Source organism: Diadema antillarum, unplaced genomic scaffold (genome assembly GCF_040938485.1).
Source record: "Diadema antillarum isolate AM-2024a unplaced genomic scaffold, OU_Dant_1.0 scf00000154, whole genome shotgun sequence".
Lineage (NCBI taxonomy): Eukaryota > Metazoa > Echinodermata > Echinoidea > Diadematoida > Diadematidae > Diadema > Diadema antillarum.
This window is the reverse complement of record NW_027271043.1, coordinates 466,288-538,376: the sequence shown is the minus strand read 5'-3', so window position 1 is coordinate 538,376 and position 72,089 is coordinate 466,288. Positions and strand designations below refer to the sequence as shown.

General features: G+C 37.7%; 1 protein-coding gene and 1 long non-coding RNA gene across 2 annotated transcripts; both read left to right on the top strand.

The window, feature by feature from the left end:
* The first annotated feature begins 21,976 nt into the window (after nt 1–21,976).
* LOC139721986 (uncharacterized) lies at nt 21,977–38,296 on the top strand. The gene is made up of 10 exons (XM_071633312.1): nt 21,977–21,998; nt 25,357–25,489; nt 26,344–26,546; nt 30,546–30,724; nt 31,727–31,880; nt 34,680–34,771; nt 35,319–35,547; nt 35,774–36,052; nt 36,812–36,969; nt 37,427–38,296. Exons 1-10 carry the CDS (start codon nt 21,977–21,979, stop codon nt 38,294–38,296), a joined length of 2,319 nt encoding a protein of 772 aa, XP_071489413.1.
* Nucleotides 38,297–53,322: 15,026 nt separating this feature from the next.
* On the top strand, nt 53,323–58,248 carry LOC139721996 (uncharacterized). The gene is made up of 3 exons (XR_011710255.1): nt 53,323–53,472; nt 54,809–55,037; nt 57,331–58,248. It is a non-coding gene; the product is annotated as an uncharacterized lncRNA (long non-coding RNA).
* The last annotated feature ends 13,841 nt before the right edge of the window (nt 58,249–72,089 follow it).

Genomic DNA, 72,089 nt, shown 5'->3' with positions numbered 1-72,089 from the left:
ATGTGGAAGAAAGGTCAGTATGAAGTGGCAGTAGAATTGAGGACTGCGGTTAGCTGGAAGTTGAGGTTAAACTATATAGGGGAGACGGGAGGATCGGAGACAGGAGCAGATGTAAGGAGGAATATAGAGTGACAATCAGGTAAAGGGTTTGGAAGGTGTGGGAGAAAAATAAACCAGAAAAGAGGGGGAAGAGGGGGAGGAGAAGGTTGGAAATAATGAGAGAAAAGTCCTGCAGATGTTAATTTTCATTTACCGTTATGATGCCCTTCTTCTTCTTTTTTCCTTGTGATAGTTGATAGTCTGCGGCAAAGGTCTATAGCCGTCTTTAAAACTTATCTCAATTTTCATTAGATTTCACCAAGTATGGAACGTTTGATATCAAAGTAGTAATGATTGACGATTATTCCTACAGTACTCCTCCATATAGAATTAAGACACAACAGATCTTGCTTGCTAATTCTAAAGGCACCTTTATAGACATTAATTCAAATAGGAAATGATGTTAAGTACTTGGTCAGGATAGCTTCATTCAGAATAATTATGAGTGAGGGCCTTTGACCGATCTAGACGTACTTTCAGTGCTGTATGGAGACACAGTTTTCAAACAAGCAAGCAAACAGTCAAACAAACAAACCGACTTTTGCACAAGAAATGCTAGAATATTCAATGCTACTACAGCTCAGAAGTTCTTCAGTGGTGCTCCTTCCAGGGTCCTGAACCAGCCTATATCTATTTGTATACAAAATCAGTAAGTCATGTAAGTTGTCTTTATCTGTTTTTGCTTTGTATGTACCTTCTTTCATTGCACATTCATTTGACCCGTATTTGTGCATACGCTTTTTTTTTTAAAGGAGAACCGTTTCTTTCATTGACACGCATTAATAGAGATATATTTCAAAAGAAAAAAGCTGCTTCTACAATAAGGGGAAGTCTCTGGAGCTAGGTGTACGGCTCTTTTGTGTTCGAACCAAATGATTGAATATATTGAACCGTATCCTCGGCGTGTAGGATGGGAAGGTCATGGATCATTTCGGATAGGTGATAAAGAGCAGTGGTGAATTATTGTACGAAATCACGCAACCTCAGGCTAACCTCCTGTCATGAAAATGACACACATTCCATTTACAAGTCGGCTTTCCAACCTGACTGAACGTACTACTGTATGTCGCTTCCAGAATTTTGGGTTTAGTCAGTCGAGGATAGTCGTAGATAGTTGCTGTTGCATATTAAGATAATGATGAATGTTGCGAAAGATACAATAAATCGACCATGCATTTCTCTTTTAAAGATAATCTTGAATTATCTTAAACTATCTTTCACAGAACCATCATTATACACTTTTCACTGATACTACACCAAATGAACAGTTTACCAGGGGCAATGTAAAAGACTAAAAATGCAATGATAGTTCAAAGTTGGAAGTTCAAATTTAACTTTCATTTCCATCAACGAAACAGAGAAATTATATAAAATGTATAAGCAGAACATATTTGTGATAGTTACAAAGGCGTAAATTAACAAAAAATACATTAGATAATGCGTAACAAAATGAAGAAAACATAATTATAGTCTTTTAAATATCATATACATATGCATATATAGTACAAATCAAATAAAGATGGGAATAGAAATGGAGGGTCCCACTAAAAGTATGTGACATGGAACTCATGTCTTATCAACTCCCTACTCTCTGAGAATGACATTTTTCATATCTTTTCAAGAGCCTTGGAGCAAAGATCATGAAAATGTTGTTGCCGGAGTCACATGACCATAATGATACTTAATATTTCGGGATACGGAAGAAGGATCGCACGAACAGACGATGACTATCTTCGGTTGCGATGAGACAGCAAAGGAGAGGGTGGGTATAGTGCTAGGCGTCAACTTTTTATCAAAGTCATACTGTCATAATTATTGTGAATGATTTACAGTTGTTGATACAATGTAGCGTTTTGAGGGCTTCTTTTCTTTCTCTGGAAGAGTGATAACATGAACATCCCCCTTGCTTGTAAGGATATGTGGTTGCACTATGTTGTTTGGATTACTTTGAAGACATGGTTCGTCAGATGACCTATAGTTGTGAAAGGATCAATCGACAGTCGACTCTTTTGGAGATAAACCTCCCCAGTTTATATGGGGTGATCGAAGATGACTCCCGAGTAGGATTCCAAAAATGACATATCTATTAAAGGTATACGTTACAATTTTTATCTCCATGGGAAATTGCAATTTTTCACAACAGAGATCTTTGTTTGGGTGAGATGTATATGAGTGTACAGTCCGTCAAGAAACGCAGTGGTAATGCTTGATGATACCCGGAAAATGAAACTGCATTTACATTACGACTGACATCATTTATCTAAATCTAAATATCATGCATGCTTGCTTTACAACATGTTATATTGTGATTATACTATTTTACATGTAGCATATCATTTAGAATATGCGTTATCTTAATCATTAGCGTGATATGTTTTGTACATTCGTATATAACAATGAAAATGAATATTCACCAGGCAGTGTGAAAGGCTGCCCTCTGATACTTTCTCAGAATATGAAATTAAATTCGTTCGGAACTATTGATTAAAAATGAATAATTTGACGGCTATTTAGTTCCATTCGACACAGAACCACCTTGAACACGCGAACGTTGTATATGGTATATCGACGGTTGATTGTAAGGCAGTGTAAGGGAAAATATCTTGTTTCATCAATCATGATTATTTGCTGCTAATTGCGAAATCAAAAACAACAACAACAACCAAAATCACCAAAATCATGTAAAATCACCAAATATTGCTCTAATGACAAGACTACATCTTTATCACCAAGTGTTAGGAAACTCACCAAATGTCACCATTAGAGGTATTGTTTACCACTGGGAGCGATGGTTTGAAAAAAAGATGAGTTATCACATTTGATGCATTTGTATATAGGTCAGTTGTATCACAAAAATCCTACCGTATAAAAATGTTGCAATAAAACATAAAATGTATAAGGGGATATCCCTATCTCTTCACTAAATCATAACTGTAGACAGTTTAGTCTAGAAACAATTTTATTGTAACTATTGTTCACATTTTGTATATTTAACAATATATTACAGTACTTAACATTGAGTATAATGATTAAAATTTTTACATCGGTTATTTCTATCCTTAGCTCACATTTTGGAACTGTTTTTAAGCACAAAAGCTGTTTTTTTTTTGTTTCATCAGCAAATGGTAAATAATGCCTTTAACCAACGTTGACCGCGAGCTCACCATAAAAATAGTCTGACAGAGCTGCCGCATCGAGTATTTTGCACCCCAATACTAGGTATGGAATATCGGTCTGCAGGTTAGTTGTCTATCAAATCTGCACTTTGACGTATATAGGGGATCATCGGTTCGGATCTTGCTGTTTTACCCATGATTCCTTAAACTGGACCTGACTCCCTACAGCTAGGTAACGTTGGGATGAAAAAAAAAAAGAAAAATGGACCCTTGATATAAAAACAGTGTTTATACTTACGTTTTACCATTTTTACTGGATTTTTGTGTATGAAAATACATTTACTTTTACGTGCAAAGTGTTTTTAATGGGCAAATAAACAACTAAATTGCATTTAATATTACGATATCTCTTTGTACAATATTTTCTGGGTGAGCTCATGGACTTTTGATTACAATGAAGTCCTTATACAGGATGCGGAAGTTGATTGGTATTGCAACATATGCACAATATAGTTTCTGTATAGTTTTGAACCCTGAGGAATGTTTTATGTTTTAAAATCAAGTAGGGCCTGAGGAATGTTCATATTCTTGAATTCTTATTTCATCTTATATGGATGTGTTCGTTATCTAGTGGGTATTGAATTGTTCCAACTTTTCTTCAAATAATTGTTTAAGTGGATCAAAACCGAATAAAAAAGACGACTATATTATATATATATATATATATATATATATATATATATATATATTCATAAGGCTATGTTCTGTATATGCAAAGAGACCATGACCAATATTTGTTAGTGATACAGTTTGTGGAGGTATCGTGCCTCTGGATTCGGATTTTGCTCTCTTTTTTTTTACCTACATGCTAGGGTATAGGCCTACACATTTTTCGTCTCTGTTAACTCGTTTGTTCATTCTTTGTCACTGATTGTCAGGGTTATCTGCATGATATGCACCTATCTCCTGCGACTTTGCATGGTTGTTTCATAGCCGAATGATAATGGTAATCAACCATACATGACCACTATCATCTCTGCATGACGAAAAACAAAATAGATCCGAATATAGAACATCCTTGGTTTAAGTGTTATTTTGAAAAGTAACCGTCCAGTCCTTGCTCTCACGATCTCTTTGTCAATAATTTTCAGGGTTATCTGCATGAAATGTACCTATCTCTTATGAGTTTGTATGGTCGTTTCATAGCCGAATGATACTGTTAATCAACCATAATGACTGCTTTCATTTCTGCATGACGAAAAACAGAATAAATCCGAAGAAGATATGATACATCCTTGGTATTAGTGGAGTCATCTTGAAAAGTAGCCGTCAAAACCTTGTTCTCACGAGTCCCCTCACAACACTAGACTTCAATAATTACAATCGAAATGTGGAAGGTCGCTCCGTGGGGCGCTAATAACATTCATGCTTTACATTCACCCAATATTTGTCCCGCCACACAATGAGAAGCTCTCGCTGAAAGGGCAAAGAAAACTAGCAAACACCGTTCAAAGCCCATGCTCCTTACGCGGCAAACGGATCCAAACACACTCAATGCTCGTATTGTTGGCTTCATCAAAGAGAGCCATTCTGAACTCTTCTATTCGCTTAAGCCTACAAGTTAGATTATGTCCCTTTAACATAAGTGGCTGTATGATGTTCCATGTTGGTTTGTTTCTAAATCTTTTGGGACATGAGGTATAAGGCCTATAATGTAGGCATACATGTATGGCGTACGCGGTCTTAAAAACGTAACAACGTCCAGCTTACAAACAATAAATTGAGGGTTGTTTTTTTCCTCCAGAAAAATATAGAACGGCCGTGACTTATCAAGAGACTGAAGCCCCCAATATATAACTGACTGCAGCAATATAGGTAGAATACATCAGTGAGGATTAACTTAAAACTACACAGATGTGTTCAGCAGAATATTGTTGCATCTACTAAATCCAAATACATTATGTATTATGTTGTGTGTTTATTCTCTTTTGACATAGCAGTGTGTGTCATGTACTTTGCAATGCAGACCTCAGTTTTCAAACCAAAGTATACCAAGTGTTAGGGATTCAGTTTCAGTAAATGTTTGTACAAAGGTTCCTTCGACACGAATATATTTACACATCTAGGACGACCTAAAACTACGATTTGCATGACAGTTAATGCAGGGCCCATATTGGAAATTAGCTCACTGCAGCTTCAGATTATATCGTCAGCCTTGAGTACCAGTAGCAACGGCTCAAATGCGATCTTATATCACATGGAGTGGTAGAACGGCAGAGTGGAAGATAGATATTTAAGGCGGAAATCCACCCAAAATGAATAGACATTAAAAGTAAGAGAAAAAAAATTCCCTACAGAACGTTTCGAAAATGAAAAAAAAAAAACCGGATAAAGAAATAAGGAAGATATGACATTTTGAAAATTCAAATTCTTTCGGAAAGCATTTAATTCCAGTCCCTATGAATATTCAAATGTGCTAGTTGATAATGTCATGCCCTCACAATATTTAATGTATGTTGCGAAATTCATTTTTTTTTCAGCTAATACAGGTAAAAGCATATTCCCATATACCAAAATGTATCAGAGGTAACATTTTGTTCCTTTTTATTTTGGGTGGTTTCAAGGCAAGTTTTATATTTATACAGCTGAAATATGACATTTTTGACATTTCTGTATATATGATATGAATAAGAAATTGTGAGAGCATGGCATCATCACCTTGCTGATTTGAATATTCATAACTGGTCAAGAAGAAACATTTTGAAATCTCAAAATGTCATTTAACTTTCTTATTTCTTATTTGATTTTAATCATTTTTGCAGATGTACTGCTAGGAATTTTTCTCGTTCTTTTGAAATTGATAACATTTTGAGGTGGATTTGTTCTTTTATAGCTGGACTCTTGCACGAAGAGATCCATGATTCTGATTCTGACAACATTGCTTATCCTGAGTCAACATGATTTACCCTTTCTCCCACTTGACTGAGGCATGATACGAATTGCTGTCAGACAGTGCTTTGGTAGTAATGATTGCCCATGGGGAATACTGACACTGACGACGCCACCTTGGCTTACAAAAGCTACAATCATTATCGGCATTATCATCTGATGTATCACGATTGCTGTTATCAATGTCATAATATCATTATACGAGTACATAGCGTATTTATTTTAGAATTGCAAATTAAAAATACCGTGAGTACGCTGCAGTATAAAGGAGTGTTGTGGCCAGGAGAGCATAATAAGTATACTGACGATAATCGACTAACCCGATATGACTTCACATAAATGCAATCAAAGCTTTAATGCATTCATAACTTTTGTTGGATTCATCTGAAACTTCACTTGTGTATTCTACTAATATTCTCAATTCACTGAATGCACATAAACATTTGGGGGTATGCTAGCTGTCTCATCATTCCGCGTAGTAATTGCTCTCTCGCCGTGTAAAGGGCGACTTTGCAGGTAGCGGGATGATGCACAAGTTGTTGGGCGGTCCGATCGAGATCTGGACCCAGCGAAGATAATCAATAATTGAACGGACCTTGGGTTCTCTTTCTTTATCTTCCCTCCCTCACCGCCCCCCCCCCCCCCCCCCGCCTCTCTCTCTCTCTCTCTCTCTCTCTCTCTGTGTTCGCTTGTTATGAAGACGGGCAATGAAGTTAAAAATAGAATAATGCCTTTTGAGCTTAGGTAAGCTGCAAGGTCTTGGTTTATCATCGTTGATTCACTGTTCAGTAGACTCATTCTACTTTACTTCTGTTATCGTGAGCAAATTCTGATCTTTTTCCCTTTTTCTTTCTTCCTCCCTCCCAACAAATTCCGTATGTTTAGGCCCTATACTAAATTCTATTTTCCTCTTACTTCATACATGTTTCCTCTTAAAGGTCCTGCTTACCTTTGGGAGCTGTGATCTCAAAATTTTTCAAGATATCACATTCGATGCATATGTGAAGGTCTCAAGTATCACAAAACATCCCCGATGTAAAATATACAGCCTAAAATATAAGTAGATATCAGTATTTTTCTCCATAAACCATAACTGTAGACGGTTTATTCTGGAAACATTTTTAACATTACTATTGTTTGCATTTTATGTATTTAACAACACTTAGCATCGATTATACGGATTCAAAACATTACAGTGGTTGTTTCTATCCGTAACTCGCATTTCAGAACTTTTAAAGCACTGTAGTGCTGGGTTTTTGTTTCATTTTGTTTTAAATTATGCCTTTCACTTGTTTCAGCGTGATGTGTTTAAATTCATGTTTTTACAGCATATTATTACTACACTTGTCCGTTGCACCATCATCAGCTTGAATACTCGATATTTCATTTTTGATCCGACTCAAGCATAATGAGTGTATACCATGATATACTTCTCATCGTAACAGTCATCACGATAATTCAAATATGTATACATCGTACATATAGTTGCACGCTCATACATGTGTGTATGTGTGTCCAAAGTCTTGTGCTTGTATACCATGTGTGTATTGCTTCTGAGAGTATGTGAGTTTATGTGTGTTTCTGTGCGTGCGTACATAACGTATCTTGGTGGGCATGTGGTGTATGTAGAAATTGTTACTTAGTTTCATTATGAAATGGATTGAAGAGATCCGTCGAGTTCATTGCAATTCAAGCAGCGTCGGAAATTGTTCTCTATACTTACAAAAAAAATTATATTTCTGATATTATGCTCCACCCCCCCCCCCCCCAAAAAAAAAAAAAAAAAAAGAAGGAGAAGAAAAATCAAGCTGTAGGTGTTTTGGAGTAATTCTTTTTCATATTGTAATGTTTATACTTTGTTTTGTTGTTGTGTGTATCAGGACCTCGATGCAAATCAGCATGCTGATCGAACTCTCCCGAATAAGATATTTCAATAATCATGAACAGCAACAACAGCAAAAGCAACAATAACCACAATAATAACGACGATGATGATAATAATGATAACAATGATAGTACTAATCATAACAAGTTATCAAATTTTAGAATTTCAGTTGTTTCCATGACACAATCAAGATACAGGTCATGGTAGCAGAGACGGATAAGACATCGTGATAATGATTTGAACAATGTGTTCATCTCACCTACACATATCAATTTAATGACATAGAATGAATGCATCTTATCAGATTATTGCAGACCTGCACTACAATAATGAAGCAAGGATCTCCCTCTAAAGGGGGAAGGTCAGCATGCCAATAGAACAACAACAGTCATGACTTTGCGGTAGACTTGATAATGGTTAGCAATTCGGGGATTCATCGCAGACCCCAACCTACCACTTCTGGGTGTCAAAATGCCATTGGTAATGCGTACGAACAGATCGCCGATTGTTGAGGCTTGTTTAACGAACCCGCAGTCTTTATCTTGGCAAGGTCGAGAATGTTAACCATTAATCCTTCATCCATAAGGAACATCACACAAAGATTCAGTCACTTTACGACTTCTCACATTCTTTAGTGGGTATCCTGTTGGCCTGTAGATTATAGGTGGCGAGCAGGTGGCGACTAGTTGGCGACTCGAATCCTTGCTATGATTGTGAAGACGTTTTCGTGATGCCTCGATGAGAAAAACCAGGTCTAAGCGGAGAGTCGCGGGAAATTCAAACATGCTCTTTTTTTTCTAGAATTTTTTTCAGTCTCCAGCCGGGCTCTGATTTCCGTAACGTTTCCGTGACGTCACCATCAGTGGAAGCGGCGTCGCTTAGACTAATATTGTACGTGACTGGGTATACGACGTCACCGCGACTTCCTCGCGACGACTCTCTGACACGCGCTGAAGACCAATTAGGAGATTGAGAGGACGTTGCGGAGACGCGTTGCGACGACGAGGGAAAGACTTCTCCTTGATCCACCTCAAAGATCACCCGTGACCGAGCGCGTGTTGGCATCTAGTTGTAGCCTTCTCTCCTAGTCCAAGTCAGGCACATTACGGTCAAGATCGTAATTGGCACTTGTTCCTGCTATAGACCTTCTCATGCTACTGCTCCTTTTATAGTAATACTGCCTTTGAAGAGGCCCTACCATAAGTGTCTAGTTGCCAGGAAACACTTCCAACTCCAGAGTTGTACCAGGAGGTTGGGAAGAGACACCTTCCTGGTTGTACTGTCACTCAACCACGCCACCCAAGGGTAACGGGGCAGGAAGGGCAAGAAGAAGGCGGTTGAAGCAGTTGTAGCAGCTTCACTGCGGTTTGCGGATGCTGAGGCCGCAGTTGATGCTGGGGAAGATGACGAAGATCGTTTCAACGGCGATCCCACTAGAGAACAATATTGGAACGAACGTCTCGAACGTCGCCCTACAGTCGCTTTGATGAGAGTGCAAGTCTTTTTTTTTTTTTGGTGGCTTTTTGGGTCTTTCAGGTCGCTCGACTCGCCCGCATCGCACTGTATTTTTATGAAGATGTCGCACAAGTATTATCGTCGCCGGTCACCATCGGTTGGCTTAACTTACATTGTACTTGTATGTAAACTTTAGTCATACCTTGAAAGTAAATTATTTCGGCAAAACTAGTTTCACTGAAGACACCTCGGAGACGTCAAGGACCAAATTAGTCTGTGCGATGTGGCTACAAATTATGGAGATGTCTCCGAGACCAGATGGGTAGGCCCTACTAGAAAAAAAAAAGTCTCCCAAAAAGTAGAAAATGTTCGATTCTCCCGCGATTCCCGGAAGACCCGGCTAGTCTCGCGGAGACGTCTCAGCAACCATCAAGACTCGAGTCGCTACCGTTACCAAATCGCCACCAGCTGGTCTCCTTAAGGCAATGGGATACCCACTTGAATGTAGGGTGTTTAACCCAGTGAAGTGGTCCTGCCTTACATCCAACTGGACCCCATGGAAGACCAACTTTGTCACTGATTGTAGCTGAATATGGGCTATCCAACCATCTTTTCAGATGGAAATGAAACAAACAAATTAACAAGCAAACAAACAACAAACAAAATCCTGAGAACTAGAAGGTTTGTACTATATTGCCCGGCATGCCGTCAGCTGTTGCGGACATATTGGATTCGAAGTAAGCTGAAATAAATTTGTTGTGGACAAAAAAGACCGGTTACTGTAATGTATCAAAATTGATGATATTTCTTTTCCTGCAACCTAGCAACTAACCATTAAGGCCCAGGGCCGTAACACCAGAGCGAAATCCCAACGAATTCCCAACGAATTCGAAAACTTGAAGACATGTTCGTATTCAGACGTTCGTAACATGTTTGACGTTCTTTCTACTATTAGTTATTCGTAGGATTTCACAGAGATACGCTGGAGCTGATTCAGTTTTTTTTTACATGTCCAAAATCTCCAGCGTATTTCTGCGAATCCCTACGAATAGCTAATAAATGCAAAGAACGTCAAACATGTTATCAACCTGCCAACTAGTCTATCTTCAAATCTTCGAATTCGTTGGGCATTCGCTAGGCAATTCGTTGGGCATTCGTTGGGCATTCGCTCTAGACTGACGGGGCCTCACCCTCTTCCTCCGTGTAAGTTTCTGGCAGGAATTCATTAAGCATTGATCAGTTGCTGCCAAGTTGGGCAAGTTTTGTGGTTGGTAAGGTAATCTCCTAGTGAAACAATGCATGCAAAGAATATGAACACATTGCAAAAGCGGTATATTTGAATTCAAAATAACACTACTTGGGCTTGCCGTCAGAAAAACGTCCTGGGTATCATTAAACATGCTCCATACCTGAGAACTTAAGTTTACCTGATAGAAACCCCAATTATAAAAATGACTATATTTGCACAGGTTAAATTGCCTCTAAATCAAGAAAGTCCACCTGCTCTCTATGACATAAAATATTGATCATGCTACTATAAGTTGTAGCAGATCAATACGTCACTGTTTAATGTTTGTCAATAATAGAAAGCAAAAACCTGATCGTATAAATGTCATCAATATCATACTTCTTCTGACACTGTCTGATCATACATTAGTCAGAATAGCATAGCGTCAGTTTGCAAGCAAAGCCTGTATCGGCCCCAAAAAGGATTAACAGTACAACTGATAATTAGAATATAAATATGACCGCAGATACAAATGACAATGTGCTATGATAAACCTAAAGCAGGGCGTCTTTTTATGATGTACAGTATTATTTGAGAAACTTTAATGATTCCAACGAGGTAAGGCAAAACTTTATTACACTCAGTCGTGTCGCGCCACCTGATTGATACGAGCATTACGTCCAAATAAAAATCCCCTGCACATTAGTGAGACTTTTTTTGGCATATTACGACGTCTTGTTTCAAACGGACAATCTTCCAATGTTTGATGGCTAAAAGTTATAATTTTGCATATCATTGAGCCATATTTGCAGTAGACAGGAGTGTAAGCGACGCTGGTAGCATCCCTGGCAAGTCTTATAGTGGCGAGTGCAGGAATTGAATGGAACGTTACGACACGTATGGATGATAAATTCACCTTCTCAACTCTGGAAAGAGACCTGGATCGCAATTGTGTTTGAATAACACTGCTCGAGCACCTCAGTGCGAAACCATTCGAGCATTTCGCTTCCATACCATCCGCGGGTCTCTTCAGCGACGCAGGGCGAAGCCCTATTGATTTATCAGACGCGCTCTACAGTCGACACGAAGAGCCTCAAATTAGAAGAGCCTGAACTAGTAAACAATTCGCGCGTTAAGAAGAGTCTCATACATAAAGGGAACACTCACTGCTTTATTCCATCATTGTTACTCAGCGACTACTTCTTTGGGAACAACGTTACCTCGTGTAAAGCTCTGTTTATACGGACAGGACACAGCTCCAATTCAAGCAGGAGGTCCGCTATGCAGATGAGATCCTTCAGGCGGATCTGTTTGAGGGTATCGCCTGATAAGTGAGTCAACAATACGCGAACATGATTCGATTAAGTAGCGTTTGTTCCACATAGAACAGAGCTGGACCGAGTGATCAGCGTGAAAAGCTCTTGGAATCTTCTTCCGAACAGCTTTAATACTGTACCTCCACGAAGACTCTTGCTGTAGCCATGTGACCGTTTGTAACTTCTTCAAGGTGGTTATTCGAAAGACCATACTGGAATGTCTCTAGTCTTACCAAACTTCCATAATTTTCAACAACATTTCAGATATGAGCGGTAAGTGTACTTTTCGCTCCAGCGTTGTCATTTAAATGCCATACTTTGCTCCGGAAAGTGTGCGTGTGTATTAGAGAGAGAGAGAGAGAGAGAGGGAGAGATAAGTGGGGGCGAGAGATTTCACTACAAATGCGCCCAAAAGTGACTGTTTTGATGAACTGAATACCACACGTCTATCAAAACCAGGCGCCTGCTCTATTTGATATTATATGAGGTATACATAGATCAATTTACAATATCAATGTGTATGAGGAAAACGTCTTATTCAATTTCCCGTAATTAAGCATACTTGTTTTATCGTCTAACGTCAAACAATAGCATATTGTCTTTTTTTCATGCAATTTTTTTTTCTACTGGGAATGCGTTGCTATTACATGCAGAGAGTCCTACTGATTAAAAAGACAGCTGTGCGTAATGCACACCTAGCAACGTCATCGGGTTTTCCTTTTGTTTTCTGTGCTTTTGCGCTGACACAGTGACTAAATCCTAGTTAAAGGCATAATTGATTTACCATTTGCAGATGAAACAAAAACCCAGCATAAGTGCTTCAAAATAGTTGCAAACTGTGAGTTAGGGGTAGAAACAACCAATGTAAAAAATTTAATCAATATAATCGATGTTAAGTATTGTTAGATAAACAAGATGTGAACAATAGTTATAATAAGAATGTTTCCAGACTAAACCGTCTACAGTTATGGTTTGTTGAGAAAAACAGTGATATCTCCTTATGTTTTAGGCTTTACTGCCAAAATTTGATATCGTACGATGTGTTGTGATAAAACTGACCAACACACATCAAATGTGATATCTTGAACAATTTTTTAGCCACTGCTTCCGAAGGTAAACAGAACCTTTAATGTATATATTTTTTCCGTATAATTGGAGGCTTTTTCTTGTGACCGTTTGGTCGAGTGCAGATAAGTCGATTTGAGGCAGATATGTGTAGAGCACACTCCATGCATTTGCCCATATTGTGCAAGCACCAGACGGTATGACTGTTTGATGGGATGTGCTCTCAACTAAGATAACTTGGATCTGACGTATAAAGTCTAGACTGATTCGAGATCATGTCACACATTGAGCCTGCCAAAAGTATGAACTGCCATCTAATGTACGACCCCTTCAAGAAAAAAAAAATGAAGTAATACGAATCTTGCTCCTTATTGTTTGTCTTTTCTCTATATACTTTCTTTTGCAGACGACACCCATCACTTGACGTCGGTGGGTTCCGCTCAGTTCTCCGGCAGCCACGAAAGTGAAGGAACACATTCGCATTTGATCGCTGACGAAATACAATACTTAAAACAGAACGAAACAAAAGAGTCTTAACGTGTTGAATGTGGAGATTTGTTGCGCTTCGGTGACAGCCCTGCGGAAATCAGCCTGAGGAATTTGATTTCTTCTTGCCACGGAAAATGTAGAAACTCCCTAACATTTCATAGATATGACACAGTATTTTGCAGCTTAATGAACGGCGTCCGCAAAATTTGGAAGGATATTATAAAAGTCTACTTTTCGAAGACAAAATAATTTGTGAACAATGGAGTTGAATCCATGTATTTCCTGCCTTCTGGTTCTGGGCTGCCTTGCAAACTTCATGAGTTTAGGTAAGTTTCCATAAACCATCATCGTGTGGATAGTCACGACACTTCATGTCTTGACTATCATTTGAAAAGGGTGACTTTTTGTTTGTTTTGTTGTTTACTTGTTTTAGGGAGTCTCTTTCTCCTCCATTATCAAATGCCGTCCACGTGCAAACTCCCAATCTTAGCACAATCAACGTCCCAGGGGCCTATGGACGACTGATAATATGGTGGTGTTATGTTTGTAGAGGACTTTATGTTCTTACCAATTTAGTTTGCATTTGTCGACCTTTCCACAGGTCGTCTCTAGCATCTTTTTTCACATTACTCAAGTAGAAGGAATCCTTGAAAGCGGCACATTACTGAGTACATCTGATCAAGACAGAAAACAAAATTTAAATGTTATAGAAGAGATAAATGAAAAGGGGTATTTTCTTTTTTGTGTGTGTTTTTTGCCTATACGTGAAATACTTAATTATTCATTGCATACATCACACCGTTAGCTTAATTGTAATATGACAATACCATTAATTAGAATGGTCATTCATTAATTTTGTGATTAGAATTGAGAGCTGATCATAATTATTATGATTATATGGCCTACATAACATACCATTTTGCAATGTCGATAACAAAATTACATGAGGGTAAAGGACAGAGACATCGGACGAATAAAATGTTTACCAAGGTATTGGAAGCCATATGACCTGATAGTCTGGACAAGACAGATAATTTAATGAAATGAATTACGTAATAGGACGCAACATCGCTGTACCGTGAGTGATGTAGATAATTAATTCGCGTCCTGGACTTATGTGCGGGAGCAAAGCAATTAAAGACATCCAGCAGTTCGCATCATAATGTATGCTCGTCGAAGGAAATAGAAGGGGAAAGACAAGGCAGTCTTGTCTCCCAAAAGAGGCCCAACGAAACTTCATAATGGGAAACATTTCAACAGCATATAATAAAAACTGCAATTTTATGACAATGGCAATATTGCAGCTTAGTGCAGCTCGCTCCGTTGCGTTCGTTTTATACGTCACTGCTGTGTAAAAACCTGACAACCAATGATTGAGCAAACATAAAAACGTTCGTCTGTTCAATTGTGTTGTTGTTCACGACTGTCTGTGCTTGTGCAAACCTCTAAAGGACGAGTCCACCTTCATAGACATGTGGATTGAGTGAATGCAGCATGAATAGTATGACACATCAGTGACAGTTTGAAGAAAATCGGATAATCCGTTCAAAAATTATGAATTTTTGAAGTTTCTGCTCAGTCGCTGCTGGATGAGAAGACTATACTACAGCTTGTGATGACACATGTGTACAACGATATATAGAAAATATAAAGAAAATTTAACACGTTTTAACTTTTCTCGGATAATAAAAGAACGCTTGACTTGCCTCTTTCAGAAGGCAGGGGGAATAATAGTCAGTGATATGTCGATGTCGAGGAAATGTGTACTTTAAGAAAAAAGATTGTGGAATTCCCTTTATACTTTTGAACGGATTGTCCGATTTCCTCCAAACTTTCACTGATGTGTTCAACTAATATTGCTGCATTCATTCAATCCACATGTACATGAAGGTGGATATGTCCTTTAAAGCAGAATGCCGGATTCTTGTAAGTGATGAGTAATGACTTGATGAGAAGATAGAAAGGGGTGGATGATAAAATATGTGAGACAAGAAGAGATAGAGATAATAATCAAATAATATATTACGTAAGAGAGAGGGAGAATGCTACAAAGATCTGACAGTAGAATCACTGGTTACACTACAATATTATGCATAAACTCTGAACATATAGATGGAGGAAAAAAAGAGACAGAGAGGAAATGGAAATGAACAAAAGAGAAATGATCTTCAAGTACAGCCATTAGTAACATTCAGATGCAAAGTTGACGAATTGCCGTTATCATTGTGCATCAGTGTTGTCATTTATTTCAACCATGGACTTTAATTGGATTTCCGAATGTCCTTGTATATTATCCCAAATTAAATACTGCCGTATATGCGTCGTAACATAACTTTATCCTGATACGTTTTGGTTCGTAAATATTGCGGATATTTCTGTGCTCCGTTTCTTCAGTTGCTGAAACATAGTACTAATCTATGCCCCCAGTAAATGGCAAAATACAGAGAACAAGTGGAAAGACGTACAATGTTTAACTGAAGATTGAAACGTCAGGTATGTCGCCAAAGAACGCATATGTCCTATCTCTGATGTCTGAAATTTTCTCCCACATTTCTAAACATGTGTATTAATTTTCTCTCAATGACCCATTGGCAAACTCAAGCAAGATACAAAAGAATACTATTTTAAGTTAGATGCGATGAATTTTCTGTAGACAATGTTATGCGCAAGTCGTAGTACCCCTTCCTCCTGCAAGCGGATAACTGAGTGATTGTTTTATCAGTTACTAGTACATGTATATAGTCCTTTCAATCTTTGGTAACGATGCACATTATTACTTCTTCCGCTAAATCGGCAGTCGTGAGGGTCATGATACCGCAGAACAAGCTGGTCTGTGCAGCTAGTCATTTTAGTGTTTCGATCTACCGTAGCCATGGTCAGAGTTGGGGGATAACCGATCAATAGTGCTATATCGAATTTATCTCAACATGCGTTGACCAGTGGCTACACCTCTATAGTGTACTTTCTAATCTGTCTTTTCTCGTCTGCCCTCTCGTCTTAGGCTACATAATGTACTGGCGGAATGTATAGTTTTCTTTTCGAAGGCCATTCGTCACAACATTACCCATCTCCCTTTTAGTAACAGACCCATTTACCCCTCTCTCTGAATGCACGTCCCACAAAGCCAGCCCCATAACTATGCCAGGGACGTGACGAGAAGAAAGACTGGGCATGGATCACGAGTTCTCGCCACCCATGATAAAGTTTTTAACAGTTTGCCCTTTATTAAAATAGTAGATGTTTTGAGCAAATAGCAGAAGTACACACACAAACACACAGACAGACACGGAGGACGTCCCAAAAGGAACCGATTCATGTAGGACTGGTTAGACTCACGCATCAGCACAGCAGGATGTACCACAACAGAGTGTATCGTGTGAAATTTCAAAAACAGTCCAGGTGATGATCAAAAAAGATTTGTTCATAGCCATAAACTTTTGCGGGTGGTGATTACTCTGTTCAGTTATGATTCTCTTTCACAACACATTCCACATCTACCGGGCAACGAAAAACTATACACAATTATAACGTAGTACACTATATGAACCCGCAGAATAGAGGTTATTTATTATATTTCATCGAGCCGTACGTTTCAAATTATAGAAAATTATTAAATATACGACATGTATGTAGATATTCATTTTTGAACATATAAGTGGTGTTGAGGTTTTGAGGGTGCCTTGATTCAACACGAGTGAACATGCATTGGCGTTGCATTATACAGTAGTTCCTTTAAGAGCAATGTGTCACTCGCGTGGGATGTTTTACCGATAAAGGAGGTCACTACTTGTCATTTCGTTTTCTTCGTATGTTAGGCGTTTCCCGGTCGTCTCCAGATGACACAGATTTAGTTCATTCAGTGGATCCATAATTGAATCTAAGGATCATGTGATAACATATATGTTATAAGTTCGCTCATTTCCTCTCTAAAGGATGCTTCTTCGCGGCCTTTCTTGCCTGCCAGCTCGCAGTCTTTGGGCGTCACAACGTACGAGTTTCTGACACATTGTTGTTCTGTTTCTTTTTGTATTTTTAGTTTTGTTTACATTTATTTCAAACTTATAGTCATTGCATCTGATGGACGGAAACATGGTTCACTCCTACGCAACATTTTTATTTTTTTGGCAACCTGTATTTTCGTGCCTGAATTTAAAACAGGTAGCAGTGATAAGCTTCGTCCCAAATATCCCATAGTAGGTATGTCCAGACCCTGATCCTTAAAGGCATTATCTACCATTTGCAGATGAAACAAAAACCCAGCTTTAGTGCTTCAAAATAGTTCTAAAATGTGAGTTAGAGATAGAAACAACCAATGTAAAAAAATTGAATCACTATAATCAATGTTAAGTATTGTTGAATATACAAAATGTGAACAATAGCTATACTAAAAATGTTTCGGTGTTAAACTGTCTACAGTTATGGTTTATTGAGTGATATCTCCTTATATTTCAGGCTTTATTTCGAAATGTGTATTTGGTAGGATTTTTGTGATACGACTGACCTACACATGCATCAAATGTGATTTCTTGATTTTTTTTTTTAAATCATTGCTCCTAATGGTAAACGATACCTTTGAGTTTAAGGTTAGCTAACTTCGATGATATGTTCTTTTAAAGGGCCAGTATAATTTCGATGGAGATGGGGATTCAGATTTAAACTTTTTCGGGATAATTGCAAACCACCGATTTGAAGTAATAAAAAAAAAACAATTCTAAGAGGTATTAAACGTTTATTTGATGAAAATCAGTTTGAAATGACTGAGATATGTAAAAAAATAAAACAAAGTAGTCCTAATAAAAGATAGGTCCCACCATTTATTAGGTACCTCTTTGGTTTTTAATATCTCAGCCTTTTCAAAACCGATTGTCAAAGAAAATAAACTTTTAATTCCCTTTAGACTTGTATGCTGTTTAACATTTCATGTAAATGGTTTCTAATTATCTCGCAAAAAGTTAAGACATGAATCCACATCTCAACTTATCCTCAAAGTTAGCTAACCATGTGTAACAACAGTCATTGAAGGCAACTAATTATTGACCGACGAATTCAATTAGTTTCTCACTGACAGCTACGGACACCCGTTCAAAATCACGTGATCGTACCATGTGATAGGCGTGTTTTGTTGGTGACTCCATCCATACTGCTTTGACCTCGTACGAAGCATAGACGGGGATGTTAAACCGTGCGTTAGCTCCAGTAAATATGAACATTCATGATCGAGACTCGCAGCTTTGTCGTTTAATGCGGGGGCAAACGTTCAAATCTTACCTGAAGACGTTGTCATGCCTCATGGGAGAAAAACTAACAACAACAACAACAACAACAACAACAACAACAACAACAACAACAACAACAACAACAACAGCAGCAGCAGCAGCAGCAGGAAAGGGTATAAAAAGATTCACAATCGAGGTTATTGCAACTCGTGAACTGCTGGTAATAGGCCTATACATGCAGTCACACTGAAGGTATGATCGTTTTGGCGTTTGGGCACATACATTACACTGTATATCATTAGATATAGATTATGTAATGTTACGTAATTTGCTAGTCCCCGAGGGTTCTAAATACCCGACTCATGATTACGAACATTCTTGTCATGAGGTACACAGAGGCGGCTGAATCTTCCTGGATGGACCCTTTATACTACATAATTACACTCTCCTAATTATTTCCTTTCCTCAGGCAGTTGTCAAGGGGAAAGAATAATGAAGGGAGACGGAGGTCCGTATATGATTTACAACGAGTTACAAGCCAAGCTAGGAATTAATTACAAGAAAAAAAAGTATCAATTGAACATGCATATATAAATTGCTTATCAGTGGCCCAGAAATGTGTTTGATTTCTTAAGGTTCATTGGCACAACCTATCCGTGTTTACCGACAACATTACTGAGTTGGAGATGTTTCTATTATACAGTTGTAGTCTGGGGAGACACGCCCACACGTCCAGTCACGTGTTACGTTCCGGCCAAGGGATACACGTGTATGTCTTGGTTTCAGTACTCCTGTAATCTGCAAGATGTGATATCACCAGGGAGGTGTTAGAGACGGAGTGTTAACTCTTCGTAATCCATGCAAACACAATATGTTTGGATTTTAGAAAGCATTACACTGGGATGCCTGACATTCCTCTTCGCTTTGAAGTCATGTTCGGCGCCGCTCTAGCTCCAACACGACATTGAGGTTGATGACGAAAAAATAACATTTCATTGAATTACAAGCTGTATCTCGAAGTAAGCTTTAAATGAAATGCTAGAATCTATTTAGAATATTTTAGGAAAGAATCCAAGCTTATCAGCATGTATTTCTGTACTCCTCTCAATTCGCAAATTTAAATGCAACTTCTTAAAAAATTGATATTTCTGCATAACGAACCTGGTTTGCGCTTGCTGGTTTTCTACCTTATAATTTGGCATATTCGATCTTTGAAATAAAGTACTTCACTAAGGCTCGTTCCAGCTTGGTTTTTTTTTTTTCAATTTTTGCTGGAAAGAGTGTATTTTTACAATGCATTTGGATTCGCTGCTCCAGTTCTCAGCACGGATCTGCAGTAGGGGGAGGAGGGGGAGGGGAGGTCTTCCGCTGTAAGAGTGCTGGTCCTGATTACTGAACGCGCTCTTTGTCAAAGCACCTAAATACTACATGTTGAAGCCATGAGAAGCGTAGAAATTCTCGGATGACTTCCTCCGTCTTGAGCACCTCCCTCATATCACGTACACCTTTGTGATGTCTATACTATAAAATTTTTCTATCCTGTGCTTGTATATGCTACAAGGAACAGGAGGAACTGCGAGACTGGTTATTTTTCTTTGGTTATACGATATGTATAATATGAGTTTGGGCGTGTCTCCTTCTGAGACATGCTAATATTGTCAAGTTTCCTTAAAAATGTAAAAATAATTCTTATACGCACAAGGCTACAACCATATATCATATACGCTACATAATATACGCTCACTTAAGTTTATACGAACGTACAACGTACATACACACACATACATGTACATACACGCATTCACACATACATACATAGGGTTATATGTAGTAAAACCTACAGACGAACGTACATACAAACATTTCGTGCTCCACTCTATTTTAGGCTGAAAGAGTTTATTATACCGGCCACAATGAAGCTATACAGTACATGAAAGACAGATTTCTCAATCCTTCTTGATTATATTGGATTCATGGAATGAAACGATCTAAGCAATGAAGATTTTCTATCACAAGAGAATACCTCTCAAACTTTCTTCAAGAAATCAACGATACAGAGAACCAATGGTCTTTTTTTTTATGCAGCCAAAGTCCCATCGCCGGATGTTATATATGTATATGTATATATATAGCCTATATATATATATATATATATATATATACATACATACATACATGAAATCTATACCTATAGAAGTCCCTGTACATGATAATGCTTATATAGAGAGATAGACATAGATAAATCGATAGATAGAGGGGGGGGGGGGGGGGGTTCAGCATAGACTTTCTGAAGTGATGTATAAATCAGCATTCTAACTTCTGTTATCAAGAAATTATGATAACTGTGTGACAAGAAAATTATCTGATATTGCAAATATCTGATACCATAACACAATTTGCTACTGAATCGTGCGGAAATTAAATCAGTTGATTGCAGATGTTGCCAGAAATGACACTGATGACCGTGATTAGCAACATCGAGACCAGTTGCGAAGCTCGGTGTGTAAGTAGAACATGAAGCAGTGGAAGGAAACGCCCTAAACTCTTTCCTCTTGCTCCTCCCCTCCCTCCTTCTCCCTTCTATACCCCCCCCCCCCACATCCTTTTTTTTCTCTTCTTGCCACACCCCTTGTTTGGCACATTTCAGAGCTTGATCAAACCATACACGCACAATAATTAATGTATGTATGTGAGTATGTATTAATAATAATGTGTGCGTGCAAGTGAATGGAAAGAGAAATGTAAATGAAGGGATAAATCAAATGAATAAATGAACAGTGTTCAGAAAACCTGTCGATGAAAGATTAAAGATTAACTAGTGGCAGGACGTGCGATTATGGATTTGAATTTGAAAAAAAAAAACCAACAAGAACAACAAACGAACATGCTGTAGGATTAAAAGTTAGACATCCGAATTGGCAGTATAAATGGAAACTATTCAAAGAAAGAACTGCACCCCGAACTTGTCCTACTATTCGCGATGGTTTGGATGGTTTTCCAAAGTATGGCGATGACAATAGTTCTTTAGATGTCACTTTTGTACTGCTTCCCGGTGCTCAAAGCGCTCTTCAACGTTCCATTGCTGAATAGAACGCCCAGGTATCACACTGTTTGCCTGTTTGGAAGATACAAAAATGTATAAATGAGGACGTGCGTAAATGGCTAATCATTGGGTCGTCGGTAAGTCCACAGACTCTCAAACCATGCACGTCCCATTCGGCTCGATAGCATCGACGATAATACATAAGGCATTGTGCTGTCTTCTTATGAAATAAGTAATGCCATGCAGTTTATGCATGCTAACTTGATTCACAACACCTTAACATCTGTCAATTGTTGCTACTGAAGTACTATGATTAACAAAAGATATCTGAATGTGCCTTCCCCAAGACCGATCATAACTTCCATCAATGATGTCTTTGGTTAATCATATCAGTCATACGGAAACAGGGGGGAGTTAATAACAGGGGAACTAAATGGTCCATACCAATGTCTTGTGTTAATTATGATTATCAATACTTTTGCAATGATTGACAGATGATGTCACTGGCAGAATTTTGTTTTTGAAGGTCTGGGGCGTATCCAAGTGATCTAAAAACATAGTAGAAATTCTATCATCAAATATATGATAAATGATATAGTGTATATATATATATATATATATATATATATATATATATATATCATTTTGCTACACAAGTGGTGTTGAGGGTATCATGAATCAACACATGTCAGCATGGATTTGCATTGCATACTAGTAGTTCCTTTAATGCGTTCCTGCTTTTCCCTAAGCTGAACTGTAAATAGCACATTCCTTTGCCTATATTTTTAAGCGGACAATTCCCACCCCCGTGCTTATCAGTCTTCCCCTACAAAATTGACAATCATTCATATCTGACGTGAATGTGAAATTCAAGTTACAAGTGCTTTGAAGAAAATGATGATGGTACAGTATTGGTGGAGATGAGAATTGGGCTTTTAACTTTTCGCGAGATACCAAGAAAACACTTATGAAATCGTACAGAGCATACCATTCTTAGAGGGATTCAAAGTTTAGTTGATAAAAATCGGGTTTGGAATGACTGAAACATCCAAAAACAAAGTAAAACAAAGCGATCGTAAAAAAGTGTGGGTCCCACACTTTATTAGAATCGCTCTGTTTTTGGATATCTCAGCCATTTTAAAACCAATTTTCATCAAATAAACGTTGAATTCCTCATGGAATTACATGCTCTTTCATATTACATAAAGGATTTCTCATTATTTCACTTAAAAATGTTAGAAACCTGAAATTAGGTCTCAAACAAAACTATATAAACCCTTTAATGTAATGAAAGTGCACAATGCTCTTATTGTGTGCCTGTACATCATTGAGCCATTACCATAGCACCAGTTGGCGCTCTGTATACATCAACCCATTATTCATTGCACAAGTCTGCACCCTTCAGGAGAATTGAATATTTTCTCCCTGGGGGCTTCCTTTTCTTTCTTTTCTCCACCTTGTCAACTTCAGTTGATTGCAGATACAGGTGCATGTTCCGGTAATCTCATCTTGGGTCATTTTCTTTCGAATGTTCCAAATTTACAGTATGACATAATAATCTCTCCCCCTCCCCGTGCTAAACCATTAGTCACGAGTGAATTTTTTGAGCTCGCTCAATGCAGACAAATTGTTGACGTCGTACGCACCATCCAGATAATGTTGACCTCAAGAGTTTAGTATGCACTTAATCACACGTAACTAGCACTCTTAATTTGTTTATGGATCTACCTGGCTAGTCATGCAAGAATACGAATTCCTACCATACCTAGAGCCCATGTGAATTGGCAGATCAAACGACTACGGTATAACAGTACTCCGCTCCATCGCAACACTGAGGAGTAGGCCGGGGGGGGGGGGGGGGAGGGGGTGTTTGGTCATTCAAGAGCCAAGTTCATGGCTGAGTTATCCTATCGAAAAGCTACCATGATAATAACCTGGTCATCTCCCGTGTCTATGAAAAGAGAACTAAACAAAGTCCTTACACTAAAATACACTCAGTGTGACGAAATCCATACAAGTGTTCAAACTATTCGTGCGCATCGTCGCGAGAAGTTGTTTGTGTATACTGAAGTCGAAAAATAATTCAAGTCAAAGGTGAACCAGTGTATGATTATGTAGGATAAACACACCTTTACAATATGGGTTTATTACCTTTGAGTGTGTGTGTGTGTGTGTGTGTGCGTGTGTGTGTGTGTATGTGTGTGTATGTGTTTGCGTTTACCTCTCATTAGTACACTCTCTTCATCACCATCAAAAAAAAAATCCCCCCCCCCCAAAAAAAAAACAAACAAAAAAAACAAACAAAAAAAAAAACAAAAAAACAAACAGACGAGTTCGCAGGGATCTCTGTGCTTGTAATCAACTGGTTGGAACAGCCAGCAAAGAAAAGAAAAAAAAAATGAGAATGAATGCACGTTCATATACCGCTTTTGGGTCACACTACGTCAGAGCTGTCCTGCATAACTCAAGTGTTTACCACTGCGCGGCATATTGAGAGTGGTGAGATATAGAGAGAACGATACGGAGATATAGATAAACAGAGACGAATATATAGACATACAGAATAGAAATAGATTGATAGTTATATAGAGAGAGAAACCGAGAAAGAGAGAAAAAAGAGAAGAAAAAAAGGACAGACGGAGAAATTACACTGAGCTATGAAGAAGAAATCATTTAACTTGAAGTTTTTGACGAGAATATTTAATAGAAGACAATCATAACAATTGTAACACGAATGAAGACAAAGGTAATATAACGATGTCTTTGTGAAGTATTTTGAGTCTCCTATACGAGCAACGTGGCAGAGATCCGTTCTATAAACTAGGGTTGTTTTCGAAAATTGATGCCATGTTGACGTACGTATTCGAGCGTGTAACTCATTGCTCCGTAGTACTGTATTATCGTATCTATACGTGTGGGTGTGTGTGTTATTGTCAATCGATGGGGCCACACTGTATTAATAAGGTTTAATGAAAGAAATATTCATTGTTATTAGCTCAAATTGACCTGCTAATTCGTTCCCCAAAACCAAAAGGCTTTGAGTTGGTTCACGTACAGCAAGAGCGGTTATTAAGGAACGTACGCTCTGCTATGACAAAACTTTTTTTCTGACATAACTGTTAAGTACTCTTAAGTGACACTTTCAAACCAGTAGCGTACGATTTTGCTTCCATTTTGTATTCTTATAAGAGCGTATAGATGTTGAATCACTGCGATAATTTTTTCCTGGTTTGATAGAAAAATCATGAAAGACTCGTATCATGTATATTGACAATACCCTTAAATGTGAATAGGATTGTGGACGCATCCATATTTTGAACGTGTGACTTGGCTTAAGTTCGTGTAGCTTGTATTTTCACTGATAATCTTTGGGTACTTTTATGCATATAATAATCATACTTAATCTTTGATAAGAAAGTACACTCTTGGAATTACTTTAGCTCCACGGTACAACTATCCTCTCCATTATAATCCATGTTTGTGTTTAACATTCAGGATGGACCTTAACATGCGAAAACGTAGAGGGCGACCTATCGTGTTTGGATTTCAACTGCAGCCTGTCGTGGGATACATCGACAAGTCGCAATTCAACTCATGCTATTTTTTACACAGTCTATTACGCAAGAAAGTAAGAAATTGTTTCTTTTGTTGTTCATTTCTATGTTTCGTTCTGATTTGAATGTACTTTTGGTTATATTCCATTATGCCTTCTGAAGTGGACATTATCATAATCATCATACAGTTGATTAAACATCATCGAACACTGATATAACGATGATGGTTTGATACAGCAGATAAAATAAGTCGTTCTGTTTACAATGATTTCATTCTTCAGCCATACGATCAAACGATACCACGCATGAGATCAGCGTCCCTCATATCTCGTCTGACATCAACTTCCTTCCCACATTTCGTTTCTGTGACATTATCTTTTTCAAGTATTAGGAACACTTTTTAATAGTAACGCTCGTTCTTGTGTGATAATAACAATAATTTGCTTTTAAATAGCTCATTTCACACTTGTTAAGTATCTCATGACCCTTCGTGACAGTCTTCTTGTTTCTCTGCTTTCCTATCGTCAGCTGATCGTATGGTCAAGATTTCGAAATAGTTAACTGATTTTACGAAGATATGATATTGCATAAAATTAATGACATTGCATTTTATTTCATTTTAATCATCATTATTTGATTACTTTGCAACCTGTCTTCTCGCATAGTCTATCTATATATCCTTGTATCATTCATCTATCTATCTATCTATCTATCTATCTATCTATCTATCTATCTATCTATCTATTTATCTATCCATTCATCCTTCTATCAATATTTGTCTGTCTATCTAGCTAGATAGATAGCAAGCTACTATAAACTAGCTAGCTACTACCTATCTATATCCATGTATTTAACTGTCTCGCTATTTCTTGGTAGCAAGCTAACCAAGGACCCGTCCACACATTTACTCGCATGATTTCCTTCCCAGGTTCACGTCCCATGATGTCGTCCGAGATTGGGGTGTCGTCGATGGGTGTGCCAATGTCTCCGGAAGTCGCTGCAGCGTGGCAACGCTCTTCAGAACCGACGAAGACTTCCGGGGCAACAAGCGCTTCCGGATCGACTACACTGCCGAAGGCAGCGACACAATCTGCGAGGGGAAACGCTTCCAGCGAGACCCTCTCAAGTCCGGTGAGAAATTATGACTCTCTGCTGCTAACTCTCATTCTCTTCTTACCTCGATCCTCCGTTTGTCAACTTACACCTACTCCTCTTCCATTTTGTATACATGTATATATATATATATACACTATCAGAAATACGTAACTACCACAACCCACATCACAAAACACTCCCATACACCAAACATTTCAACCTACCCTCACACTCATTATCCAACCTACAACTTACAGCCATCGAAGCTATCGAGAGCAAATCACACACGACAACATTACGCCGAGAATCCTTTTGGATTGACAAGCTAAAAACCCTCCACCCAAACGGAATTAACATAGAACCTTAATGTCTTTTTTCCTTTTTTTTTACTGATTGTCAGATATGTATGAGTAATTGTAGAAATAAATGTAAGTATGTATGTATGTTTGTATATATATTTTGTTTTTGAATCATGGGAAAGTATTGAATAGATGTATGAGGGTGTATTATATAGAGATAGATGAGAGGAGATTAATTGAATGTTAGTGTATAAAAATATGTTATTTTTTAGATTATTATAATATTTGTTAGATTAATTGAATGTTAGTATATGATAAATATGTTATTGTTTGAGAAGGTTAGAATAATTTTTAGTTAGATAGAATTAGTGATTGATGTAAATGTAGGTAGATATATAATAGGTAATGTAATAATGGTATATGTATTTTGGGAAAGTTGAACTGTAGTTAAAGTAACGTGGTTGTAAGTATGTAAGTACTTGGATAAATAGATTCATGTGTATAAATTATATTATGTATGCGGATATGTATGTTTGTATGTATTACAAGAGGTGTATTAATATGTAGAAATTGTAATGGTAATTTGGAAGTTTTTTTGTATTGTTGGATGGTGAAAATTTTTGAGTATTGGTAGTTTTTGATTGATTATTGAGAACGAGCCTTAGTACAGGAACGCCCCCCCCCCATATACACAAATACATATAAGATACACCCGACCACAATCCTCACACAGACAACACTACAAGACCACACTCAGCACCAACACAGTAAGTTTTGTTTTGCGATTGTATTTAGTAATAGTATGCTGATTTGTGTTTTGTTATAAAATGCGCTGAATTGAGGTATGTTTTATTATATATATATATATATATATATACATATACGATATATATATGTTTTTTGTATGTTAAAGGGCAGTTGATTTCCCTAATTTAAAAAGAATACAAACGAAAAAAAAACACCACCACCACCAACAACAACAACAACAACAACCCCAAAACAAAATAAAAAGTAAAGACAAAGAATAACCAGAAAAGACGTGAGGTGAATCATTTTGACTACAGGGTAAAAACAAATCAAATGTATAAAATAGGGTCACGGCTGGTATACAGCTTGAAGTTCACATAAGCGTTTAAATCCCGCGGGATCCTAACGACGTCGTTAATACATGTAGTGAAAACGAGATACAAAAAGTTGATGTGTTTCGTCTCTTCTTGCCACACTGGCAATTTCACAATCTAACCAAGCCACGTTCTGATGCCAAATCAGGTCAGTATAGATTAACTGTCGCAAAACTTCAACTGATTAGTACTAATTTGTGATAATACGCGACTGTGAAATTTTCAAGAGATAAAGTTTAGCCCTATGATTTTTCCCTATCCTTGCATAGATTGCAGAGATGATCCAACTCGATAATGATACTTTGATGATCTACGAGCAGACGAGAAGAAGTTGAAATGATTATATCTCATGTAGTGGCTTGCAGCAATAAAAAAATTGAAGTCTTAACTATTCAAGCAACAGAAGTGGTAGCGTGATAAAACAGTGTCGTGTTGTTGTTGTTTTTTTGACAAAGGGAGAGAAAAAGGAGAAAAACGTTTGACAGTTGTAATAGAAGTTGTAATAGATTCAGAGAACACATACATCCATACAAACTGCATCATGTTTACACAGAAGAGGAGACTGCACACGCGAAACGAACGAGGCCAGTTTAACATGTCTTATGCAAGTCATGTATCGTCACCTAATGTACCCTGACGCATCCAATCTCGGACTCATTAAAGGCGGTGGTGTTGGGTACCACTGATATGAGATCAATATTCTAGCATGGTATTGATCTCCATTTGAGTCGTCAATTATCTGAAACAATGATGCCAGTGGGCGTGTGATTAAAGCGGAATGACGCGGCATCCAAACCGGTAAAGCACTGATATAAACCTCGAAACAAAACAACAAACGTCATTCATTGAATTAACGTGACAACAAGGTCAGCCGATGTTCGTCTCTTTCTCGTCTTTACACTGACCCAGGCGAATGTAATAGAACAATGCTGGTTGTATGTGATTTGATTAAAGTGTTCATTGAACCGACACTCCCCATAATCAGCCACACGTTTTCTTGAATAACTCTAATTTGTTCATTGTGGGTGCATGCCAAAGAACGTGCCATGTCTATATTGATTTGGGTTTAATACTGATGTCATAGCAATAACTTTAAATGTGATTTTATCTGCATGAAGAAAGTGAAGTTATGCACATAGCTTCGCAACTGAATTGCCATTTTCGTAATGCATGTAACTGTATTTCAGAGTCTTTCATTTGAGCATAGCGAACATTTTTGGGTGTCGCTGCTATGTATGCAGTGTATATGCGTATGCGTGTCACGAATTGTCGAAATAGATTATAGCGTCTAAAGCAAAGCGTGCCTTGCACAACATTGTGGGCTGTGATAGGAATTGTAAAGTAAATGTCCTTTCATAACGACGACCGACATCTTAATTAAATTCTGACACCGTCTTCCTTAGTCTTGGTGTCGAGTCTTTGTTTCCTTTGTTAATCCTTTCACGTCGTCAGTATGATCCAAGTCTGCGTCGCAATCGTTATCGTACTCGTCATCGTACCTGCAGACTCATCTTCTCATCATTCTTCTCATGTTATTGTTTCTATGTAGTATCATTATTATAGTCATTATCGTTGTGATTGTTATTATTGTTATCATTATCATTATTGTTAGTATATTATCATTACTGTTATTATTATTGTTATCATTATTATTATCATTATTATTATTATTATCATCATCATCATGATTATCGTCATCGTCATCATCATCATCATCATCATCACCATCATTATCATCATTCCCGAAACGCTAATTATTATATCGAGAAAAAAAAAAAACAAAAGGAAAAAAGGCAATGATACAAGAACAAAGGCAGAATAAAGGTAATAAGAGAAGAGGAATCTTCGACCAGAACTGATGAATTTCACTTCAAGATGGACAGCTCATCTTAGTATAATGATGCAAGGGGGTGAAAACTTTCAGGTCAATTGCAAATGTAGTTAATCAGATTTATCATTCATGAACCTATATCATCATTTTGATAATTGCGATTGCTTTCCTGAACAATCACCGTGAAATTTACCACTGATAAGGGAAGACGTAGTATCATCATCACCATCACCGTCACCATCACCATCACCATCACCATCACCATCACCATCACCATCACCATCACCATCACCATCACCATCACCATCACCATCACCATCACCGTCACCGTCACCGTCACCGTCACCGTCACCGTCACCGTCACCGTCACCATCACCATCACCATCACCCCATCACTCCATCACCCCATCACCCACCATCACCCCCATCACCATCACCATCACCATCACCATCACCATCACCATCACCATCACCATCACCATCACCATCACCATCACCATCACCATCACCATCACCATCACCATCACCATCACCATCACCATCACCATCACCATCACCATCACCATCACCATCACCATCACCATCACCATCACCATCACCATCACCATCACCATCACCATCACCATCACCATCACCATCACCATCACCATCACCATCACCATCACCATCACCATCACCATCACCATCACCATCACCATCACCATCACCATCACCAACTTTGGTTAACTATGGTTATTATGTCACCCTCTTTTCACTCCCTCCGTATCGACTTTAATTCCTCCAGTTGTTCTGAGCGCTCCGTCGATCACCGACCTCACGAAGGAGAGCGAGTTCATCTCCTTCCGGTTGGGCTATCCCACGACGCACCGGTACCCTGGACTGAACCTGGGCCTCCTCAGGAAGTTCGTGAACCACAAGTACCGCGTCGTCGTTGTCGACGTCAGGAGGAACAAAACCATCAAAGTATGTCTGCGGCTCGTATATAATCACCGTCATAGACCGTACCGCGCAATCGCAATTCTGTACAAATCAACACAGGAAGCAATAGCTATCGTTGTTTCCTTGACATGCCTTGGTTCTATGTTTGGCCCACTTTGAGCTTTAACTGGAAACCGGGTATCCATGCATAACATTCAGAACACGTCCAGGCATCATATTTCCTGTATGTTTTTCTTCTTGACACCTGAAGAAGAAGGAAAAGGAAATCCTTTCAGATGTAAAAATAATCATTTTCCCCGTTTTATTCGTTGGAGTTAGGATGTGTTTCGAGCAATACCTCTGTTTCGGCATTTGCTGTTTGCTCAGTATGCACATATACCATTAATTCGTTTGCGTAGTGACATTTCGTCAAAACCCAGCTACTCTATTGTTTGCCTGATATACCATTGTCATTCGAGATTTTTGACGAATAAAAGATACTGAAGTTTTCCTTCAAGATCATGTTGGTCTGATTGCAATTTTGTCTGTACCAATAAGTTTCCTATAAGTGCTAGACTGGTTACTACTTTTGGCTTATTGCCCGTGTGTCTGATTCCCAGGTGTTGGAAGTGATACTGTATAAACCTGCCCAACATGCACTGAGAAAAATCTAGATTTCCCGGTGGCAGGAATAGGACTATTTTTTTAAGGTGCGCACCACTTAACACGCTACTTCCTACGAAAACCAGTGATCAATTCATTTCTATGGCGATGTTCTGGGTATAGCGTAATATACTTTTAATATCGTAACCGAATCGCACATTTTGCCCATTGAAATCTTATTTTAAATCAACACCACAGCAATATATTGTTCTGGTTGGTGGTATGGTGCTATGTTTAGACCAATCAGTGAACATGATTTCATTAACCTCATGTGTGCCACTGAGTCATTATGTGATGTGGATCGCAGAGGGTTGATAAGGGATGTAATGTTAGTCAGTTTTCTGATCGTGGTTAGAACTGTGTTTTTCTACTCCTTTACTCCAGGATTATGAAGTGGTGGACAATCTTAACTCGAGACAGACTGTGCACGACCTGCACCCTGCCTCGCTGTACAGAATCAGCGTGAAGTCGGCCGTTTACCCGCCAGAGATCTGGAGTACAGATGCTACGGCACTCGACGTCGCTTCTCGCGAGAAAGGTGAGCGTGTCAACAACAGAACCCTTTAAGGCCGTGTAACACCATAACGCGGGCTTGTGGCGAGGAGGTAGTTTCCAGCACGTAGAAGATTTTTCAGCGGGCGAACAAGAATGTTTGCAATTTTCATTCATGCCTTGTCATACCGTACGGGGGAACTTCTGCGGCTTGACTTGCGGGGAAACAAATTTACTCCAAGGAGCTCTCCGCAGTTGGTCCGCACCTGGCCGTATCCAGCGCGTAGTTGCCCGGAGGTGCTCACGCAAGTCCGATTTAACCGCAGCCACGTTTTGAGCATGACCAAAACTTTTTCCGGGTGAGTCGCGGGAATGCCCGTAGAGGTCCACGCAGAACGCCAGTAGGAGACCCTTAGCGGCAGTACTTCCCAGGCAATTCCCACGCAGGTACTTCGCAGTCCCGTATGCAGCCAAGATAATGAAATTCTGTGAGATTTCAGCCATTACATTAGAGGAATTCCTTCACTAAGTTGTCAGCCCCCACGCGACTGGTACAAAGGTCACACAGTATACTCGCAAGTATAACGCATCCAGCAAGTAAGACACATGCGTTGACTCGCACAAATCCTTTTCCGCCCTCAGGAATGTCCGGTATGCTAGAAAATCCCTACACGTAACAAGCCCGAGTAGCTTGCCCGGAAAGGTGTGACAGGGCCTAAACACGGTTGCGGGTAAAAAGAAATATGCGTGCGCACCTCCGGGCGACTACTTTTGAGATACATGCTAGGTACTGTCATGTGCGGATATCTACGGGGACCTCCGGGTAGTCAAAATTGTTCTTTGCAAGTCGCACGCAAGGCTGGTGTGACACGGCCTTTAGTTCTGTGGTGTCAACATCGCAGCTGCTGTATGCCGAGCATCACTAGCGCCCTCTACAGTTAACAGTCGTACACTTGCAAATAATAAGCCAGAGCAGAAAAAGATCATTTGTACCAACAGGCGGGTTGGTTTATAAATTCACTGAGATAAGCATTTGTAATGGGAACGATCATTCATACAAACCTTGTAAATGGTGCTTGCCAGCACATCCACCTGACAGAAAAATTAGTATTTGGCAATATCAATAGAAGGGGGTTGCTAATACATTCAGTGCAAAGTAATGAAATGGATGCTTTTCCAAGTGTTATTTGACGGATCATTCTGGCCATCTGGTCTACACAAGTTCATTCTTTGTTTGAACAGGACTGATGAATCCCATAAATTGTTACGTAAAGCTTATGCGCTGAAAACGAGTGCAGTGCCCCTAACCGACTGAGAAAAAAGAAAGATAATTCGTACAAATGTCCCCAAGAGCTAACTTCGAACTGGCTTATTGCCATAGACAAATGTGCTATCAAAATAACATTGAAAGTGTTATACGATAACATTGAAAAGATTGATTGTTTATTTAATACACTAAAGATTTAATGTATTCCGTATTTCATAACTGCGTAATATCAAACTTGTATCACTTTCGTCCTGAATTTTGCAGGAAGAGGGGGTGCTCAGCTCAAACTCCACTCAGAAGTCATGCGAGAAAGTTTATGATTTCACAATTAAAAAAAATACCTGTTTTCTGAGTCTATATCCAGAAACAAATGCAGTCCCTCTTAATTTAAAAATGAGTGTCCAGCCTCCGAATGAAATACATTCTTTAAAATCATTTGAGTGGTTGATGTGATTTATTTTTCATGGATTTTATTCCATCCCCGCCCCCGATTTATCTAGGCAATTTTGAATCGAAAAGGTGTTGGGGCTGGGGTTGATCCACTTTATTAATAGGTGTTAGGCCTATATTGAACATAATTATCTTGTGTATCGGTCTCGTTAACTCTGAATTGATAAGGGTAGCGGTCATGATATTTGTGATAAGAATTTCCAAAACGCAGAAACAATGGAAATATATTGTTTTGCACTTCAAGAGCTCCTAATGCAGTCGACATTACAAAACTGCAATCACATGATTGAGAAGATTAGGATTTACGTTCTATTCGACAGCATCATCAGTGTGTTAGATTGCCTGCTCTTTACACTGTATCACTACTCCTTTCATAATCCATATCATGTTGCTCTTTTTCCGCCCTTGTTTCCGTACCGACTTATGTCTTGTCTTCCGTCCTATCTAGTCACGGGGGTGGATGGGTGTGTGTGTGTGTGGGGGGGGGGGGGGGGTGGGTGTAAACTCTCCGCTATTTAAAGTACACAAAATGACCCTCCTAGATCCCAGTATTTGGTGTTCAACTGAGTCATGCATTTCATTTTCTTTTTGTCTGTGCGCCTCAATTTCAAGGATAGTTTTCTCAAAGGGGCGTCACAGCCGTGCGTTGTGCGTTGTACTTGTGTGTGTATGTAATTTGTAGAAGTCTGATTAATCGATATACATTTGACTTGAATCTAATTGGATAAATGGTAGGAAGTGTCATACAAAGTTTGAAGACTGCCCCGGATTTTTGCCTCAACGGTTTAAAACATCAAATAATTTTCTTATGCGTTGCCATGGATCGTAGAGGTCGCTTTCAAAAGACAGTCAGTGATGTAATACTCAAGTTGGCCTGTATTCATTTTCAGCAACAAAACAAATTTGTCCATCAACCTTCATATCCCCTCTTCACTTATAAAAACGATTCTGTGTCGTCATTAAAAATATGAGATTCCGTGCAAGAATTACCTATTTTCGTCACTTACAATCGATATGGATGCTGAAAAGTCGATGGATGGGTCACGTTTACTGCAATACGCTAAGCAAAAACGTATTACGGTTTATTAACGCCGTTTATGTTGTGTATTGGTGTGCATTTTTATTCAGCTCCTTCCGAGGGTCCAAGCAACCTCCGGATTGCCAACATTAGTGTATCCTGCGCGTCGCCCGATCACAGGGATGTTTTTGTCTCATGGAGGGTAAGGAAACAAGCTTTAAGAATTCTTGGGCTCGTCATGAAACTCGTCAAAAATTATCGTCAATTCTTATTCATAAAGTCCGTTAAATGTTGACTTGTCATGTCACTTTATCGATAAGTTGATATTTACAACGGAAATATTATAGAAAAGAATTGGTTTTCACTAGGGCAGATCAGAACTTTTAATTATATGATTCAATAGAATGGGAGTTACGATATGCACGAATGCCAAGATATGCGTTTTCTGTTCATTTAAGGTAGAGCAGTACGAAACAAAGACTCTGTACGCCATGAACTGATAATCGAATGTGCATTAATTGAACTTTTTGAAACTATTTCTGGACAGAGAACTTCCAGCTTACAATCTATGTTGCTGCTTTAAAAATAATATGGGATACATGAATCATAGATTGAACCATTCAGGCAGTTGATTCAATGAGAGAATAATGATAATTCATTATCATACATAATGATGAAACTGAAATTTGTTCTTTGAGTTTTCTACGATGCTAATCGTAGGATCTAATCATTTTCTGCCTGGTCCTTAGGCACCTGACGAAACGCAATGGAACGGTGAGCTGGTATTGTTCGAGGTTCGCGCAGTACTGTGGGAGAGTCGTCAAGTCAGCCAGACTGTCGTGGCCGACGCCTCGGCATCCATGGCATACCTGACGGGGCTGAGCCGGTGGGAAGACTACGAAGTGATAGTGTTCGCCAACACCACGGCGGGAGGGACTCGGAACAGCATCCCGCTGCACCTTGAGAAACACATCGTCGGTAAGTCGACGCGTCTCGCTGTCGACCACCGTTTCGTCATCTTTCGGTGTTTGTTGACAACGTCTAAGGGATGAAACTATCATACATATACGCTGTACGTCCTTAGTGAGTAGCACACCGGAAGGACGTAGGGAGACCAGTAGAACTGCGACTGAAGTGCATACCCTGCTACCAGTTCCTCTCAACTGAGTTTTTTTCCCCCTGTTTCTTATTTACTCTGTTGCAGACGTGCGCGGATCCCAGCCAACCGGCATCACTGTCACGATCCTGTCCCGAGATCGCACAGAAATCGCCTGGCGGCCACCGCTCGGGTACCGCGACTGCATCGTCGGTTACAGCGTCACGTGGGAAGATGGCGTTGGGGCAAGTCACCGCCAGTCGGTCTCGGGGGCCACCTCCCTTGATGTCAGAGGTCAAGTGACACGCGCGCAGGTCCGCTCCGTGCTACGCGAGAACTACGCGGACAGCGTTAGTGGCATGGCGCTCACGTATTCCACCGACGCGGGTAAGGACACGATAGGGACTACGTGGCTTTTATAGCAGACCATCATCTGAGGAAGAATAAAATGAATATACGAGACTCTGTGAATACTAATTAGTACCATTGCTACTATCACCACTCGATAAAACTTCCACTTCTATGGCTAATAATGCCATTGCCAGTTCGACCAACAAGTTCACGAACATTGCTTCGTACACTGAGATACCAATTTGATCATGAAAAAAAAATGATAGATGATAGATTTGATTGATAGATGACCTCACCAAATGCAATCATTCACGTGCACTCTCTTATACTAACAAGTGATGCATATGATAAAGACTAATTTGTTATATGAATCATGTTATGCACTTGACTTTGCGTAGTAAATACGCACAGGAATTGACCTTTTGCATGTGTTTTGATTTGGAAGCCATTATTGTGCGGTAGTGAAATACGACGATGACACCTCCACCAACACAACGTTACAACGTCCTTGAATTTGTCATTAGGTGAAAATTTATCATCACTTGAGTCGCAATGAAGTGTTTGTTTAAATATAGTCTATGGATTCATACAAATGTCATTCTGTGTAAATGCGCGCAACAGATCGCTATTAACCCAGCGTGCTGACGGGCGCACGTGCAAGGTTCGCCTATTTGTGTTTTTTGTTTTAGTCTTTAAATTATATATGTTCGTAGATAAAATTCGGGCCGTGATGTTTAAAATCCTATAATGCCCCCACTCATGCCATGAACATTCTTGTGATCCTAATCCTCACAGGTTACCGGTTCAATCCTCTGTTCCTACTTATCGCTGTCGTCGCCATACCCGTCATCGTGGTCATTATCCTTCTCGTAGCCAAGTGGAAGTACATTAAGGTTCGATGGCTGAAACCCCACTTCAGGGACAACTTTAACTTTGACAACAACAAAATTCTGGTAATTTAACTTTATGATATTTGGAATATTATCTATTTTATGTTCATCACACGTTTATCACAAAATTCGTCACTATTCTCCCCCCCCCCAATTAATCATTAACTGGAGCGCATATGGACATTATATGCACTACGTCATGTTATATCATAATATGTTGTGCGCTATTTACGCGCTATCGTTGATATTATTGTGATGGTTGAACAAGGTTTTGGGATGTCGGAGCCAGTCTTGCTATATGGGAATGCGTAATATTATCATTTGGCACATATGTCAGGAAACTGGTGCATTAGAACTAAAATTGATGTAAGATTTAAGAGTCTTCTATTTCAGCAAACAGGGATTAATTCCAAGTAATAACTTTAAGCTGTTGGTGAGGATGCTGTGTTCTGACCTCCACCCATGAAAAAAGAAATGAATGTCGCTTTCAATCCTCCATCTTCTCTCGTGTCCTGAACAGAAACCAGCCTACGGCCGGCAGGTGTCTTATGAACCTTGCCTTCGGCAAGAAAGGGAGGTTTTCAACGCTCCATCCCCCGGCGTGGTGTCGCCCAATTATCTCCCGACATGGAGCCCCGATCACTCCACAAACTCGCGCCTGAAGCAACTGCATGAATACACGTGCGAGCGCCCCCTCATCGCGGCGCTGCTCGAACAGGGCATGACCGTGGTCGACGACTTCGAGGAACTTGACTTTGCTCCGGCCGAGCGCGTGGAGATTTCGGAAAGGAGATCGAGCAACGCGGCCGACTCGGCTATAGACTCGCTTTCCTACAGCGATGCTGACGAGCGCGATGATGGCACCCCTACGACGCTTCAAGATGGTGATGGCTACATCCTTCACGCGAACCTCCAACAGCATCTGCAGGTGATAACACCCATCAGCGATTACACGGTGACGGGGCTTTCAGGCAACCTCGTTGCCGACAACCAGATCGACTCTGCTGTCTCGACGCCTACAGACATTCAGAACTTCAAGAGTTTCATGCTCCCAACCTCTGAGACAAATAGCGGTCACGACCCAAGCGATACCGTGGCGCCTTATGTGCTCCATTCACAAATCACGTCATCGTCATCATTGTGCACGAATAGTGGAGAGGAGAGTGGAGAACGACTGTCCAGTGTAGATGCAAAGTTAGCCGTCGAGATGAAGCACGGAATGGACGATGTTGACTCTCCGAGAATCAAGTCACAAGTGGCCAACCATGGAGCCGGTGACTTGATTGCAAAGAAAACTCAAATTCTGCCTTCCTTATCAGACGAAGAGAGATTAAAACGGAAGCAGAGGGAAAGAGCGAACTTTATAACAGAGTCTCAAATCGTGATTTAAAGAGTAGCAATATCGATCAAGGACTCATCTGTATAGCCGATGGTTAGATTTGCCATCCATCATGGATCGAATTCTCGGTGGTTCACATTACTCGGCGATTTCCGCTATATCTATTAATCCGCTCAGTACTTTGCTATCTTGTGATGTAAATACTGTTATGTTGTGTGAGCATGGTCTCAACCTGCAATGTCACACATTCATGATTATGACTGTTCATGCTGCAAAAATATCACTGATGATAATTACAGATTTTGATAATGCTATCGACGCATGCTTTCAAACAGCCGTTCATGCAATCTGTCATTATAAGCCTCTTTTTTTTACGTTCCCATTTTTGTGTTAAAAGCAAAGGAAAAGAAAAGATATAAATCAGTGGATCTTCATGCTATTAAAAATCATGATCATGAAAAGGTTGCCAATGCCATTTTTCTAAGCACTGATGATAGCAACTAATGTTAGTCGTGTATACAGATCCCGGTATACCATTCGAACTCAGCTGACAGTAACTACATGTATTTCATTTGTGTATAATCGTGTGGCGACTGTAGCTTCAGGGAGGTGAAAAGATCTCATCATACCTCCCTGGTGACCTCGAGCAGATTTCTGCTCTATTATGACGACATAAAAGTGCAGGTAATTTGTTATCAGTCTTATACCATAATCATGTGTGATGTATGATGAAAAGAATTAGGTCATGTCACGTGATACTGTTTAAAGGACAAGTCCACCTTCAGAGACATGTGGATTGAGTGAATGCAGCAATATGTGTAGAGCACATCAGTGAAAGTTTGGGGAAAATTTGACAATCCGTTCAAAAGTTATGAATTTTTAAGGTATCATGCACAGTCACTGCTGGATGAGAAGACTACCAGAGTGTATGATGTCACATGCGTACAACGATATAAGGGAAATATAAAGAGAATTTCACAAAATTTAACTTTTTGAAAAAGGTGCACATTTACTCGACTTGTCACTGACGTATGTTAAGGGTGATGTTATTCGCCTTGCCTTCTGACAGAGGGAATTGAAGCGTTCTTTTATTATGCGAGAAAAGTGAAAATATCTTGAATTTTGCTTGTACTCTCTTTATATCGTTGTACCCATGTGACATCACAAGCTGTGGTAGTTGTGTCATCAAGCAGTGACTAAGCAGAAACTTCAAAAATTTATAACTTTTAAATTGTTGTCCAATTTTCCTCAAACTATTGTTGATGTGTTCTATAAACATTGCTGCATTCACTCAATCCACATGTCTCTGAAGGTGAACTTGTCCTTTAAGCACAACCCCATCTTGCCTATCGCTAACCATACATAGAATGAGATCGAAATCTTTGGGGTCGCTCGTGTGGATATGTTGTTTTAGTTGTTGTTTTTAGAAAACGTTTATTGTTTGACAATCCGTAATATAAGTTATCATGTACTACTGATCTAGTCAAGAACTTGCAGGGAAGAGAGAGGAACCATCATATCTTATACAGAAAAAAAGAAAACTACCGGAATTATGATCATCCTGTCTCTTGAATAGGATCTGTTATGCGAAAACTTAATCTCACTTTTGCTGCATCGTGAACAGAGTCCTGAAGACTTTTTGCATCAGGAAAGGCAGGAATTGATTCTTACCTTCCTAACCTTTCTTCTCGCGTAAAGCACGCGAGTGTTTCTGTTCATACGTTACTCAGAGTCGTGGGATAACACTCGTATCAATGTCAAGGAAATGTTGAGATTTAGTTTATGTTTTCCAAAAAGGGGTAATATTTTGGAAAAACTGTTCCAGTAAACACACAGATTAAGGAACTAAATGGAAGTTAGCAGACTTGTTTTCCAAACTCTTTGAAAATATAGCCTGTGCAATTCACTCCTCACAGTTACAAGTATGGACAGGATGGCTTCTATATAGCTTATAAACTGACTTGGGGTTCCCTTGGTACCTGCATACCCTACAACTGTTCATTTTGACTTATTGTTTACAGTTACCTGCATTTACTCTTATAATGAAAAAAGGTTTTTGGTCTAAGTTCGGGGAATGCTGTAGGACTCGTAATCGGTGATCTGCTTTCTAGGCCTCTGTTTGACCTATAACTTATTTCCTTTATGTTTCTGATGAAAATACGGGAGTGAGATTTATTAACTTTTCATATCATTTAGACTAATGATTGAAAAACCTCCAAATATGTAGCCACGTCACAACTGTCCTTCATTTCGTAATATCGGCAAATTTGAGAAGTTGTCAAAGTAAACGCTGGATATCAATGAGAACTGGAAATATAGGTTGGTTGCATATAATATGTCCTAATGATGAGATATGTGTTTTCAATGATCAAAGGAGGTTGTATAAGCGTGATAATTGATACAGTCAATTTCACGCATCTCTCTTCCACCTCCCTGATCAGAGTTGTTGAAAGCTTTCTTATGAAACACGACGTTGTTCTAACATTACCTATTCGACAATGAAAATTCTCACCAGCACTGTACAGGCCACTCAACCAACGAATGCGTATGACACGTTTTGGTTTGTTGTTGTTTTTGTAGACTCTGGATCGTATGTTATATAAATACGTGCATGTTTATATGAAATTATGTCGATCGGTACGTGATGCTGCATTAGTACCTATACGTACATCGTGTTAAAGGTTATCAAATCATGGCGAAAATATGCTTTTGCTCAAGTGTATACCATTTTGTGCAAGTTCACCGCATCTGTGACAGAATTCTTGGAACATTTATTCATGCCGGCATAGCATTAGAAACCAAGACGAAGGGAAGCTTATATTATGGGCTGCATTTGCTCATCAGCATTTTTTATTTTATTTTATTCATTTATTTATCCTTTTTTTTTTTTTGCTAATTGCATGAAACCATGAAGATGGGCATGGGAAAGGGTGCTGCCAATGCTATAATGCAAATCGAGAGATATTGTATAATGTAAAGACCGAATTTGTCCACACATAGTCGTTCTAGCATTTTGTGTTTCTTATTAAAAAACCATCGCCGCGACTGTTATTTTTTCTAAAGTTGGAGTTAATTATTAAATGTGCAATGTCAAGGAACAGAGATGTTTCAAAACAGAGAGAGAGAGAGATACAGCACAAATACATGTCTTGAATTAGTGAAGACGCATTACTACCTGTGTGTATTCTGTGTATATACTTTATGTATCAGGCCCGCATGATAAATAATGATTATACCCTTTACTTTCGTAAAATGCTGCGTTGCTTATTTCATTTCGTATCCTTGTGTACTTGTTTACTAGCTGATGTGTCATCTCACCGATTTCGTAACAAAATTTTCATATCTTTAGTCGAATTAACAACAAATACACTGAAAATCATAATTTCATCAAAAAAGGTACATCGTTGATTATCATACGTACACTAATTATGGCTGTGTTTTTAGAAGCAAGATGAATGCTTTAAAATAATGCTTGAAAAAAGAGGAGTAAAATTTTACTTTCACATGAACTATTCCCAGAGGAAGCGAGGATTTGAAGCATTTTGACTGATGCTTATAGAAAAGACAATTTCATTTTATGCAGGCATGATATTATTGGTATGTGGAAGATCATACATAGCATATCAATATCTCACAAATTCAAGTTGATGACCCTTAAGGATCGCAGGTTTTCACATCAGGCCGATGTTTCGAAATAGCGCGCTATTTTCTGACTTAGGAAATTAACCCGATCACGAAATAGCGCGCTATTTGATAATATGAATACAAATTAGCGCGCTAATTCTATCGCTCTGATCGAAAAAATTTCTGAAGTCCAACTCGGAAAATTTCCGAAATAGCGGAATAATTTGCGAACTATAGCGCGCTATTTGAAATCGCCTTAATAGGCGTTTTCACATCAGCCCGATGTTTCGAAATAGCGCGCTATTTTCTGATTTGGGAAATTAAAAAAATATCTCGAGCTTGGATTTTTATCGGGCTGATGTGAAAACGCCTAATCATTCGGAAAACTCATTGAAAAACAACGGTTGAATACCTCTACGATCCTTTCGGGTCATCAAGAAATAAATGCGATGCACCCCATCATATCTAGCGTGTGTGATGGCGACCACGCGGGTAATTCTTTTTGAAGGCGCGCGCTTTACTGGTAACGTTTGCGCATGCTCAGCTGTCGAATGAGCTCGAACAAATTTCGGGCTAATTCTCTTCGGGCTGATGTGAATAGGAAATGAAATAGCGCGCTAATTTGCGATCGCGAAGAATATCTCGACCTTGGATTTTTATCGGGCTGATGTGAAAAGCTAGACCAAAAAAAAAAAAAAAAAAATCCACAAATATTTAATAAGCCTCAACACACAATATCTAATCTTCTCTCATGGTTGCACACACTCGCATAGCTATATAAGAAGGTGCTGATTAGATTGTATTTCTTCGAACATACATCCTAATGCTCGATGTTTATCAAAAGGCATTGTCCCCCAAAACATGAAAATCACTACAGTCATTTTGAAAAATACAATTACTATGTTGTAAATACCCATGGTTATATGCATATTTGTGCATGGAACAATGTACAAATGAAATCAAACTGTAACCCAAACTGAAAATGCTGGTAACTAATGAAGGTGATGTTTGTTACTTCCCAACCGAATACATGATTGTCAAAATTGATGCTGACCTCTCCGTATATAAACGAATAGTAGTCTTTGTATTAAAAGGAAATAAACGCTGCGTTTTTTTTAAAGTATGTATGTCCCACTTGTCACAGATATTCCTTGGGGCAATTCAAATTATTCGTCTAAAGAGATACGCTATTCTATAAATATAAGCCCAAGTTTAAAAAAAAATTACGTAAATTGATACTTAAAAAAATATTAAAAACAAATATGCATCCCACAGAAATGTCTAACCTTTTAGAGATATTCTTATGGAATATGTGGAAACAAATGATGATTTTATATTACATCATTGGAATGCAATGCAAATAAACATAAAATTTGCATAATCATATTACAAATAATATAGTATGTAAAAATTTGTTACATGTTTTTGAAAGAATTTCAAATTTTTCAGCTGGAATGTATATTCGAATAGACACATTGATTTTTCACTATTAGCATAATATGGCCGCACACCTCCAGCTGTTTACATTTTGTTTTATAGAATCTTTCTACCGAGTTACTTGTTGGGATGAGATATCGTATGGGTTTTCTAAAAATTTTGTAAAGTAAATTTGCGTAAATTATGCAAATTAGGTGTTACTTCCAAAAATACGGAGTGTATCTTCAGATGAAAAAAAAGAGAGAAGAGAATCCACCTGCCAAAAGGAACATGTGTGACAAATAAGATATTATGGTAGTATAAAATGCAATGATCATCCCCCTTTTTCGCCCTTTAGCAATATACTACTGGAATAAACAAAAGTAAAATAATCCGAAACAGTCACGTGAAATAGTCAGTCGAGAAATCAATTGCAATTCACTGGGAGGTAGCAGCACTAACACTTTCGTTTTCCTCTTTAATCTGCTTCACGCTTAATTGTTTTTGCTTGTCCTCACTGCCTTGTGTTTGACTCTGACCTCATCCGATCCATGGTGTGACTCTGAATAACACTTTTCCTGTACGCTCCTGCCCGCTGTTTCGCAATCAATTCATTATTTTGTCATAATTCCTCGTGACCAAATAAAGATCATATGACAGTCGGTCATTCATTGCATTACCATAGCAATGCGAGATTGACATTCCTTTCCACCAATTACATGCTTTCGTGCTTCCCAACTCTCGAAGAGTTTTCCACCATGATTTTTACAACATTTATTATTCATGAAGTCACGCTCATGGTACACACACTTCGGACACACACTTTCGACATTTCGTCAAAATATCTGTAACTCGTTCAGCGTCTCGCTCTCCCAACATTTGGATGCGAGAAAACAACACCTCTCCATCTCTCTCCCTCCCCTTCACCTCCATCTTTTATTTCGTCTTCTCTGCTCATTGGAACACATCGTACAAATTTCATTCACGAGAGTTTTAGCTGTTTTGAGTATAAATCGTCTAGTCTTTTCTCCTCGCACCAATTCAGACGCAGGCCCAAAGCACCAAGTTATCTGCAAATCTAACAGTCACTGGTGAGTACAATGATTTAAGTGATACGCTATGATCGGCTGTGCGCCATCACTTATTAATTTATTTATTTATTTGTTTATTTATTTATTTATGTATTCATTTATTCATAATTATTTAATTATTCATTTAATTATTTATTTATTTATTTATTCATTTATTTGTTATTGATTGATTCTATTCATTAATTTATGTATTTATTCATTTATCTATGTATCTATCTATCTATGTATCTATCTGTCTATTCATCAATGTATTCATCATCAGTCTTCCTTAAAAAAAATACACAGGGCAATCTAGTTTATAGAGCCGAGGGGCCTGCTTTACAACGGAGCCCTGTGCGTAACTAACATATCATTGCACATGGGCCCCATTTTTCTCTCTCTTCTCTTCTTTAAAACATAACAACATATTGCACAATAAATAATACTTTCCTGCAATAAAAAATAACAATTAACACCATGATAAAACACTAAAACAGATAGAGAATTGAAACGCAAAGTATTGCAGCAACCAGACAAAAAATACACACAATTAAACTCGGAAATGTTATAAAAATAAGACCATCAGATTAAAAACAAACAAATAAACAAACAATAATTAGGGTAAAAGTATTGCAAATCTAAAACTTCCTTTAAAATCCAAAAGGAGCATGACAAAGAAAACAAGAAGGAGATTAAAACATACATACAAAGTGCCACGCTTTAACAATACTATCAATACATACCAAAGACGAAATACAAAGCGACATTAATACTCCTCACTACTGTTGAAAATGAAGTTAATAGTAGAATGGCAAAGCGACGTACAGCATAAGATAAAAAGAAATAATGATAAAATGTTACTATCTTTAAAAAGCATAAATTAGATACTAATTTGCGGGGTTTTTTTCACTTAAAAGTGTTCAGAGTCTGAATATCAAATGATATTGAGTGTTAAAGAAATGATCTTGCCAAATAATTATGCAAAATGATCGTTTTTTTTTTCATGATTGAATTTGGATTTTGAAATGTAAAGGAAATTATTCATAGCATATCTGACAGTCCCGTTCTATCAAAAGATAAAATCGATTGTAAATTCCCTTACCGCACAGGCTGCCATAGACTTACGATAGAAATCAACTACTATAGTATACAATCAATAACAACTTTTCATAAAACAGGGCCCTGGTGTGATATTCCACTTGGTGATTGGAAACAATGTACAGTATGTCCCCCCCAAAAAAATTACAATCAGATTTTCGCATTGATAACACCCAATATGATTACACTGTCTAAATGCTACTTCAGGGTCTTAAAATATAACATGTAATAGCTCCATATTTTGCAGAAAACTCGATCCATTCGATTTGGTTTAGCGGTCACAGAGAAATGTGGATTGTTGTAAAGCATGTTATGAGTCTGATTCTTCCAAGTTTGGCACTTCGATGATCTTGTGTGTGAATACAATAGACAGAACTTGGAGGGAAGAGATTTCCGACATCCTCTACAAAATTCCTCATTTCTGTTTTCTGTAAGATGTAGATGTGGGCAATGAATTATAGTTTAATACTCTGAATTTGTATTTAGATTGATTCAATATTTTTAAAAATATCATTGCGGAGGGTCCCGTTGTACTCTTTGGGGACATACGGTACATGTGGTCCACATATATGACGGTGCAAACCAATTCCTGATTTTGTAGATCGCAACAAAGTAGATACTGATACTTAAATCTTTGTTCAACCGTCTGCCATTTCATAGTGAGGATCACGAAGACATATTTTTGATGTGTCTAGATCAGCGTTTAGCTCTCGTCTTGCGAACTTATTTTTTACTTATCTGAAGTCTTAACATCAATGTTTTGGTGCTAATGTTCTAAATGATACAATTGTATATGAGATAAAATGAAATTATAGTAGAATACTGTTCCAACATTTTCTTCCTTGTGTTTGTCAAAATCTTTTTTTTTTCCTGCTGAACTTTTTCTCAGACGTTATCATAAAAACAAATCATTGCCATCACTTATCGATCTATTGCCATCACTTATCGATTATACACGGTTATATCGAAACCAGCTTTCTCTAGTCCACCCCCCCCCCCCCTTTCTGGAGTCTGCCTTTATCTCTTCCTCTTTTCTTTCACCCGCATTCCACCCCAAGCCACTCTCATGTCAAACAGGAATATTGAAAAATGACACATTCCTTTCAGAAAGGAGATTGTATTGACATATGATACTGCTTATTTCTCACTATGTGTAAGTTACAGTACTTGCTAGATCACCCCTTAAGTATAGCTTATTATTTGAATTTGTGTTTTTGTGTGTCTGTGCTCTGCAGTCCTGCAGATCATGTCAATAATTTCGCTTAAATCACTCCTCTCTAGTCTGTTACAGCACATCACGGACCGATGCACCTCATCGTATACACCCCGTGTATACGATGTGCACTGCACTTCCCGTTGCACCATGATATGCTGCTATCACGTAATGTCACTCATTGTAAATGGATTTTGATTTTGGAATAGATGACCAGCAGTTAGTCAACCACACAAGCCAGTACTTCACTATCAATGAATTTAACTGCCAATTTCTTTTCAACAAGGCAAATTAGATTTGTGCTAATTTCAGTTTAATCCATCTCAATTCAAGAAGCTGAAATAACAATTTTGAAACGTTTTAACTAAATTTTAAGTTCCCTCAATGATTTTCCATTTTCCGTCATAGGAGTTACCGAAACATGGTTGCACACCAATTTCCCGGACCTATTTGGCATTGAAAATGACAATTTTATTTGTAATGACAGAAAGCGTGGCATAGGAGATGGGGTTGCCATGCACGTCAATAATAAAATTAAATTCAAAATTCGAACCGACTTGCTAATTCAGGGAGCAGAAAGTTTATTTATTGAAATCTTAAATGATAATGAGGAAAATATTATAGTTGGTACCATTTACCGTTCTCCACAAAATGACATTCAATCTTTTTTCTTGACAACTTCTACTGAAATTCTTGGAGGGAGAAAATCCATTTTTTGATGGGATATTACAATATAGATTTATTACACCCCCCCCCCACCCATTTGCATGACATATTACTTTCCAACTCACTGCATCCCCACATCAATAACCCATCAGAATAAACAACATCACCCATGTAAAACATTCAATTCAATTCAATTCAATTCAATATATTCGGCACAAAATAAATCAAAAGTACATTATGTACACAGTAAAAACAAAAACAATGTGTATGAACATACATGCACATATTTGGAAATTAATGCCGGGACCCCTTTGAAGCATCTGGTGCTTGTTGTTGGGGCCCAAAACAAAATTATACAAAATACAGTTGCTAAATAGCATATTGTGCAAAAATGAAAATGAAAAAAAATATATATATATACTAAAAAATACTTATCAGCCCTATACTATGCACACACACACACACACACACACCACATTCTTATCACTCGCACCCATGCAGCGCACACCCAACACACTCATTCAGTAGCAGTGTCAGGATCAAAGAAGTGAACAGTAGAAGAAATTTGGTAGCAAGCAGTCTACTCAGACATGGATAACAGTTTCTTAAAAGTATGTTGTTTGAATAATGTTCTGAAGCGAGAAAGTGTAGTGCTGGATTTGAGATCTGGACTGATTGAATTCCATTCATTTACACCTGTAAAACGAATTGAATGGGTTCTAACTGTTAAACGGGCTAATGGCATTCTCAGGCTATATCTTTCACGAATAGAATAATCATGAAAACACAAATTAGATTTAAACATATCATGAAACAAAACTGGGAGAATACCTTTATGATACTTAAACATAAACACTAATATATTAATAGATAACATACTGTCTAACGTTATAACTGAAACCTGCACGAACGGCTTTCTTTATTCATCCAGTAGACGATGTCATAGACCATGTACATGACCTGGAAAAGTTTTTAAGTACAAGGTTTGTTTTTTTTGTTGTTGTTGATTCGTGTTCTAGAAGGGTATTGGAGTAAATTTAGCTTGGTTGTCACCTGGGCAACCTTGGGCAACTTTTTTTATGAGCCTAATTAGCATAATTACGTAATTAGCATATATAAAATGTGTAATATATTACTAATTTTGATACAAGGAACCAGAAAACATGGGAAATCGCACTTTTTAAGGGTTTTATACATCGAGGAATCCATTCATAACATTAATTTTCAATTTCAGATTATGTAAGTGTCTTAAATACCGGTATTAGCATAATGAGCGTATTTGCATACGTATAATAGTGAAGCACATTAATACGGCAATATATACCATTGATATGACCTGAAAATGCTGTTAAGCCCAAGGTTTTGTTGGTGTTGTGGTTGATTCATTCTTAAGATGGGTACTGAAGTTATCTGAGCTTGCTTGGTACCTGGGCAAACTTGAACAATCATTTTTATTAGTCTCATTAGCATATTCAGCTAATTAGCGCATTATGTCTGATATGTTCTAATTTCACTCCAGAAAGCCCGAAAACACATGTATGATACAATTTTTCAAGGTTTTTTTTTAAGACCAGGAATTCATCTGTAACATTGGTTTGTACTTCCAAACTATGTAACTGTCTTAAATATCATAATTAGCATAATTACATAATTAGCATAACTATTATGTATGTACAGTGTACAATAGTTCAGCCATGTACTGTATATGACCTGGAAAAGTTGGTATGTACAAGGTCTCTGTAGATTGGCATGATTGGTGTTTTAGATGGGTACTAACAACGCAGTATCAAGCTGGTTGCCATCCTCTCAGCCTTGGGTAAATATCTTTGATCAGGCTAATAAGCATAATGATTTATACCTAATTAAAGTAATATGTATCCTGCTAATCTTAATCCAGGATGCCTGGATATTGAATTTTAATACAGAAAGCCTGAAACACGCAGATTATAGCTTCTTACTAGAAATCCATTTTTAACACCAGTTCCCAATTTCAAATGATGTAAGTGTCTTAAATATCATAATTAGCATATTAACCTAATTAGCATGTGTACAAAAGTAAAGTAGATAGATGAATACACCATATGTAAATGATCTCAAAAAGTTGTTTAGCACAAGGCTTGTTATTGCTTTATTTGTTTTAGACGAGTATTAAAGTAAGCTAAGCTTGGTTACCACCTTCGCAACCTAGTGCGATTATTATCTATTAGCCTAATTAGCATATTCAGCAAAATGGTGCAATGTTTAATGTGTAGTTAATTTCAATGCAGAAAGTCTAAAAACAAAATATATTACCATATACATGTACTTCATTATTATGCGTACGCAAATACGCTCATTATGCTATGTAATTATGTAATTATGCTGATTAGGCTAATAAAAAAAGTTGCCCAATGTTGCCCAGCTGGCAACCAAGCTAAATTTACTCCAATACCCTTCTAGAACACGAATCAACAAAAAACCTTGTACTTAAAAACTTTTCCAGGTCTAAAGAGTTTTTTCTCGACTATATTGAGATATATCCGATCACCTTCTGATTTTCATGATTAATGATAAACCGCCAACCCAAACGATACTTGAAAATGCATAGAAATGAAACGCCACAAAATATTGATTCATTGAATCAAGATTTATTCGAAGAACAATGGAATGAGTCTTTGAACTCCAAAATGTTAATTCTTTTTACGAAATTTTCTTATAAAAACTATCAGATTATTATGATAAACATATTCCTTTAACTCCCAAAACAAATGGAAGGAAAAGAGCTCGGCAACCCTGGATTACTCAAGGTCTTATACATTCTATTCTTACTCGAAACCGTCTTTATAAAATATCTCTGAGAAAACCTACTCCTGAAATCGTGAAAAGGTAGAAAACATATTAAATTAACTACCTTGATTCGAGTTTCACGTAAATCATATATTTCAAATAAACTCGAATCTAATAAGGACGATAAAAGTGCTCTTTGGCGGACTGCTAATGAACTACTCCAAAAGAAACCTACGGAATGCCTTGATAGCATTACTCACAATGATAATGTCATTACCAATCCTGACCAAATTCAAATATTTTTAACAATTTCTTTGTCAATGTTGGTCCTTCTCCAGCAGCATCTATTCCCATAAATGATGTCAAAAATTATAAAGATTACTTACCTGAAAGTAATCAAAATTCTTTGCTTTTTTACTCCAATTAATGAATTGGAAATAATTGATACTGTTCGATCTCTGAAATGTAGTAAATCCTGTGGGCCTGATAGCTTAAGGATGAATTTGTTGAAAAAAAAATAATTTACCCCCTAGCAGCCCCTCTCACCCATATATTCAATCTATCCCTATACTTAACGGTAAGTATCCAGACTCCTTCAAAGTTATCCCCATCTATAAAAGAGAAGATCCATCAATGGTGAAAAATTATAGACCAATCTCATTGTTACCTGTCCTGCAATATCGAAAATTCTAGAAAAAATAGTTTACAAGCGTCTCTACTCGTTCATGATTGAAAATAAAATATTAAATGCGAATCAGTTTGGTTTTATATAGGAAAGGATTTTCTACTGATTATGCTATAATCAAATCTGTCGACAATTGATGCGCTTACTAGAAAGGAGCACATAATTGGAGTCTTTATGGATCTTAGTAAAACATTTGACACTATCGATCATGACATTTTACTTGAAAAATTACATCACTATTGCGTGAGAGGGATTACTTTGTCGTGGTTCAGAACTTATCTAAGTCGTCGAAAACAATATGCTGCATTTAAATCCAGTCACTCATCATAATAAATTATTCTAACGTGTCATGCCGTGTCCCTCAGGGATCTATCCTCGGGCCCCTACTGTTTTTGAACTACGTTAATGATATTATCAATTCCTCTCCTCGTTTAAACTTCATCTTATTTGCAGACGACACCAACGTTTTTTATTCCCACAAGGACATTGTAACACTGGTTGATACATTAAATATGGAATTAAGCAACATCTCGAAATGGTTAAGAGGTAGCAAGCTTTCATTGAATATTGATAAGACATGTTTTATACATTTTCATACGCTTCAATCCCAACCCACCTTTCCTCAAAGTATTTCTATTGATGATACAAATATTGCTGAGAAACATTCAACCAAGTTCCTTGGGGTAACCCTAGACAGCAATCTAACTTGGAATATCCATGTCCAGGATATTACAACAGCAATATCTAAAGCAACTGATGGTGTTTTAAGGAGAATAAAATACTTAATTAACGATCAAACTTTGATAATGTTATATAACACCTTATTTCTATAAAATGTAATGTACTGCAATATTGTATGGGGCAACTGTATCAAAACTAAATTGAACACAATTTTTCTTCTTCAGAAAAAGGCTCTTCGTATATGGACATTTTCAAATATCTTGGCTCACAATGATCCCATATTTTATCGCCTAAAAACTCTAAAGGCCCATGATATACATTTATACCTAACTGCCACATTTATGTATAAATACACTCGAAATTTATTACCATTTTGTCATAATGCCCTAGTAACCGATGACCACTGTCTCAAATCACAAATTTTTCCTTCAAATTATTCTTAAAGGAACTTAAATTTGGGGATGCCTTTAAACTATCACAAAGGTCATTCCAATATTTAGGTTTAGCAAATGTAAATATAGATTGTGTAAAAATAGTCCTATTGTTAATGGAAAATGAAATTCATCAGAGTGACGAATCGGGTATATGGAGGAGCGGTTTCTCGCAAACATGCGGGTGATAACGGACGGTAATAGATTATTACTGAGTTTGTACATAAATTGGCCACGTTGATAATAACAAAGATCGGTAATCTTTAAAATCTTGTTGTTTTTTTCGGAAAACAAAACATCGGTAGAACGTAAAAGAGATTTTATTATCCATGGTGATCTATACAATGCTTTTTGTAATCACGTTTAACGTCAATCAAAGAAACATATTCATCTAAAGGAGAACTCAAAGTTTTTATGATGACATCAAACGATAAATCAGTATCATGAGAGCTCTATACTTTTCCCCAAGTTTCTTCATTTAAACTATTCTTCAGATAGTGTGACTTATAAGATGTAACTTTTCTGAATGATTCTCTATATGGGACTGTCCCAGAAGTGAAAATTGGGAAGTGGTCTGATATATCAGACAAAATAATATTCAATTTAGGAGAAGGCGTAAAATTACAACATATATTATCAATAAGAGAAGAGAAGCTCTATTATTTGTTACTCCGGTGGGTTTTAGAGATGAGTGGCAAAAAGGAGGTTGAAAACATACTACATTAAACAAGTATAATTTCTGAGAGGTGTTTGATGTGTGACATGGAAGAATATCTAGTATATTAAAATCGCCCATAATAAAACAAAATGGGTTACGGTTTAACTCCTGCAAAGATTCTGAAAACGATGCACTGTTGGAATTTGCAGGTCTACAAATCGCTGTGATCAAAACATTCCTAGATTTTGGCATATTCATTTCAACAACAAGAGATTCTATGATTTCCTTCATGGAGTTAAGTTTGGAGTGAACAAAATACACGAAGTCCAAATGTTGTTTGATTATATGAAATGCAACCCCTCCTCCTACCTTGCTAGTTCTGTTACATGTATTTTGTATTAGAACTAGCAGAATTCTGAGTATATACACGACTACACGTCATACACATCCGGAGGTTTAGAGCGCGAGGCCTTGTCCAAAGGCTAGGATACACCGGGGATGACTGACAACCTTGCAATGCGGTCGAGGTCGAGGTCGAGATGACGTAGCACACATACATAATTATGGACAGTCAGGACACATTACAGAATGCCTCTTACCACAGGGCGTAGTCGGTGAATCCAGCGTACGTGCATGCGTGCGAGCGCGCGATCGAGCCCGCGTACAGGTCTGCATAATTCTTATCCTCGAAGGGTGCTTTTAGCGGATAACGAATTGTCATCTCATCACTGTGATACTCCTGAACACACCGTGCATGGTTGTACATGCATTTGCGTAATGCATAATTGGTATAAACAACGTGTTTAGCAAATTAGAATTATCCCTGGAGTGTATTTTATCCCGCGTATTCCGTTTGGGGCGGTGACCAGCTTTTCAGTTTTCCAGCTGTGAAAGTCATAGCATACGGACATCCAGCGCGGTGAGTTCTTTTCATGGAATACAGTACATTGTAGTCCAGGGTGTATTACAATTTGTCGAGTGCCCATTGTTATCATAATGCACCTTCTCGATTTATTGTACCTTAATAAATACTTTTAACCTAGGAGGTGAGTTGCCTCCTTTAATACCTTGCTCTAACAAAGTCCAAGGACCTGGCGGTTTATAATCTTACAGCAAACTATAACAATAACAATTAAGATATGGATTTATATTGTATGTACAGTGTTTTACATCAAGGGGGCCGATCGCGGAGTGGATGTGGATAATAGACACTCTTCAATTGACCAGTAGTCATACCACTATGGAGTCCGTGTTGCAAATACGATCTTCAACATAATAGGGAATTTGATGGTTACGATCCCTTTATAGTTCTTAAACATAAATGAGCCTGCGAAGAGCGTTCATAAGATTCACAGTGGTTTAAAAAAGGGGGATTGAGAGTATGATTTAGGTCTTTACACCCTGTACCGAAAAAGATTCTCGCCTTCTCGACTTCCATTGTACCATCAAGTCTACATTTTCAAACGGGTGTCGGTCCTATCGGATCCCTGCAAATGCGATCTTTCTATCTTGGGGGCCCACATACTACAAGCTCTGTCTTTTTAGTGGGTCCCTCCATTTTTCGCACTTTAAGCAACGGTATACATGTACTTCACTTTGATCACTTCTGTTTCTTTTTTTTTACCATACAATGTATGATTACTATAGGTCCTCAGGTTATTGTTGTACAGTCTTTTCATCTTTCTATGTTCTATATATTTACCTTATTCTCTGTTATCAAAAGAAGTGAAACATATTTTGTCGAAAAATGAAATAAACTTTGAATTGAATTGAATTGAATTGAATTGAATGCCTATCTCTTAAATGCAGCAGATAGTCAATTGACAGTTTACAATATTGTGTAACCGATAGACCTCGAAGTTAAAGTAAGAAATCGATTGCTTTATATTATACCTCAGAGTTTTTAGTGTGTTATCCAGTGTTATTTTGAATAATTGTGAAGTATATAAAAGAGCAATTCAGCCTGCTGGCTGCTATGTTTTACTGTGTGTGTGTGTCTTCATCAATAAACTACTCCAATCTATCAATCAGTCAATCAGTCAATCAGTCAATCAATCAATCAATCAATCAATCAATCAAAATTTATTACACGAATATCTTTTAATGCGGCAATCATTTTATTCCTCGGCTTTCAAATGTAAACGTGACGTTGATTACAAGTGATTATACGAGTAGGAAATCATAAGTACATTATACAGCTTTGATTGATAACAGATCATCAAAACTGAACTTGGATGCTCTTTGATCTTCTTTAGACTCCTTGCCGATAGAGTTGCTGTGTTGATGATGCCATGCCTGCCTGTAACCGCGGCTGGGAGGTCGGTCTTCCTGTGACTGTCTCCTGCTCTCGTTTTATTACAGCCCTGTCCCTTGCTGGAACGCAAGCTGTGGTCCTGGTCGGAATCCCATATTGCGATATTGTGCTCCTCCTCGGAACCCCACGCACCAACTGTTGTAGGTGTTTCACCTCGAATCCCCTCTATGGTGAGTTTATATGCTCTACTGGACGAACAGGCAGACCCGAAATGCAACAAATTAAAATCATCATGATTCTGACGCTAACTTGATCCCAGGTGCTCAGATTCAATAATATCCGGCATGTGAATTTTACGTCTTAAAATTCGCTGTATCACAGACCTCAATTTAGAATTATTAAAATGGAGTGACTTCTTGGAGAGACTTATAAGGTTTCTGCCCTGTTTGTTATATTAGGTGGCAACATCCGTTCATCAGAGCTTTTTATTTACCATATCGTTTGTATCAGTCAAGCCTATACTTTCATACTGCCCACAGAAACCGGGACTTTCTCCGAAATCTATGTCGTGACAAAAAGTGAATTAATACTTTTTTTTTGCCGTCATGAAGTACACATTCCAAACTGCATTATGCATACCATGAGGAAAACCGCTTCTCGAATATTGACGTCACAATGTGTCCTCATTCTGAAAGCATTTATACGTGCAACTTTTTTGTTCTTCTTAATTGCACTTCACAATATCCTTATTTGGTCACGTAGTTACAAGTTCCTGCTTTAAGTCATGATATTTATGTAATAAAATGTCGAACAACATCAGCTCCTTACGATAACACTATTGCTTTGGACAAATGCTTGCCTGAAAAATATCAGACATAGTACATGTCTTAACATGATATATATACATATATAATGTATTACACATTGAATAGTGTATTCATAAGATTTATGATTGGTAAAATTGGAAGAATTGACATTCATTAATTTCGTTATAGATCACGGTCGTGAACTCATACTCATGGTTCTTGCCCGGGAATCCTTGTTTAACAAAACTTTGATATGGCTTGTTACAAATCAATTTACATGTATATACTCTGTATACTATAATGGTACATGGTCTTTCACGTACTTTTCTAGCCGATATGCACTCTGCATTAAAAATTAGCCCTCGTGCAATTCTACTACACTGGGGTTATCGGCCTAGATGAACTATAAATCTGCATATAATTTTATTGTCGTACATTGCATTTGATATTTTTTGGTATTTATGTAATAATAATAAAAACAATAGTGGTATATATATATGTATATATATATATATATATACAGCAAAAAAAGAAAGTAAACGCTTTTTCAAGTTTAAATTTCTCATAGAATATTTGAATGAAAGGTAATGTATTTCATACCATATTGGAGGTAATTTAATTCGCTATCAACCTGGTAGGTCAACAAAAAGGGAAACTTTACACATGAGTGAACACCATTATTTCTCTCCTTCAGGGCACAAAAGTAAAAATTGCAAAACTGAACAAGTTGTCATTCATGCGTATGTGCTCTTTCATAGAACAATAAGAACAAACAACAAATTTCACACAAAAAGAAACACGAATTAAGTTGCAAAAAAAACACCTTTGATCTCTTTGATATCTTTAAAGCCCAAAAGATTAATGAAGGCTAAAAATAATGGAGGAAAATAAAGCATCTTATGTCAAATCTAAATTCAAATCAAATAAGAGAAGAAGTAATAATTAACAAAAATGGTAGAAAATTTAGCTTTTTTTCAAATAAGGAAATTGTAAATAACGTTTGGTTCTTGAAATTGTCACATGGATTCTTAAATCACTAGATTAAAAGATTTAAATAAAGAAATTCTGCATATTTAATCACCTTTATTCTTATTATTTTCTGTCATTTGAAGTTTGACAGAAAATTCTTATTTTTCCTCTTTAGTTTCTCATTTTGTTTTTCTTAGAGGTTATAAGCTCAACAGGGAAAGCCTGACACTTTGTTTTCTTGTGTTTTGTTTGTTTATTCTGTTTCTCTGTTATCACTTGTATTGTTTTGCAAATGCCGAATAAATAATAATAATAATAATAATAATAATAATAAAGAGACAAAGAGAACAAAAACTTATTTTTCCTATTTCATTCATGTCTCTCATTGTGTTAAACTGGTCTTTTGTTGTGAATGTTATCGTGAAGGGCATTTGCAAACTAAAGAGAACATGTCAATTTTTGCAATTTTTAATTTGTGCCTTGGAGTACAAAAACGAATGTGCTCACTCATGCGTAAAGTTTTCTTTTTAATTAACCTACTAGCTTGATAGCCAATTAAATTACCTTTAATGTGGTATATAACACATTTATTTTTTTTTAAATCTATGAAAAATATGACCTCAAAAAAGTGTTTACTTTCTTTTTTTGCTGAGTGTATATATATATATATATATATATATATTACGTAATACATGTAATCGTGACGAAAATACATTTTTTTTTTGGCATTTCTTTGTAATCTTTGCAGAAGAGAATCACAGGCGGGAGATACCACGTCACCACTACATCACTTGGAGCCGCTTCCCGGAGTTTGTGACATTCGACGAACATCGATTTATTTACATCCATATATCTTCTTAATAATGGCAACGACTGGTGGCACAGTTACAACTTGTGTCACAATTGCCCCTGATGGACCCGCCAATGAGAGTGAGTGCCATAGACGTTGTGTTCAATGGAGATGCTGTCCCATCCTGCTCATTTTTCTGTCTTTCGTGCCCATCTTTGCTGGCATCGCCAACATAGCAATAGGTTCGACATTTGGAAGCACTTTGTCGGAAAGCTTCCATGAGACTTTTCCGCACATTCGACAGGACAACGCTAGACAGGTTAACACGGGCATTGGTGTTCTGTGCTTGGGCATCGTCCTTCTCGCATGCGGTATAGGATGGGCGTGTTACATAAAGAGATCATCCCCCGACGGACGCGTGGTGTTTTTCGGCCCTGGAGGAGGCGCCCCGTCCACAGTGCTCACGACAAATTACGGTCCTCAGCAAACATCGTTTACCACCGTACACCAGCCACCGCCCGTGGAAGGGTACGGCAGCACGAACACCTACGTCTATCCTGTCCAAACGATGCCTAGCGCACCTCCAGCGGCGGGTGAGATGACTAGAGGTGCATACCCTTCGAATCATCCTCTGCCCGGATACACACCTGTCGTACCGCAATCTGGGCAATGCACCGACCAGCCTACAGCCTGGGATGCCCGATCGACGGATCCTGGTAACCAAGCGAAAGAAGATCACTTGCCACCGCCTCCCTCTTACGATCAAGTGGAAAAAACTGGTGGACTGTAGTGGAAAAAATGATGTGTTCAGCGGTAGACGCTCCTCGAGTCGTACAATGTGTCTGTAATGTCAATTCATTTTGTAGAACATGTCATGCAGGGCCGTGAAAGTGCGTTACCTCACTACGCAATTGTATGAAATCACTTTTCATATCTTACATTCATAAATTTGTCATTAGAATAGCGTCTTTAATCTGGATGTGGGGCTGCCCTTCATAATAGCGGCCATTTTCATGTTGTTAACCAATAGATCAATATTCATAACACAACACTCTGCCAATATAATGTGCAATTTTAGCTTAAGAATTACATGCATTATTTCATTTTTTTTTTTCATTTTGGCTAGCTCACACTGCATCCCCCCAAAAAATGACTTTGCCTTGCAAAAAAGAAAAAGAAAAAGAAAAGAACAATATCCGAATTTGCGATCAAATAAGGTATCCTATTCTCGTGGCTTTCAGATTTAGATTTGTGGTCAGGTAACTCACGAGTACAAGTGCGTCATCTATAGGGATGTAGGGTGCATCCCCGCTCCCACTCTCGTAGTAGCCACCACAGGTCCGATCGGGAAATGAAGGAAAAGTTGTTAAATCAATGGCTCTGCTGATGACACCATTAAATATCGATCACGATTTTCCTGGTTCGAGTCCCTGGCTGCCCCTCGCTCCAAGGCGCCCGTCCCCCTCCTATTGCCTATCCTTCGAAAAGCCGTTAAACATTCTTGACCTTCGTTGTAGCTGGCTAAATCAACTTGACATTTAAGTTCAAATTCAACACAAAGGACAGTCATGTGCTCCGAACCAGCAGAGATTCAATGCGGCTATGGACATTATCTGTACTAATTTCTGACTACACAACATGATAAACGTTTTTCTTTTCCACATAATAGGTCTATTCAAAGAGGGATTCATTTGGAAAATCGAGAAGCAATATTTCTCGACATTCTCCTAGCAGCTTTCTATATAATTATTTGGTTTTTCTTTTTTTTTTCTCCTAAGTCGGTGTTCATCTTCTTCTTCACTTGAGATTCTTTGTGCTTCCGCTTTGACGAGCGCTGAAGAAGAGCAATTATACGTACATGTACATGTACATGTACATGTACACTTATTTTGGATTTTGATATAATTACATGACATACATCATTACAGCTGCAATTCAATATACTGTATCGCGAAAGATCGTGAAATGTAAGAATAATATTTAGGGTAGATTATGATAAGTCTGTACCATTTTGTTTTTATTAAAGTCAAAGCCAGACCTTGTATATTTGTGTGTGTGTGTGTGTGTGTGTGTGTGTGTGTGTGAGTGTTCGACTTCCTTTCTGGGGACTTATATAACCCCACAAGCATCGGTTTTTCTATTGATTCTTCCACATAGTATCTAAGTACATGTACGATGTGGTCCAGACTGATTTCTGATTCTTTTGTCTAGAAATAGTATTTAAAGTTCAGCCTGTGTACATAAATTTTCAGATGTCAGTTACTATTCATTGATCTGTAAATGTATGCTATAAATGTAATTTGTGATGAAAACTTGATAAATGAAATGAAATAAAGATGATATGAAAATTGAACTTGATGTGGAATTGCACAAGACCCTCGATATACATCCTTTTCTATGAATATCTCAGATGTTTTGATTTGTTGTTATGTTAAGAGTTAGTCCGGTAAATAACTGAAATATTTTCTTAATATTAGCCCCTCCTTAAGACTTAATGTCCCGACAATACAGTATAAAATCATGTTCGCCAATAACTTTAAGAACATTTGAAATGATGAAAATTTTAGGTACAGTAGTTTTATGTTAATGATCAACCTCAGTGAGAAACTGAAACATAATCTTATACTGACTTTAAGATAAACAAACCTATTATTTTCAAGATTTTACACACGAACAGCTGACGAACAACAGATCGTTGGTACGTTGTATAAGTATCCGGCATGAGAATGGATATTTTCATGGCCTGTTCTAGAAACGAAAGCACACACACACACACACACACACACACAAACAAATTCAAATAGATTCCTGGTATCGCATTTCCCCACACAAGAATTTGATTACTTAAGGAGAATTTTAGCGCAAAGTAAAGTTAATCTTAAGAGAAGGCGTAAAATTTTCTCAGCGCAATAATGAAAATTTAATGAAAATTTGATGAAAATAACGAAGCAATGAAATTTCGCTAATTTCGCTTATCATGTGAATGTGCAATATTATGTGATGATTCCATCCTCTCACAACTTGCCATATACTTTGTACATAACACATGCCGACATTTTGTCTCAAATCGTGATATATCTAACTGCTTATTGTTCTGAAGTTTTTCAACCAGGTATAACTTCATACTTAACACTGTAACAACAGAAACACTAAATTTCGTCATTTTTTCGTACACGATCAACAGAAAATTCAGAGGTGATGACATCATTAGATGGCTTATTTGAATATTCATATCAAGTGTACAAAAACTGTTCTGTCGAAGTTAAGGAAACTTCATAATGTCAGTACTTCTATCCGATTCTTCATCCGATTTTGATCAAGCTTTCACTGTTGCACTCGAAGACTACTCTTTCTTATCATACTAACTTATGATTTCAATTTCAATTTCAATCTAATGAGATTTGAATTGTACGGGAATTTGTCGTCAAAGTTTTCAAAGCAGAATAGACTTTGAACAAAATTTTGCTCAGAAAAAAACATGTTCGAGTCTATTTAGGATACCACTGTTATTAAAAGGGGAATTTCTTAAATAATTACTTGGGATTTATACATCACTAGGATCAGGATCAATCAAACACCGTAAAATTTTGTACACACAGCTCGGGTAATTCGATATCATTGGTCTTGATAATTTGATAATGCAATTTTTTCAGACTGTAACTAAAAACACTTTTTTTTTTCTACATTGAGTTATAATTCATTAGCATACAGCAGTATAGATAGATAGATAAACAAACCCCAATTGATGAATTAATAAACGAACGAATAAATAAACAAATAAATATATGAATAAATAGAGATTCAAAATCTTGGTAAGTGAAGTTGTGTAACAATCTAAACAATTTTCGACTGAAGCCTCGCATAATGTATGAATATTTTCTTTCTCGAGGTGTGTTGTGGATTATTCTATGATTGTGCACAGCAATTCAATAACATCAGTAGGGTTGGAATGATATAGGTCTTTATATTTCACCTGCAGTAAAATTTTTCCTATAGATTCGGGATCGTGATATCGATAAAAATACTTCCAGTAACTTTTGATATTACACAACGTTAGATATCACAGATTAACATCCACGTTCAAGTTAAAATTGACATTTGGGTTACATTAAAAATCCTCAACTCCACCATCTTCCTCTATCAAAATACTATTCCTGTTACATGTATTGTAATCAGGACAATAATAATGAGGTGTCCTCTATACAGGGTAGTCGCTTCATGGTTGCACATAAAATCCTCTTAAGCTTAGAACGACAAAATTTCATATATGGAGCCATTTCACACATAGTGTACAAAACAAACATTCCACATGGTTATAGGTAAGCAAAAATTAAGCAGCAATTAACATAAACATGCAGGATAAAAAGTTCACAGTTCATAACAATATAAGCCTATATATTATTTCAAAATGTCAAATTTGGTTACAGCATATTATGGGCAACAAATTAACTGGCAGCATACTGTGGGTTGTGTCTGTTAACGTCTGTACCGACTGGCCAGGTAATTAGGTCTACAATGCATTCACACACACACACACACAAGTTGTACCAGCACCTTTGTAATCAAATTCAGCTTGATCTCGGAAATGGCAATCATGTATATCTTAACGTCTAAATTTGCTGGTGTTTCTAATGAAGCACATAATCTGGACTTTTTCAATAATGATATATGAAACAGAATGACAAAGTAACCAAATGAGAAGCGCTGGAGAATTAGCCACTCACCGTGAAAACTGTACTTTTTTTTACTAATAAATCCATTGGCCAAGTTCAAAGATTACTTTTAAAAATCGAGTTAAACCCCAGAAAATGACCTGAGAAAAGGAACACATGCTGATTCCGTAGTCCTGTTGAGCCCTATTCTTTCCAATAGGGCAGCACTGTGCTTCCAGCCACTGGTGTTTTAGTAGCGACGTTTCTTTCCTTTCTCATCTCATATTGGCAATTTTCGCAAGAGAACTCGAGGCTTTCAGGGCTGTTGAAAGATCGTATGAAAGTTCATCCTCCCTGTTTTCTGGTCAGGGGCTTTGGTTGATCTTGAATTGAACTGGAGTTGGGGCTCCTCAAACGTGGCAAAGACCTAGTTCCTGTCCCTTTTTGTAGACGAATTTCTCGAGGAGCTGGGACGTATGTAGGGCCCGCGCTTTTGGCTCACTATACACGTGTAGGTGTTTTAGGTGGGATTTTTCGCCTATCATCTACTGGCTTTTAAAAGCGAATCTTATAAGATCGTCCTTTCGGCGTACACTGGCTCTCACCAAATAACAGCTGTGGATTGCGCCAAATTAGAGGATGAGGTGTTATAAGTCACGGAGGGGGGGGGGGGATTTTGCATCATCTCTAGGATTGATAGGTGACGGCAATGATGTCGTGGTCAATGGTGATGACCAAAGCTGGAGGCGCGGCTATATAGGAATTGAGGACTCATTTCATTGGTTTGAAGTCCAATGTGATTTGGGGAAGAGGTGAAGATAACTGTTCCTGACTATACCTCTACAAGAGTCTACAGTGACCTCGCCTGGTGCTTGGAGACCTGTTCCCAAAACTCAAAAGGCAAAACGCACTTTATCGATATCACCATCAGCATCAATGAGCGAGTATCACATTTTGCCATGTATGAATACATTTCAAGACTCATATATGAATACATTTCATATATGAATACATTTCAAGTTTTTTTTTATTGCTGTATTTTCGTTTTGGATGCTATTTTACATCGAATAGCTGTGTTGACCTTATTAATGTGTTCATGAATATATGTTCTATTGCAGTATATAAAGACTGCTTTGACATATATATAGCGCAAAATTGATTTTCTCCTTTGTTTAGGGTGCATGCTCATCGTAGCAAGTAATTCTCGTTTTAACCAATCTACCACTCACTTCTAATTATAGCTTGATTTGGTTAATACAGACTTGGTACGAAAAAAAAACAACAACAACACAGCGTGCTTATATAATCTGTTAAGTGTTAATAGTTCATGACGTCAGTGTAGCGATAATATAGAGAATATTTCAAAAGTTAAGAATATAAGTAACAACTGTTCCTAACATAAAGCTAAAGATAACTTCATCTCCCCCTGCTTTCTGAAAGGGCTATACGCCAGATTTTATTATGGTAGAAAGGATGAACTGTGTTGAATCTTCTTCTGTTCTTCTTTCTTTCCGTCGCCATTCCACATAAATGATGTTAATTAGGTTTCATTCACCTATAGGCCATACAGTCACCAAGTGCCTCTCTTCCCTATATAGAGGGTATATAACTTTGCACTTTACGGGCACTTCCATTTAATAGCGAAGTTTCTATAGGAAACGATTCCATTCACATATTGAGCTGGACACGCCGTCTTTTAAGTCTTGGGAAAACAATACATTTTGTTTCGGCGTAGATTCAGAAAATTTGAGTTTTTCCTCTGAAAGTTTGAAACTTGAAATTACCAGATAATGACTTTCGAGGGAGAGTTTTTGGCGACACGGTCAAAGTTCAAAGATCTTCACATCAAAAAGACTTGCGCAAGACATTATATGGGAGAACCATGCGATATGGCTTAGGCACACCAGTCGCCATACCGACATTTCTAGTTTCATACTAGCATCTCTAGGGACATCTCATTTTTATCTTTATAATCTTTGCAGAAAGGAGCTTCCACAGGAGAACACTATCAATCGAGAGACACAGAAACACTACATCATCAGCGACCGCTTCCCGGAATTCTTGACTCCTGACGTGCATTGATTTGTTGAGATCCATTTATCTTCAGAATAATGGATGACAGCTCTGACTCAGACATAATTCGTAACACACCGGCACGTAATGGGTTCCCCAGTGGGAGAGATAGTCACATATGTTGTCTTTATTTCTGTCCTCCGTTCCTCCTTTTTATATCTTTCGTAGCAATCTCTGCTGGTTTTGCTAACACTGTAGTGGCTTTACACACGGAGGAAAGCGCTAAGCACACGTCTACACTTATTGCAGGAATTTGTTGTCTGTGCCTAGGCTTTGGCCTTCTCATATTCGTTTTGATTTGGCTATGTTGCCCGACGCTAGTAACCTCGCATGGACCTATGGTGCCTTACGGACCTGGAGGAAACAGCTCGTCCACTGTGCTCACAACTGACTACGGTCCTCAACACACATCGTTCACCACAGTGCACCAACCACCGCCAGTTAGAGGATATGGCAGCACAAACACTTACGGGTATCAAGCCCAAAATATAGCGAGCGCACCTGGAGTAGCGGATGAGATGAGTGGAGGTGCGCACTGTGCGAATCCTCCCCCGCCAAGATGCGCATCAGGGATACAGCCATCTGGGCAGAACACTGGCCAAGACAAAACCTGGGATACCTGCTCGACGAATCATGGTTATCAAGTTACAGACGATCAACGCCCATCGCCTCCCTCTTACAATGAAGTGCAGCAAACTGATGGATTTTAATGAAAAAAAAAAAGATAGACCATGCTTGCTAAACTCTCGGCCTTTGACTCTGTAATGATAATTTTTTCTTTTGGTAGAACAAGCTACGCAGAGCCATTAATATGTGCTGCATTACACCTTAATTATACAAAATTCTAATCGCTTTTCATGACCCCGTGGTGCATTCATGATTTTTTTTATTGCGTCATTACCCACATCCTACGACCTGAAGTTAAAAACTAAACATTCATCATGGAACTGAACGACATAGTGAAGTCAACATTATGTTCTTTAAAGGGGAAGGCTAGTAACTGATCAATGGGAATCAGTGGAAATGCTGGGAGATTATTGTTCCAATCCTTATGGGATTCATTCAAGAGTACATTATATATCTATTGTTGTGTGGAAATTATTTGCTTCAGAATGGTCTCATATTCTAGTAATGTGCAGTTTAATGTTTCCAGGTTAGCATGCCTGGTCAGTGACGGGGCATTAAGCTGCACATTACTTGAATATGAGACCGTTCTGAAGCAAATCATTTTCACAAAACGATAGATATATAATGTAATCTTAAATGAATCCCACAAGAATTGGAACAATCATCCCCCAGCATTCGCACTGATTCCCACTGATCAGTTACTAGCATTCCCCTTTAAATGCCGAAGTCTGATAACCAGTAGAAAACGATCAAATTTCAAGAAATTCCGACAGACTTGCATTTTCACATAAGATTTTTTTTTTTGTCTTTTACCAAGGTAATAAGGTATTTGTTTCATCTGCTTTCCGAGAGGAAACGAGATAAACTACTGAGTATTCAAGTATACAACCTTTCCGATTCAGATGACTTGCTCAAGTGCATGTAATTCAAAATAACAGGCTCGTCACTGGTAAAGATTTTGGGTGCATGTAAACGCCCCACCCCTCCTCGAGTAGAAACCAGAGGTTGTTGTTATATGGCTCACAGTATAATACCATGGACTATTAATGACGAGTTTCCTGATTCGAGCCCCCTATTAGCTGCAGTTTAGGTAAGGCATTTTTTTTTTCTCATTGGCTATAGTCCTTCGATAGGAACTTAAAGCCGTCAGGTTGCTTCCTGTCAAATATCCCGTTAACTGCCGGTTAAACTAACTTTTCACTAAAACTTATTTGCGTTTTTAAACAAAGGATGTCTGCTCCTAACAAGCAGGATTTCACACAAGCCGCTGCTATCATTATCATACCTAACTTTTGGGTATGATGGTGCTGAATTGGATTCGTCTTTGAAATTGAATAGCAGGCTTTGTGCACATTTTCCCATCAGCTTTCTTTCTTTTTTTTTTTCTTTTTTTTTTTTTTTTTGCTTCGATCCGCCTTCATCGGTTGCCGGAGGAAAATATTTCGGGATGTGTAGTGATCACATCATGACGTATCTGAAAATTTGATTAATATGTTTGATGAAAACTGTAAACTTTAAAAAGTAATCAGGTCAGATTTTAATGAAGCCTGTATATATACCATTCTGCCAAATCTGTCTTTAATCTACAGCCAAAGTAAAATTTAACCTCGACTATGAAGTTGCACGAAAACTCTGGAAATACGTCCCTTTATGTGAATGATATCTCAGCTGATTTTAATTGTATAATTGTATACACAGTATCATTAATAGGTGTGTCCTCAGTGCTGTATGTCCCTATGCCTATATTGATATAATAATAATACAGGGTACTTACTAGTATAATGCGCCAATTCCACATAACTAACGTGCTCAAGGCGCAGTAGAAGAAGTGAGTTATGAAATACAAAAATCCTTACACAAACATGCACATAAAAGTGAATGACACAATAATGACGATGAAAAAATAATATATTATATATACATTTTATTTTTTTTTTTACTTCGATCCGCCTTCATCGGTTACCGAAGGAAAATATTTCGGCTATAGGTTCGTGAAGAACCAATATATAGGTTCGTCAAGAACATTAAGAATATTTACTTATTTAGTTTTAATTGTACATTGCATTAATGCATTAGATTAGTTCAGTTTTGCATATATTCAATTCATACTGCTTATGCACTACACATTTGAACTTTATTTGTTATTTCAAGGACCTACTTTGTCTTCATGGTTTCAGGCTTACGTTGATCTCTTATTCTATTACTAAAACATTTTTGCAGAAGAATATTGGAACAAATGGCTTGGATTTGTCCTAAGAATGAGACAATGCAATTATCATTTATGTACAATCTATCATGTTTTGTATACTCTGAGGGCTCAAAGCTCAACACGAAGACCGAACAAACTGAATATTACATTATGCATGTGAGTACGTATAAATGATACATGTATACCTCTACCTTGAATTGTTTTTTCTTTCCTTCAACAATAAAGATCATGCTTATTTTCTGAGATGTGTGCAATTCAAATCCCTTAGAAACGTCACAAGGAGGCTACAAAGAATGACGGAGTGTCATGCTGTATCGTTATGCATCCATGTATAATTGCGATGTCTGGACTAAAAGAATGGGCGATTAAGAATTAAGAACAATAAACAATTGGGTTATTACCTTCTTTGTTTTCCAGGCATGTACGTTTCAGGAAATATTATATTTAGACGTTAATCATCTCTCTGTCAAATATGTGCCTGCAAATTATTTTCTTCAGTCAGGTTCAATAAGACTGATTTATTTACTTCATTTAAGCATAAGTATTACTTTTCATTTTATAGGTTTTCCATATTATCACCTAATGACGTCACTGAGTGCTTACTTCTTATTGCGTGTTCTTTGTTAACTTTCACTTTGCACATAGACGCACGTGTTGATATTACCAAAAAAAAAAATAATGGAGTCGATAAGAATAACGTGTTTCTTATACTTTCCTACATATATGTTGTTAATACCTCTTAAATGTATAGGAACTTATCATTTTCTTTGTACTGTTGACGGAAAGAAACAGAGTTCTAAACTAGTCAGGGCTAGGAAAGTGTCAACAGTTTTCTTACAATTTCAAAACTTCTCTAACAGTATACTACTTGAACATCGAATATCCATGTGAAGTTCTTGTAGTGTTCGTCTTGTCAGTTGCAGCTTTTTCTTCTCTCTCTCTCTCTCTCTCTCTCTCTCTCTCTCTTGAATCCAAACATGCCGTATCCGACAATTGAATACGTGCATGGCTTATAATTTGTATTCCCATGAACACGATGAAAGCATGCAGGAATTGTTTTGTGCATTCGAAATCGAGGAATTGAGTTAATGTCATTTCTCACTTATTTTGAATATGATTTGCGCCCCAGTTTGGCTATTTCATATTCATAAATGATTATTTCCTATTTATTCCAGTTTTCTTACTTTTGTTACGACATATAGTCTTCGATCTCTAACACGATTTGTTATTTTGTTTGCATCCTATATCTTTCTATGATTTTAAATGTTGATGCTATGTAAAATTACTTATTATGCAATTTAGCCTCTGTGCTATGATGTACTGTGTTGAACAAAATAAGCCTATCAATAAACCTTTCAATATTATCACCTCACTGTTATGAAGAGAAGCACAGTGTTTGTTTTTGCACTTGCACGTCAGTGAAGTATAAGTTTATAGCAGAGTATATTTTTTACAACCTGTTTGCTAAGATGTGACTTGTGGACGACAGGATTGTTTCTCTGCGTAGAAGAAAATCATACTACGTCATAATTTTATTTTTTATACTTCTCAATTTTTCAAACATATTTTTTGTTTCACGTGTTTATCTATACAATTCTCCAAAAGAGAAAAAATGACGTATGGGTGTTGTTGCTCATACTAAATACAACAGTTTTTCAAAACACTGACATTCTCCAAGAGTTTCAGAAACATATTAATTAGCTTTACCTGGGTGAATTCAAAATTACTTCGATGTATTTCGAGGCACTATTTTCTGGTTTCATATTCCACAAAGTATAAACATATTTGATAACACGTAGTAAAACTATAGAACCTCAAAATCTTAGCAGGGAAAGCAGGTGGTCAACATCTTCTCAAGCATGGGCGTAAATCCCGGGGGGATGGGGGGATGTAAATCCCGGGGGATGGGGGGATATATCCCCCCCCCCCCCACTTTTGAAGCAGGGGGGGATGGCCTGTACAAATATCCCCCCTGAAATTCTCCCAAGAAAAAGATGTAGGAACAAAAAAACAAACAAAAAGAAATGTGGCGATATTGATTTCAGCATGATGGATTATTGCATAGCCTATAATCTAGGCGGAGAATGCAGTTATTGTCTTTGTAATTTGCTGTTAAGCTAAACGTATGATGCAGCGAGGTAATTGTCTTTTCCAAGCGATACATCTGATGCGGCGAGACTACGAACAGTGGACGCATCTACCGCGTCCGCTAGGTGCCACGATCGGTGGCAGGTTTTTTTTTTCCGTGTAAGAAGACTGCCACCGATTAAGAAACAAAATAAGAAAACAACGACAAACAACTGGATCATAGGCGGTGTATATTCGCGCGCATCCACTGTTCGTAGTCTCGTCGCATCAGACCAGCTGCATCCCCACCTAGGTTATAGGCTACATACTGTAATGCATGAGCCATGACGATCGCACGCCCGCCTCGTGACGAGAGCATACTGCTGAACAGTGCTAGCAGCGCTCGCGTACTTCTCTCGCACGCCAATGCATGTAGAGCAATATCGACCATAATGCATGCTTCGGATGTTGAACTACTATAGTAGCCACACAACCAGATGGCAACCGGCTGCATGCAACCAGGGAGGTGCTCTTCCCACCTCCTTGATGCAACACAGTCTGTAGGGCCATGGACGTAGGCGTGAACGAGTGCACCATGCCGAGTGCGATACGACTCACGTCGAGCTCCGCATGAGTTACCCAAAGATCTAGATAACAAACGAGTTCGTTAACAGCCTTGAACGAATTTCAGTCGTAGGAATTGCAACACATTTACCCTCTCCATATTGACAGTGATTTTGCTCAGTTAGTATAATTCGTTTGCCTCCAGAAAAAACAAAAGGAACGGGTGTCGATTCCCATATTTTGCCATATGCAAGTAACTGTATACCTCCTTTAATCTAATGAAAATTGCTTTAGATTAATGGTTCAAACCTATTAACCAGATTTCTTTTTGTTTTCATGGGAGATGTGCAAAAACACAAGAAAGTTCACCTGTTAACAAACATACATCAATGGATTTATAAGACAAGTTTATTCGCAGCCAATTTTATTGATATGCAACATTCATCTCACGAACAGAAAAATAGATTCTTTAATCCCTAATTAAACAATCCCACAGAAAAGGCAAGACATTCTAACAGTTTGCCAGAATAGCACGAAAAGATGTTCACCTTTTTTTTTTCCAGTGAATAGGACCTACTTGGAATTGAGTACTGAAACGGATATTGTACCTTACCAAATCATTTTCACATGTTGGTAAGAATGTATAAAACCTGAAGTGTGCCGTGATCCAGAATGAATTTTACAACTGTATTTATGAGCCTGTTATGTCGTTGGAAAATAACGTTGCTTATCATGTCATTGTGCTTAGTAGGGGCCAGATATGAAGCCATTAACTTGACAAAGATGGAAAACAGGTGAGCAAAATAAATAGAACTATCTCTACGAAAAGGAAGGGCTGAACTCATTTTGATTTCTGCAAATATGAATGGTGTTTTATAAATGGTAATAAAATATACAAAAGAATCTTTAAGAAAAAATCTCAGGAAATTATTCAAATTGTCGGCATCATAATATATGCCCAATTATGTTTGAACTTTCAAAGGCTACAGTATGTTAACATCTGATAGACTTGGGCTTCAGAAGTGCTCTGATATGTAGGCCTATGTTGCGAGATTTATAGTTAGTAAACGTTGGGTTGTCTTCAATTAAAGTACGGTTTGCTTAATCTATTCCTGTGAGGTAACTGAAGTTAAAAGGTAAAATTTCCTTCAATATACGAGATGAACTTTCAAGTTTTCAATCTCCGCCTATACGGTCCTTATATAACCTTGCGTTTCTGATAATGTTTATTGTTTACTCTCCAAAGGAATGGGTTTAGACATAAAAGATAATATTCTATATGGTCGATTGGAATTACGGAACATAATTATGTTATTAGAGTCCACAAAGATTGTCATAGAGACACATAGGGAGAAAAAACTGTGCTTGTTTGTTTAACCTTGTTTGCTTTGTTACTGTTTTATGTTAAGGTTTTTAACACATAATGTACAAAACTGATCTCGCGGAATAAATTTCAGTTCAGTTCAAATTTATTTCATATTTCCATTTTCTCAATGATGACATTACAAAATTATTGACAACAAAACAAGAGTACAAAATATATACAATCATGTCTTTTGATTGTAGAAGAAAAAGAAAAAGAAAATATACTTGACACAAATGTACATGGTCACATCGTATGAAAATGTCACTAGTAAGTATAAGAAATATGATGGAGCCCACAGAAAAGCTTTAAAGCTTGTAAAACTGTAGGTTCCTGAGTTCATAGGCATATAATTTTACACGGAGAACGGATATGTTTGTCTTGACCAACTAAAATTACACCAGTACAAAAAATAGATGAGTAATAAACTAATGAACCACATAGATATCGCACAAACCAGACTGCATACAAATCTCGAGTGTTTGAATAACAAAAATGCTATATTATTAAAAGATGTATCGGTACCATGAAATCACTTAAATAACTTGGTGCTGCGGACAAGGACAAAAGACTGGGAGCATAAAAAAGTTGCTAAAGGCTTGGTAGTGTGTATCCACTAAGTAATAACTGTTTTAATTTGCGTTTGAAGGTGAATAGAGATAAGGAAGAAGTGATATCTAGAGGGAGATCATTCCAATATCTGGGTCCAGTAAATATAATTGTCTTCTTTGCAAAAATAGTGCGAGTACGGGGAAGGTGATAGGCGTCACTCTGGCGAGTGGGATAACAGTGGATAGAACGATTCCTTTTGAACACTGTGGATAAAAACAGATGGTAATTCATTAGTTGTTAGTTTATACATGAAAATTCCGAGATTATGATAAAATAAGTCTGAAATTTTCAGAATTCTGTTTTGATGGAAAAAACAATTGGTATGGGCAAAATATCCGGCGTGGTTTATGATTCTTATTGCACGCTTTTGAATACGGAGAAGGGAATCTAGTAATGAGTGAATTGCATTTCCCCACGCCAAAATTCCATAATTGAAGTGTGGAGATATTAAACAAGAATATATACTCTGCAAAATATGAACAGGAAAGAAATGTTTGAGCTTATTCAAAATCCCAATATTTCTAGACAAAATTTTACTTACAAAATAAAC

Excerpts from the sequence above, each read along its gene's own strand:
- LOC139721986 (XM_071633312.1), top strand. The coding sequence starts at position 21,977 with ATGGCTAATCATTGGGTCGTCG. Across the intron at positions 31,881-34,679 it reads CGTCGCTTCTCGCGAGAAAG|CTCCTTCCGAGGGTCCAAGC; the intron begins GTGAGCGTGTCA and ends ATTTTTATTCAG. Across the intron at positions 35,548-35,773 it reads CCTTGAGAAACACATCGTCG|ACGTGCGCGGATCCCAGCCA; the intron begins GTAAGTCGACGC and ends ACTCTGTTGCAG.